The sequence below is a fragment of the Chenopodium quinoa genome, unplaced genomic scaffold (assembly GCF_001683475.1).
Source record: "Chenopodium quinoa cultivar QQ74 unplaced genomic scaffold, ASM168347v1, whole genome shotgun sequence".
Lineage (NCBI taxonomy): Eukaryota > Viridiplantae > Streptophyta > Magnoliopsida > Caryophyllales > Amaranthaceae > Chenopodium > Chenopodium quinoa.
In genome coordinates, this window is record NW_018745395.1 from 674,251 (window position 1) to 746,339 (window position 72,089).

Genomic DNA, 72,089 nt, shown 5'->3' on the forward strand with positions numbered 1-72,089 from the left:
AGTCAAACAAGCTAATACAAGTGTTTGGTACTAAGCATATTGAAAGAGCTTATTCCACTAAATAAGCTCTTTTTGAAAAAGCTCATTTTAGGAGCTTTTTCAATTAGCTTATTCATTAATTATTGTGAAATTACACTTATAAACTCATTTAATTTAAAATCCTATCTAAACTACCTACCCCACAATAAGCTTATTGGTCATTTCATATACTCAATCACCTTTAAGCTATCAGCTATTTACCAAACACTTTTATATAATCAGTTAATACAATAAGTTAGTCAAATCAGTTAATAAAATCAGCTAATCAAAATCAGCTAACTCAATCAGCTTCAGCTTTCAGCTTTCATCTTTCTCCCAAACAGGGCCTTAAATTGTTTGTTTTCATCTTTTAATTTGCTCATGTATCTAGTAAAGTAATGGATTTCGCTCTAATCGATAGTTTTATGTGCTAGAATTGATGTGTAAATTGTCAGACAAAACACTAAAAAGAAAAGGAAAATTTTTCAGAAAAAACCTTTTAAAAGGCTCATTTTGCAAGAAAAAACCTTTTAAAGCATTCTTTGTTAAAAAAAATCCCCACGATCACTTTTTTTGTTGAATGAAACTGTAGGGAATATTTCAAGCATTATCCCTAATTTGAACCCCACTGTGATCATACACTAAAGTACGGTGGCGTCTAAAGGGAAGGAAGCTAGAGCAAAAGAGTTGCCAACAAGTTTTAGGAACTTGTAAACCGTTCACGAGGTGAAAGTTATACCCCTTAACGATCCAGGAGATCATCAACTCCAATAGGTCTGGAACCATAACTGGTAGTTCGGGAATGAATGTACAAATCTAACCTAAAAGAGATTGAACCTGCCCTAATAATAGACCTCTACTTTATTCTGATCGTATTCATGTGCGCTTTATGACTAACATGCAATCAATAGGATTAACCCTAAACCTGTTTATCTATGTTGGTTGAATATTAATGCACAAACAAACTATTATTGGCGATCACTTTAATTATAATCATATTTACCCTAAACAAGATTATTAATTATCTTAATAAGCATGATTACAAGTATCAATTCTCTTTAAACATGCATAAAAGGTGTGATCAAGCTATAACAAAAAATATCAAGCAACATAATAAATCATAACAATAATCATCATAATAATAATAATCATAATAATAATAATTAAAATAATCATGTTAAAGCATAATATTAATAGTAAGATCCTTGGCATGATACTAACAAGATTAATAACAAACCCTAGCATGTCACTAAACAATAAAGATTAAAACTTTAGCCCTAACATGATACTAACATGAATATTGGGAAGAGTAGGAAGCATCGCAGGAATCATAATAAGCATATTTGATATTAAAGTTACCCTAAACATGATACTAGGAAGATCAAAAGCCCTAACATGACACTAGGAATCATAATAACAACCTAGACATGATTTCTATATCATAATAACAATGTAAACAATTAAAACACTTACTTGGATGTCTCGTATCTCTTTCTAATGACAAAATACACACGTTAGTAACTTTAAAAAAAATAATAAAATAAAATAGTTAAATTAAATAATAATTAAAAGAGAAATTTGGGACCAAACCCTCAGAAATTAAAACCTTTCACGTCTAGGGCGAAGGCAACTTCGAATTATGCTAGGTATGTCTAGTGCTAATGTATGAGAAATTGTGTTTGTAAAAAGCTAGGCTTAGAAAGAGAGAGAAAATCAAGAATTTCTTGATGAGAGTTGGTGAGAAGGATTGATGAGAATTGATGATTGAAAAAGGGGAGATATGACCTCTATTTATAGAGAAAAAAGAGGGTCGAAGAATAAGAAGAGAATCCGAATTTGAATCGAAATAGAACTCGATGGACAATAGTTTTTGTGGATTTTGTTTTTATCATATCTTTTGATCCAGAAGTCCAAATAAGGCATATAATATGTCGTTGGAAATATCTTGAAGTCTACTTTTCAACCCAATTAGAATCAGATTAAAATATTTTGTAAATAAAAGATATGGCCGAAATAGTAGGACGGTGTCAGTTTTGGATAAAGTTTTGTATCCCATTCATATCTTTTTCGTTATAACTCGGATTAATATTATAATATATCATTAGAAAGATAATTTCAAGATCTATCCAACCATATAAAGTTTGGATAAAGATTATGAGGCACGAAAATATAATCTGAATATATTCCACTTTGTACAAAACAAGGATTTTAAAAAGGAGTAGTTTTATTCAATTTCAAACTCTTTAAAATATAATTATCAATCCTAACTCCATTAGGATTTAAATGAACCTTCTAGAGTATTCTAGAAGACTATAATCAATCCTAATAGCTTTAGGAATGATAATTAATAATAGGCCCTCCTCTAGATCATTGGGCCGCATATAAAAACCAAATCGGGCCCAGTTTAGTATTTTGGCCATAACTTCCTCATTATTCATCGGAAGTTGGGCTTATAATATATCGTTGGAAAAGTCTTTTCAAGCCCCATCCAACTTCACCATTATTGGACCCTTATCATGGACCAAACTAAACTGGAATGCACGTTTTTCAAAAATAAGGTAAGAAAAGAAATATTTTCAAAAACAGAAAGAAGAGATATTTTAATAAAAACATCCTCATCACTAGACTTTTCACATTTTCGCTTTGTTCGATAATCAAATAACGTGAAAGGTATTTATCACTGGGTTTGGTTTTGGGGAGACACATTTGGGTGTCTACAGAAACCTAAACCCTCTTTTCCGGCATTGACCAAGACTTTCAGGCGTTGACTCCCTTATTTTCCTACTTGCAGCCTACAATAACTACCTTTTTCCTCCATTTTTTTGGCTCCCTTATTCCCCCCCTGTATATACCAAAGAAAGCCCTTCCCAAATCACTTAATTCCAAATTAGGGCAACTTTTACCCCAAAATCAGATCAATTAATAGGTAAATTAGGGTTCTTCATCAATTTCTTTCACAGTTGTAGTCTTCAAATCTCAATTCCAAACAAAAACAAAATTCCAGAAATTCAACAATCTAGGGCAACAATTTCACAATTCTAATCAAAATTTTCAGCAATCAAAACAAGTTTGCATGTATCATTTAAGCCATCACAATTCAAAATCAACAAAGAAAGAACAACAATAAGGTAAATTTTGTTTTATTTATGTCGGTTTTTGGTGAAAAAACCTAACAATTTAAACCTAAATTGAGCAAACAAAGAACATATCTGAGTTTGTACTTCACCACGTGATTGGGAAACGTTGATTTGCGTCCAAGCATCTTCTTCCTTCGTCCTTTACCCATTGAAAACATTAAAAAAAATGAGCAAGTTTGATTGTCTTGAACACGCAGTAAAAACCTAATTTTTTTGGGCGATTTTCGAGCTGATTTTAATAGTGATTACTTTACACTTACCTCAATTTGTTGATCAAGTATTAATGGTGAGCTGAGACAGAGAGAGAGAGAAACCTAATTTGATGTGATATGCAGAGCATTCATGGAGGAGAGGAGAGGAGATAGAGAATACATAGGAAAAAGGGAAAATGAGGGAAAGAAATAAGGGAGTCAATGCCTGAAAGTCTTGGTCAATGCCGGAAAAGAGGGCCCAAGTTTCATTTAACAAATAAAGTGATCGTGGTGGTTTTTTATAACAAAGAATGCTTTAAAAGGTTTTTTCTTGCAAAATAAGATTTTAAAAAGGTTTTTTCTAACAAATTTTCCCAAAAAAAAAAAAAAAAAAAAAAAAAAAAAATCAAAGTTATCCTCAAAATTTGAAGACACTTGATGTTATATGAATTTATTACTCTCCGTATTATAGTTGTAAATCGAGCTTGTTTAAACCTTGTTTTTTCCTAAAATGAATTTGGTTGGGCTTACTTTTTCTTGTTATATCTAAACATATTTGATTTTATTTTTCTTATCTCGACTTATCCAAATTAGGGAATTCTAAAATTCACTTTATATGCGAATTGATTTCAAGTAACCCTTAGTTTCCTTAATGTCTTATGCGGAAAGATGTAAAATTAATTGAATTGTTCATGAATAGAGTAATTAACTAAAGAAACAAGATTCAATCAAAATTTAAAGATAAAAGGTGATATAGACCTAATGCTCGTTTAAACGGTATACTTTGCTTGATTTAATTTTTTAGAACTATTATTGTTATTGTTATTGTTAAGTTAATATAGAAGCATTTTTGTTTATTCATAATCCATTGATAGAATATCAATTGGTTGTTGGTGCAATGGTGATTGAGATTACATTTGATAGGAAGGACCGCATGTTTAATCCCCCACAAAAACAATTGGGAGGAGATTAAAACCCGACCACCCAGAACTGATCTCAAAGGGTGAACCAAGTGGAACATAAAAAAAAAAAAAAAAAAAAAAAAAAAAAAAAAAAAATTGTTAGAATGGGAAGAAAGGAGGGAAAAGAAGTGCGTGAACAATTTTGCTGCAGAAACATTTGCTAACTTCTGCATTTTAGCAAAAAAAAAAATCCTTATTTTTACAAATAAAGCATTATTTATACTCTATATAGAAGAAAAATAAACTCTAAAAATTTAAACCTGTAAATAAATTTGAAATTGTACTTTAGCTAGAAAATTTCACAGGCTCACAACATTAAAGATAAAAAATAAAAAAATAAAAAAAATAATAAAAATCAAAAGAGAAGGAAGTGGAGGGGTAAAATTTTCAAACTCGACAAAGAAATAATATGGGTCTTATGAGTTATGACTCTTATGAATTTAAAGAGAGAAAATATGTTAGGAATTTAGAGTTTGAAAGAGGAGAAGAAATATGTCTTTAGTTCTTTACTCTTATTGTATATATGAGAAGAAAAAAAAAAAAATTCATTTGGACAAGTGAGCAAAAAAAAAATTGCCCATTTCATATAAACGAGTAAATATGATGATAAATTATACCTAAGTTTAACCGGTTGTATGATTAGATTTGCCCTATTACAACGCTGTGATTACCTTTTTCAACGATAAGGTCTATTGATTTGTTGTAACCATGAATGAATTAAGTCTAGTTTTCAATGTCTCTAGTAAAGATTTGTCACAGCTCACAAACTATGTGATAAACCTTGTACAACTTCATAAACTATTGTTCATATGATGTATGCTACTAATTTAACATAAACCATTCTATATGCTTACTAATTTAACATAATTACAGGCTAATAATACCAACCCACAAAAATTCACAACAAACAAGACCTAACATAATTCTGATGAATCCTTCAATCCAATCATTTGGAAAGAAATGAGAGAGAGAGGAGGGGGGGGGGGGGAGTTCTGATCATGTCACTCGGCTTCAAGGTTAAGTTTTCTAGTTTACAATCACAATGGTATATAACTGATTATTGATGCAAACAAGTCGTACAAGGTTCAAGAATTTTCAATATACCTCACAAGAAAGATATAAAATAAAAAATACGAAAAACTAATGCAGCTACTAGCATACATCTTTAAACAGATAGGATACTTGTTAATATAATTCACCAAAAAAAAGATGTAAAATTTGAAGGTGAAATACAAGGGGGCAACTATCGCCGGATTAAAAGAAAAAAAAACAAACCTCCTATGCAGATACCCCCACATGAACTACGCTTGATTCCTGTTTCGCAAGGAACTAGCCATGTATTGAAGTAACGGCTAATTGAGCTTCTCAATTTCCCATCTGGCTTTCAATTCAAGCTGCTGGGACCTTCTTTCCATCCTCAATGAAGAAAATTGAAGTTTCTGGTACCTGCAATACAGAAGAAAAAAATTAGATAAATGGAAAGAAAGGTAGAAATATTAATAGGGGAAATGCGCATAATGAAGAAAGTCTGACAATACCATTTTGAAACTGGTGCACAAACAATGTGAGGTAATAACAGATTTATTTAGAAAGAGAAGACAACCAAGAAAATCACTAGGATGCAAAAAATTCAGAGGTAAGCAAAGACAACTTTAAAATCAAAATGTTCAAAGGGAAAAGGTATTGTTAAGGAACGAGAGCAAGGAAGGCATGTTAAGCCCACTCTAACACCAAAATGTTAAACATCCAATAATCATTGCATGACTTATACCAAAAAAGAGCACAGAAATGAAAAGGTATAATTTCTATGAACTTGCGTTGCCGGCTTGCCACTCAGCAGGCAACAAATTATAAGGTAAGAGCAAAAATCAAAGAAAGAATTGTTGAATAGTATATTACATCAGCCCAAGTGTCTGTAATAAAATCCACAATATCATAGGCTATATCCCCTTGAACATCAATTTGCTCCTTCTCCGTTGGTCCCTGAAATAGATCAGACACAGGATTTAATTATTAAGCAGGTGAGCTCTGAGCAAGGTGAATAATTTATCTACCATTAAAAATTATATGACCTTAACAACGGACGCTCCTGTAGCAAACTTTTTCCCCAGCTTTTTTGAAGCATCACTGAGTTTGACACCTGAAAAATTCAACAAAATTAGCATACAGAACCCATACTGACAATGAATTAACTACTACTAAAAGCTATGATGAACAAACACATGTTAACAAACAGGTCAGCAAGATGAATCCATTTAATCAAGTCTGATTCATTTTGAGTTTTGAAGCAAGATCATATGGCAGTCATTAACATTTAGCTAGATATTTTTGAAATTTTACTTATATATGTATAGGTGAGTATCTTTGGCAAACTTTGAACCAGTAAAGAAATATCAATATACTAGATTACTAGAATTCTAGAAAGTTGGGAATTGATAAAATCTAAATATAGCAAGGACAGAAAAAGGTTATGTAATTAATCAAATTTCTTCAATAATAATTCTAATAAACATCATTGAATTATTGTTAAATATAACTTATAAGCGATTGAGTTGGTTAAGGGAATTTCAACCTGTTAACTTGTACATGAAATCACTCAAGTGTAATAACATACGAAGTATGTAACAATATTCAAGTACTAATCCAAGCAGAAAATCTCACCAAAAAGTTCCAATCCTTTCACAGTAGTGATACATTTTCGTTTATTCCGTACAACCTTCTCAATAATAACTTCTTTCTTGTCCTACAAGCAAAAAAATAGAGTTGGTGTGTAAATGGAAGCCAAACTCAAAAACAAGCTGCACAACTCCACACCAGAGCAATTGTAATAAGAACAAGAATTGCTTTTGTAAACATACAGCAGTTACCCAAACTCATGCTAACTTGATGACTGCAAAAAAATGCATGAAAGGCAAATATTCCCAGAAAACAAGCACGAGATTCATCAACATGACTCTTTATTAGCTTAGACAAGCACCCACTTACTACTTGAAGTTCAGCAAGATATAACAGTGCTCTATTTATTTAATACAGGCACACACTTCACATGTGTGTTGTGTATGTTGTAGGCATAGGTATTAAAAAGCTGAGCAACGTAGAGAATATAAGATAAGAGTCAACCTTGCCTATAATCATAATCAACCCCCATTTCATATAAATATGGCTGCATCACCATCAGTTGAATTATTGTGGATGGAGATCAGAAAAGGAGGGGGGGGGGGGGTAAAGCCGGTAAGCAAATATCTATGAAGCAAAGCAGGAAAAACTAAATACGGAGTAATTCATTCCTTCACAAAAATTCAGTGCTAGAATAAAGTGAAAGGAAAAGAGTTCTTGATTATCAACCCTAAGCAAGCAAAAAAGAGATATTGAATATTAGTAACATTAAAGAAAAACCTTAAATAGGAGCTAGTCTGGTAGATATTAAGTAGATTGCTCTCACAAGATTCATGGCCTAATAAAGGGCAAGGTCCATAGACAGATGGACTTCATCAAAGTATGAGCAGATAGTAGGAGATCAATGGAGGAGAGAAGGAAGACAGCCACACAATAAAACTCAGAAGGGACAGCACAAGAACACATAATATTGCTGAATTCTGGCTTTTATCAGCTGTTAAGATTTTGAGATCAAGACAAGGAGAGTAAAGGACGAAGGGGGCAGAAAATAAGGGCCCTGGAAATACACAGGTGAATACACACTCTTCAACCCACGAGGAAATCCTTAATGAATCATATGAATGAATTATTGGTTTCACATATTAGGCCTAAAGTGATAGATCTTGGTTCATCACATATAGAATCTACATTTGGGATTTTTGTGGATTGAGGCATCTAATTAATAAAATGATCTGCAAGGTGTAGAAAGAAAACAATATCAAATTTATACATGCCCCTTCAGGTTTCAATGCATACTCCCAGATCATACCTAGATTTGGTTAGTGTCGATAGAGTTGATACCCAACGTAATTATACTTATGACGATTCTTACTATCAAAAAGGAAGATAGAAGGGCAGTGATGTAACTGCTAGGGGGAGGTAAAGGATGTGGTCGGCAATGGAATTAACAATTCTCATAAGCCTCTTCCCTACAAAGGAGGACTAGGAGAATATTGAAAACTTTCCACTTGGAACATAGAGAATCAATAATCACCCAATTCATCAATCCCACAAACTATAACAATGTGGTATGTTTCCCTTTGTAACCCTCATCCCCTATTGTTATCGTTCATAATAGGTAGTATTATATATGGTGGTTATTCAAAAGTTGATTGTTAGGTAAATGAAATCCCAAGATGTCAACCACTGGCCACCGCCAACCAGATGAACACCCTTGATCAAAAAAAGAGATATCATAGATGAAGACATACTGGGGAAGCCATTTGATTTGTTAACCGAAGCATGCATTTTGAATGAGGGGTCTATCTGAGCCAGTCACATAACCAGAGGAAGGCATGAGGCTAATAGCTAAACCCAATTAATGCATTTCAAACATTGTAGATCTGATATGTGAGCTTTTAAAATAAACTATGAACAAAAGGGAAAAGCTATCAATTCAGCCTTGACAGCAATCAGTAGGAAAAGCCATCATCCAAGATTCTGTTCAGCTTCAAACAGATAGATAAATAAAATCTAGCTCTTATATCTCCCACTACTGAATTCAACTAGGATCAGTTCTTCATGATGAATTGTTACAGCTTACAACCTGATTACTTCAAGATAACAAAACAACATGACTCATGTCCAATTCCCACTTGCATCATAGGATATCCATACTCATTCACCACTTCAAAACTTAAGAAACATATAAAGAAACTCAAATAAATCATACATGAGACATTATTTATAGTTCGTTCCGATGTTACCTAATTTCCTAGTATGAGATTCGGTACGGGTTTGCAATACTCTATCTAATTGTTAAAGTGGGCCAAAAATTGTCAATTTGCTAGTATAATCTACCTTTTTCAGTTTGCAATTCAGTGTGGTGTATGGATAGATTAGATAACAACGGTTTGTTCATCTTTATAGCATGTACAAAAACATCATCCAAGCATGTTCTCCCCTCAGCCAATAAAGCTGTGTACCCTAAGGGATTTCATAGCTAGTCATTGTAAAGTTATAAAGCTCATGTAGCCATGTTACACTTAGTAGCATCACTATGAAGAAATAAAATAAGGGTAAATTCACAATTCTTACTTTCTTCTTCACTTTTCCACCAGGAAGTCTTTTTACTTCTTCTGGTTGAGATGTTGAAGAGCCACCTGCACAAGCCAATCGAATAAAGAAATGTTGTAGACAAGAAAATCCTAAATATCATTAAGGAAATACAACAGCCTTTAACATACATCAATTTAGAGTACTTATTAGTCACTTTTGGAATGATGCAAGAAACCAAAATATACAACTTAGGTTCACAAATCACATGGAAAAACAGTCAACTACTTGTTCGGGTAAAAGTATGATGTGTGCTAAACATCAAGCAGATAGTTTTCGAAAGACATGAGCTTTCTGTACATATTGTTACAAGTCAACAAAGCCTAATGTAATGTCAAAAATACACTTCCTAACTGACATTTTCATATCTTCAATGGACAAATGATTTTGTTCCCAGGAAGAAAAAGAAATTTTAATGAGATAAAATAAGTTTTTCAGGGGTATTGCTTTCAAACAAAGAGAAAAATTTAACAACAGAGAAAAATATTTTAATCAGGGATAATAAAGTTAACCAATAAAGAGGGAAAGCAAAGTTCAAAGAGTTCAAAATGAGAGAAAAATTGTTGCTTCCCAAAACGAACTCCCACTACACCTTTTATTTTATAAATTGAGGAAGAAAGAAAGAGATGGCACTCTACTAACACACGTTCTATGCCTATGTGCAGTAGCCATCAATTAGCATGGCCTACCGGACAAGCTCTTTTCAATTCTCCAACGAGAAATAGAAGGCGTTAGTACTCCTACAATAAGTTGATCTCAAATCTCAAGTTATGGGCTCTAGAAAGAGCCATGAGATGATTGCTCTAAATTATGCCCAAGATCTTAGGGGGCACACATCATATGTAAAGCTAGTAGGATCACAATCATTTGTTTCTTTCTTAATTTCTTTCATTCAACTCCTACTCAATTTTCCTGTCCTTACGAGAATCTTCAATAGCGAATCCTGATAATCACGAAGTGACTATTTCTGTTGGGTGTCTAGATTGGGTATTGTAAATATCATTATAGGTCAAATATGAGAAGAGTTAAGCCTTCATCACCGAGAAAAAGGACCACATAAAGAGGGTAAAGATAACCCAAATCTCAAATAAATACACAACATAGATGAGAGGATGAAGTGTGCCTAACCAATCAAAGGGGGATAAATTTCATTACCAAATTTCTACCTACAAATCTACTATATAACAAATCCTGGAAATTTCATAGAAGTCCAAGCTATTGTATTTTGCACCAACACTATGGTCTTGGATCGGCTACTCTATACCATAACATCAAAGTGGATGCCTGTGAAAATTTAATGCCTCCAAATTCGAATAAACTCGAGAAACCATATTTATACTTCACACAACACTCAAACCATAGAATTCACCATACTTCATCACCACTCTATTAATTTACTACATAGGCTACATGAGCAGTCCAACTATGAGAAATTTAATTAGCATCAATAGTAAAAAAACCAATAGAGCAACTCAATGAGTACATTTAATAACAAATAAAAACAGGAAAATTTATAACAATAGCTTCCACAACTAAGTAGCTTGGACAGTGTGTTACCAGCAGAAATTGAAGTGGACTGCATCTGATCAGATACCTTATCAACTTCATTGCCACCGCTCTCTGAATAATCACATTAAAGGGGGGAAAAACAAGACTATCAATTGACAATTAAAATAGACAGAACACAATCAAAAACGTTTTTTTTCTTTTCTTTTATTTTATGAAAAATTGAAAACTTTATCCCCAAAATTTTCTGGGTTTTTTTTGCTATTGCCAGAAATTAGATTATTGAAAACACCCAGAATCAAAATATTGAAACTTTTTACTTACAATCAATTGGTTTTTGTGGGGTTTGATTATAGCAAGAACATAATCAAATTTCAATTAAAAAATTAATGGAAAGAACAATCAATTGGGGGCGTTAAAATGATGGAATTAGAGAAAAATTGATACCTTTAATAAGATCAGGGTAGACATCAGGAGCATTTTGGATCAACCAGGGTTTGCATTTTTCAAATTCAGGTCCAAATTCACAGTATTCAGCTGGTAAACCACATACACCGCAGTATAAAACCTTCACTGCTTCTGGCTTCTCCGCCATTGAAAGTTTTCTCTCTCCTTTTCTGTGTGTACCCTTAAAAAGAAGGAAGATGAGCGCAGAGGAATCTGCCAAAAAGGGCTCTCTTTGTGTTGGGTTTGTGTTTTGCAAGGAATCACCAAAGTGGGTTCCATGAAGAAGTGTTGGACTGTTGGTGCATCTTTATACTTGCGCACAAATAAAGGAATAATTGAATAAGGATCCAATCTTTTTTAAGTTTTGGGGTCAAATCAGGTGTGTGATTTGGGTCGAGTTACATTATGTTCTGATTTTATTGGGTCACATGAAATTTGATCATGCTATTACAAAATCAAAGCCGGATTAGTATAAATTTATCGGTATAGTTAGGGAGCAGGGAATATTAATAGGAGGACAAGTCAAATCAGGTTTTGCGTAGAACGGACTCACGTGAGCCCAGTTTATAATGCAAACATTCATCCCCCACTCACGTGAAAATAAAAATTATCTTATTCCCGACTAAAATAGTTTTATTCTTGTTAAAAAAATATCTCAAATCAGAAGCCCGCATCAAGTTCTTGAGCAGCAGCAGCAACCATTCTTCCACATATACCCTTGGAGGATTGATTGGTTCGGATGCTCTCTCTACATCAAGCAACTATCATGAAGATACAATTTCAAGCAAAGAATTCTCGCAATCCCCTTAAGATCGGAAACATCGCTAGAAGAAGTGAAGAAGATGATGGAAGAGATAGACAAAGACGGCGACAGTTACGAAATTCTCTGAGTTTCACGTCAGATTTGGGGGCAATAAAAAAGAGGGGAGAGAAATAAGTGGAGTAGAAGATCTAGTCATTCTCCAGATCATCTTCATCGCCTGCAAGTTGGGAGGTGTGGGAGAGGAGGCGTAGAGTGGTGGAGTATCTAGCCGCCATTGATGGGCGGGAGGAGAGAGAAAGGGAAAATTTTTTATGAAGATGGTGGACTTATGTGAGTCCGTCTCACCCAAAAATTATCTCTATTTCAAAACTATATCCTTATTTAGTTATCTCGATTCCATTATCCTTGGCAAGCACAATTGCACAAATTTATATTTTGTATACCTTCTACCTTACCGAGTTTAAAATGAAATTCATTTTATCCGACCATCTACTTGGATTTCCACCCATAACCTAATACCCGCCTTATCCGATCCATTTCTACTTTATTCGTCCCCAAATCTACCTCCCCTATCAAATGAAATTTTAAATTTTCAACTCATATATTTACATAAAAATAAAAGTACAATACATTAATATAGTGACATAATATTGGCTTATGCTGATAAAGTATATTGTTATATTTTTAAGGTACTTGTATAATTGTATGGCATACGAACCATTTTAAATACTAGTAGAGATTGGAATGAGTAGGTACGACTATATGAGGGCAGGTCACTCTAAATTTCACGTGTGCTCTATTTATGACGAGCACAATTTTCATTTCCATCCTTATTCCATTGAGCCATCCCCCACCAAACCTTCACCTATCCCCACTTAAATAGGGCGGTTTCCATCAAAAGCCGCCCCATTGAAATAACTTGGGGCAAACTATGTGGTCACTTGTTAAAAAACAAAGTAACCCTTATAATACAGACTGTTAGACCAAGTAACCCCTGTAGTACTGAACGAGTACCCCCTTAAATTTTGAACGAGTTACACTAACGAGGTAACCCTTGTAACATTAACGAAGTAACACTCATGATGGTTGGCCACACAATGTACATGTAAGAATGAATTTGTGAACTTTTAATCATTCAATAATATTAAAAGACAAATATAAGGGATTGCCCAGGTTTATCAATTTGATAAACAATTGAAGTTTATCAAGGGGTAAAAGCGTCATTTTCAGTTGATAATGAAGGGTGTTTATATAATTTAATAATCACAGTTAACTAGCTGCTGTTATTGTTCCATCTTCATCTTCTTCGTATATTTCTAGCCATTGCACAACTATGGAGACTTTGTCTCTTCCCCACCCACCTTCATCTTCTTTGCCTCCTTCTTCAAGTAGCTAATATGGAGATTTCGCCAACCTCAAGTACCTCCATTTTCGACCACCATTTTCGGCGGCGAACGAAAACCCTAAGATTCAAGGAAAAAATTAAGGGTATGGTTAACCTTTAAGGGTAGGTGTTTATCGATTGCTTGTGAGCTTTTCTTCCCCCATTGAAATCTCCATTGAAGTTGGTCTAACCTTCTTCCTGAACAAGTGGATATTTGTGAGTTTCACTTCCGTCAAATAACGCCATGAATAGTGACATTTGTACATAAGTACTACACTTAGTTTTTTATTATATAAGCTCAAATATCAAGACCAAATATTTACATAATTGCCATTTGATAAACATGTCTTGTTTATCAAACTTGTATTTCATCCAAATATAATAGAAAAACGAAAAAACTATTTACTAGTAAAAAAAATAATTTAGGTTTAACAAAAAAATTTCATTTTAATAAAATTAATTATAATTCATCAAAAATAAAGTTTAGAGAAGTAGAGAACAATTTGTTTGAATAAGTTTTTTTTTAGAAGAACCCTAAAAAAAAAAAAAAAAAAAAAACCATCAAATTTCCATTGATTTTGACAAAATGGCCTTTCATTATCTATCTCTCATGGTCCACCATCTTGTTCAATTTGTCATGTTATCCACTCTCTCTTTCACTTCTCTGTTTTTGGCATAACCTTCTGCTTGTATTTCATACCGCAAATCTGGAAACTGGACACTAACTGCTCAACTTCTTTCGATTTCAAGGTCCAATTCATTTTCTCATTTTCTAAATTTTTTTTCAACTACTGCAAGATATCATATATTTAAATATAAAAATCACTATACTCGTATATACTTTGTTCTAATTTAGATTAGTTGCAATGCATGATACAAGTAGGGTTTATTTGGTTGCACAAAAAAATTTGGGGAATTGAAAATTCATGTGAATTTGGAAATAGGTTTTATTTATTTATTTTTTTTTTTTTTTTTTGGGTTATAGTTAAGGAAAATGTTATGCATAACCCTTATTAAATTTACATTTGAAAATCGTAAAAAGTTAAAATTTGATGTGGGATTTTAATTTTAATGAAATACAAATGCCTACGGAAATTTAATTCTCATGGCAATCTAACAATACTTGATGTATATGCACGCGAGTGACATAAGGAGCTATTATCTTGACGTGAGGGAGAAATAATACTACCTCCGATTTTTATTACTTGCAACTTTGGAATATTTTATATCTCACAAATAATACCCCAAAGTTGCAAATAATAAAAATCGGAGGTAGTAGTTTAGTTGATCATGCCATTGTGTTACTTGACTTAGTATACGACAATTAATTCTAGACATAGGGAGTTTATAACTTGAATTTTATTTGTCGACACAAGGCAACATACTAACATAGCAACATGAGTGTTCTACAATTGTGGATGTCAACAATTATAGATGGTAAGGCTTGGTTCACCCTGAAGTTAGGTATCCAACAATTTGCCACCAAGTTGATTTTAATGGATGTATTATGTTAGGAGAGAAATTGGTATTAAATTTCGTTTTATATTGCTTATTTAACTGTAAATTGTAGTGGGAATTTGAAATTATAAGCATCAAATTTCAAACTAGAAAGACAAAGTAGGTGGTACAATCTAGAACAAGCATGGAAATAGACCAAGTAGTTCACACATATACATATGAAGCTGTCTTTTTATAATTTCCCATCAGTTTCGCTAATGAGTGATAAGTACAATAGGATCAGCTGTAGCTTCACCGAATTTTGGTAACCAATGTAGTCTTAATGTCGTTGTGTATATAATAAGCATCATTGTAGTCACTTCTATCAGTTCTGTGTGGTCATACGACGTTTTGGGTGTGAAATAGGACTACTGTGGAGATCATGGACTGCTGCTTGCTTGTTTATGTATTTCTCTGCATCATATTTTGCCATCAGAAAACTAGATAATGAGAGCGAAGTATTGTTTTAATCTTAACTAAGTTTAGGAAGCAATCGATCATAATTATATTCAAGTATATTGTTTATATAATAAAACGCTGACTGCAGCTCACTCCAATAAATCTGAACAAAATAAATCGTGTTACATAATAGTAAATTATACAAACAATAAAGCAATAAAAGAATTTCAATAATTCTAACTGTTCTGTAAATAATCCTATCTAGTATTCTTCCAGAAGCATGTGTTCTGCCATTTGATGTAGCTAAAAAATGGTTTGTCGGCGACAGGTATGAACTTAACGAGCCACCCTAGAGGCCATGATACTGCTGCAATTCCGATACAAACACCCCACTGTCCCCAGTTTAATCTTTCTGTATTCGCGAATTTCTTTAGGAATTCAACCATCACGACCTGGAGGATAATGGTTATGGCAATGATGGCTAGGAACAGCCTGTTCTTGTGTATCCCTTCAAAGATATTCTTCTTCTCGAGCTTCCTTGCATTAAATTCATTGAATACCTGGCACAACACAAAGGTATTGAATAGGAGTGTATCCTTCACCTTGCTTCCTACGCCAAAGATCGATTCTCCCTTAAACTGTAAGGTCAAGAGGACTGCTATCTGGTATAGGGCTTGAGACATCAGGTTTCTCCACATTACGTTGGTGATGAGTGGCTCCGTTCTTCCAACAGGTGCTTTGTCCATCAATTCTTTTGCTGGCTTCTCAGTTGCAAGGGCTAAGGCACCTAAGGTGTCCATTATCAAATTGACCCATAAGAGTTGAACCGCGGTTAGTGGAACCTCACCTGCTGAAACTGCTGCTACAAAGTTGATTGTCAGAGCAGCAACATTTACAGTAAGCTGGAACTGGATGAACTTTTGAATGTTGTTGTAAACACATCTACCCCAATTTAAAACTGTTGCTACTGAAGCAAAATTATCATCCAGGATGACGATATCTGAGCTCTCTTTTGCAACTTCGGTCCCTTGTATTCCCATGGAGAGCCCTATGTCTGCCTCTTTCAATGCTGGTGCATCGTTTGTGCCGTCTCCTGTTACTGCAACCACATGACCTTTTTGCTTGAGACATTGCACCATTAAAAGCTTATCAAAAGGAGAGGATCTAGCCATGACGCGTATCTTGTCTACTTTCTCGCTTCTTTCTTTCTCTGTGTAGCTCCGAAATTCAGGACCCTCAACAACAGCACTGTTAATGTCATCACCAGGCTGCAATATCCCACATTCAACGGCTATTGCTCGTGCAGTGAAAACATTGTCCCCCGTAATCATCTTGATGTTTACTCCGGCATTTTGGCAGTCTTCAACAGCCTTCTTTACCCCAGGTCTACACGGGTCCTTGAGACCTACCATTCCAAGCAACGTTAGACCATCATCAGTGAGCTTTTCTTGATCCATTACTTCATCTTCCTTATGTACTAATTCTTTGTGAGCAAAGGCAATGCATCTGAGGCTGCTAGCTGCCATGCTTTGAATTATCTGCTCGAAAGTTTCCTTTGCCTTATGATTCATAGGCTTAAATTCTCCTGATGCATCATAGTAAGAGGAGCATTTATCTAGTATCATTTCAGCTGCACCTTTCCAGTGTACATAAAGTTTATTGTTTTCTTTATCTTTTATTAGCACCCCACTTCTTTTCTTCTGTGAGTTGAAGGCTTCCACATGAAGGATCTTACAACCCTGGTTCAGCTTCTGCATGTCCATGTTGAGCTCCAACATAGCCCAAGAGAGTAGGGCCTTCTCTGTTGGGCTGCCTGAGAACTCGTAATCTGAGCTTGATGTTGAACTGTTGTAGACACTTCCTGTGGTGTTGAGCCCAACGCCTTGTTGGATGAATGCAAGAATTTCAGCATCAATCTCAGAGGTTGTGCCTTGTTCAATAAGATTCTGGCCCAACCAGACTTTTGTGACCTTCATCTGATTCTGGGTGAGAGTGCCTGTCTTGTCTGTGCAAATGGTGGTGGCGGACCCCATTGTCTCACATGCTGAGAGTTTACGAACCATAGCCTGATCAGCCATCATTCTCTTCATTGAATAAGCGAGTGTGAGGGTGACAGCCAATGGCAACCCCTCGGGGATTGCAACCACAACAATCGTAACAGCAGCAGCAACTATTCTGACGACAGCATTAAGCACATCGTTCACATTTGTTTTGCTTCCATTGAATTCTCTTTTGCCACTCTCATCTTTGGTATGCCCTGTGAAGTATCGAACCAACAACACTACAAGTACGAGGAAAGCCACAGCCAAGCCAAGCTTACCAATTGAAGATGTTAGCTTGTTAAGCCGAGCTTGTAGTGGTGTTCGTTCATCTGTGTTGCGACTTGCAGAACTCATCAGCTCTCCCCAGACTGTATTCATTCCAACGGAGGTGACGAGCATCTTACCATAACCATCTGCAACCTTTGTCCCTGACACCAAGTACGGATGTTGAACTCTGTCAATGCCCACATGATCACTCTCCCCAGTCATGCTAGACTCATCAACTTGTAATGAATGACCATCAATGAACAAACCATCAGCTGGTACTTGATCTCCAGTGTTCAAGCAGACAATGTCTCCAACAACAATCTCATATATTGAAACTTGTTGTCGTCGCCCGGCCCTTACTACATCTATCTTGATATTATTGCTTTGTTTGGATAGCTTTTCAAACTGTTTACTCTGTCTAAAATTACTCAGAGAAGAGACAATGATGACAAGAAAAACAGCAACAAATATGCTCCCTCCATCGTACCATCCCTCTTTCGGTCCCTTCTGCTTGATACCGAAACCAAGAGAAAGAGCAGCACAAAACAGAAGAATAAGGATGGTGAAGTCCTGAAAGGCTTCCCACAAAAAGTGAAGCAACCCTTGAGAAGGTGGTTTTTTGTATGTGTTTGTGCCAAAGGCCTCATGACGGTTAGCAAGGTCTCGCTCATCACCATCAATACCATTCTCTAGGTTGGTATTGACAGCAGAAGCAATGGAGTCTACCCCACCAAAATCTCGAAGTGTTTGTAAGTTTTTTTCTTTGGTAAGTTTGCTTAGGGATATTTGATCAACATTCGCAAATGTTTGATGCTGTGGTTCAAGGTTTAAAACAGTGTAAGAAGAAGAGTGTAACAACTTACCCTCACTGCGTTCCCTTTTCCGAGCAGGCAAGAGTAACGCTCTCGAATAGTAGATGCTAGCAAAAGCTCTTTGCCACCTTTTGCTCGGTTTACTGAGGGTTTCGGGTATCCTCAATAAAACATCAATGCAAACTAAGCTCGCATGTAATGTGCTCGTCATGTACGTTGGTATGCCTTTGTTAGCTTGAAAGCGTACTTAGCTAATACTAATATGAATGAAATATTTGGGTTATGGCTAATAGTTGAAGGTCGAAAATCGGAATATTGAGTCTAATAATATATGTCGATGTACTAGAACAATGTAATCAAAGGTTGTAAGGTTATTTTGTATGGAATGCAGTAAGTAGTTTGATATGGAAGAAAGTAATACTCCGTAATATATATATAGTCATATAGAGGTGTAGTTTATGATGTTATGCCAGCATGCATTCCCATCCATGTCCCGGTCTCCAAACTAACATACTCGTGGCTGCGTAGAAGTTAAGTAATCCGTAGTTAGTTATTTATTTCCTGGAATGTACGTAGAAATGTAGACGAATTGGGGAGAAAATGAGAAATGACTTGAAAGTTGAAAAGTGGAAAAAAAAGTACTCACTCTGTTTTTAAATACTTGCTCCACTTTTCTTTTCCAACCGTTTTTAAATATTTGCTTCATTTCCTTTTTTGGAAAACTTTTACAATATTTAATTCTTTTCTCACACTTAGTGGACCTAACATAATACTCTCTCCCTCCTATTCTTCCACTATTTCTGTTTTTTACAATTTTTTTTATTTTCTCAACTACCCCACCACCTCCATATTTTATTATTTTCTCCAATTTCTCCTAAAACTCTTCGCATGGAGAAATAGAGCAAGTATTTAAAAACGGAGGGAGTACAAGGCATATTCAAAATTTAAAAGGTGATAAAACTTTAAAATGTTAAATTAATACAGTACACTAGTTTATATTACCTATGTTGGTTTTTAGTTGACACGTAAACCTTTTTAGGAAGGTTTTTTTAGTTGACACGTTTTCTTTTGGGATAAATTTTTTACCTTGCATTTACAAGCTACCCTGCTTGCTTTTTCATTCTCTCTATCTTTCATCTCCTTAATATATGTGCCTAAATCAAATGTGTCAACTAAATAGAAACGGAAGAAGTATTAAACTTGAAAAATCCAAATCAAACCAAAGTAGAAAAATTCAAATCAAATTAGACCAAACCTTGTTATAATCTGACCACCTTATTTTAACTGACGCGAACCTATCCTTACTCCGTACTTATTACTATGTTGAAATGAAATAGCTCCCTACGTATCATTGTCTTATTTAATCTAGGACTATTTTCAATCTAATATTTTAATAACCATATTTCTTTTGAAACATACTCCGTAATCAAAATATTTCTAGTTATTCATTAAAAAAATTAATATTTGAAAAAAAAAACCTAGCCTCCTCCTCTCTCCTAAACTGTAGTCTTCGTTGTTATGAAGGGGCTTCCATCGAATTTAACTGGTGAAATGCCCAATCTTTGTTTCTTTTTATTGCTTTCTTAGTTATAATAATTTCTCTCTTGAAAAGAGGGTTTATCTCCTTCGAAAAAAAGTAAAAATTGTCAAAAATCAAACGTCATTTGGGTGGTCTTCCAAAAATAAAACGATCATTTGATTATTCTAAAATAAAACGGCTTTTGATGAACATGTGTCGAAAATAGAATAAAAAAAATGATAACCTTTTTTTAAGAGGAATTTTAAAGGGAGGAATGTTAGGCATTTCAAAATGCATAACTAGGGGCATTGAGGTAATTTCAAGTTGTTTTGTTTAGTTACAGCTAGGCACCCGTTATGAATTTGTCTGACACCGTTTTTCTTTTTGGTTGTATTAATTTCGTATTTCCTTTCGTATGTACGATGTTTCTTGTCTGAAATACCTGTAAGCTTTGTTTGTCTTATTTCGAATTCAATTCTTCCCTCTCTCTCCTTCTTTCTCCTCTGTAGGTAGAAATTGTTCTTGTTTCTTTGTTTGTTCCCCCGGACGTCTTCTCCTCCACTTTGTTCTTAAGTTATACACGACGGTGTTGTGGTACCTGAAGGTCGGTTCTTAATAGACGAGCTCAACCCTGCGAACGAGTATGTCCTTCTTCTGTTCCACTTTGATGTTGTAATGAGCAATTGTTATGACAAACAACGTAATTGTTAGAACCCTAAGTGGACTTGTTGTTTTGTTTGGATAAAGATTGAAGCATTTATTGTAGTTTATGGACTCGAATTAGGGTTTGATCGAGGTTTGATTTGGTCTGATATTGGGTAATGTTATTGTTAGGTTTTGCGATTATTATATTAGTCGTTTGCAATTGATTGTAGTTTGTGTTGTGTGCTTTATTCAATGTACTCATTTTCAATTGAATGTAGTTTGTTTTCGTGCTGTAATTGACCCTCTATCCCTTTACACGGAGTAATTGGGGTTATGATTATCGTTCACCAATTATCTCCCTTTGCCCTGGACAATTAGTTATTGAGTTGTTGATTTCTGTCATGGAATTGAAAGAGTTACATTTCAGTGTGTTATTGTTTGATGTAATGTCGATTTTTGTTACTTTAATTGAATTTAGTCAGATCTAGTAATGGATTGTGTGCTGCTGGTGGATTTAGTTGCTACACTGCTTACAACCTGTTTTCGTAGATTGCAGGGGTTGGATGTGATTTTGGGTGTGTTTTTTATTGTGTTTGATTTTGTTCTTGTTTTTTTGGAATACTTATTGGCAGTTTATTTGAAACTGTAGGTGAATTAAATTATGAAGAAAAAGTCTGTGGTTCGTAATTTAGGTTGGCAAAAGGGGGTAAGTCTTTTATAATGGTTTGTGTTTTGGGTAATCTGATTTGGAAATTGTTGATATTGAATTGTTGGTTTGGAATTGGGTATAGGTCACTATGAAGTCTTGTAAAGGATCTGTATATGGGCAAGGGTTGTCTAAAATATCTAAGGGCCAAGGGTCTGCTAAAAAACTTAATGGTCAAGACCCTTCTAAAGTACTTGTCCCTAACAACAAAACAAATAGTAAGAAAAGGTATTTCAAGCATTTTGAAAGTGATGATGATGAAAAGGATGTGGATTATCAAGATTCAAGTAATTTCCAATCTGATGACTGAGCTGAGGATGGTGATGAAGAACAGTCAAGCTCTGAAGTGTTGAAGGGATTGTTGGTTCAGTTCTTACAGAGAGACAGTAAGAAGAGGAAGTCAAAACATGTTGATACAGGTTCAATGAAAATCCGTAAGGTATTATTGTGTTTGATTCTTTTGTTTTGTGTATTTGTTGATTTGTAGTTGTAAATGTCGTGTGGTGTCCTTTTTTCACTAAATTGATAATCGACTCGTATTGGTAGGAGGAATGGAGAAGTCAAGGGCATAGGAGAAGTGAAGGACATAGAGTGTGTGATAGGGGTGAGGTGATTAGGATACATTTCGAGAATGTTGGGAAGGTATTTAGTTATATTCAGTGTGTAATGTTACAATGATGGATATTTGTTTAGGTATTTGGGTGTGTTGATTTTATATGGGTATTTAATTGTGTTATGTGTTGTTTTTGTGACCTGCAGCAACAAAATATTGTCTGTAGAGTGGAGTCATTTTGTGTTGCAGTGCAGAAGTTTGATGATGATCGACGACAAATAGTTAGAAGGAAGGGGTTTAAAGGGTTGTTGTGTTTGGATATGAAGAACATTCCACGACAATTTTGCTATTGGTTGATGACAAGGGTAGGAGCTGATGGAACAATAGTTTTTGGTGATGGAGTGATGTTACCTCTTGGTGCAAAACAAGTTAGGTATATACTTGGTATACCTATGGGATCCAATCCAGTGCCCACACATGTGGATATGGAGTGTGAGGAGGAGTTCCAGAAGGTTAATAGGATCATTGACTTGTATGGTGTTGGGTCTAAGAAGGAAACAATATCACTGGCTGCGGCTTCAAGGGTAATGTGTCCACTTGATGATTCTGGTGAAATTTTACCGTTGGGTGATTATGAGCAGGACCAAGAGGATTTCATGACGGCTTTTATGGTAGTTGTGCTTGGAAAACTTATATGCACAACTACAAATAGCTTGAACATGGCTAGGGCACTAGTGCCTGCTGTGACAGTTGCCTCTAGAGCAATTGATTTTTACTGGTGTTCCTTTACCTTGGCATGGTTGTGTGATACCGCTGCTCGCTTTAAGAAGAAGTTTTTAAAAGATGGTTTTAGGTCTGGTTGTGGTGGGTGTCATGTGTTTCTTCTGGTAAGTTTAATTGATTGATATTTTGATTATGCTTAAATTAGTTCTGATATATGTGGGTTGGTGATGATTTAATTGATTGATATATTGATATGGTTCAGATTTACTACCTGGATCACCTGCAACGCGCTCCAGTGCAGTGAGGTGTGTATCCAAGGATCAAGGTGTGGACATCTAAAGAAATTCGCGCCCCTGTTGCTGAGGATCGATTGTCAAGGGATAATTATGGAAAGTTGATGGTAAGGCGTATTATATTGTACAGATCTCTGAGTTTAAAATGTTGTTACTGAATACAATGTTGTGTAGCCTATAGATATTGCATACAATGGGGAGCCACATCCCATGATCCAAAGGGAAGATGAAGTCTCTGAAGAAGACGATGTTGTGGACAAGGTACATTTAAGTTGGTCAATATATTCCTTGCTTGGTGGATATGAAAGATGTCAGTAACCAGTAATGTATGGTGTCCATAAATTTTGTGTGGCAGGTTCTGACACAGCTCGCTCCTAGACTGATAACCCTTGTAGAGGGCATTGTAGGGAAAGCCATGGGAGCTTTTGGTGGTGGTGTTGGTGGTGGTGGTGGTGGTGGAGGTGGAGGTGGGTCATATGTGACTGATGGTGTTGGTGGTAACAGAAACAATGAGGCAAAGACCGCAACAAACGACAGCCTTATTAAGGGTCTACCGAAGGACGTTGTGAGAGTTGATGCGGAGGATCAGCCGGAAGATGGTGATCCTAATAAAAAAGGCGGTGAAGTGGACTTTAGTCCGAAGTTGAAAGCTGTAGATGGTGTTGAGCGCAGTCGTCGAACTGCTTTTGACAAATGTTTGTTGGCATTTGTCAGGGATTGGAAGGAGCATAAGGAAGAAAATTAGTAAGCAAGCTTACCCCCAAAAATTAGTGGTATAAAATCCAGTTTAGAAAACATTGTATTTTATTGTTGATTTGCTTGTGTTGTTCGTTTGCAGCCCAGGGCCGACAATTATTGAGTGCGATGGTATGGATGCTACTCAAAGAGATTGTTATCGGCTTATTGGTGGGAGAGCGCGGCTAGGTGATCAATATGTTCGCATGGCTTCTGTGCTTTACACAAAGGAATGGAGTGACACATAATTCCATTTGCTTGGGAAGCGAATTCTGTTGGACCCTACTTATGCGGTATATCAACTTCATTTATGTTATTTGCTTATTTCTTAGGGTTTCTTAACATCTAGTTGTTGTTGTAATTCAATTTTTTGTTGTTTTTCCAGACAAGGCTAATGCAAAAGAAAAAAGATTATGTGGATTTGGCAAAGTTGCATGGGAAGGCCTTTTGTTCACATGCGCTTGACGATATTCGCGTTGTGAGGATCCTCATCTGGTTATTTTGTAATTTAATTACTGCCTTCATTTTCACTGAAGTTGAGCTTATTGTAGGTATTCATGCCGGTCCTTGATTTGTCTGTAAAGGATGGGGACCATTGGTGGTGCTTAGCAGTTGATTTTGTGGAGAAGCAAATTTGGATAATTGATTCTCTTGTTAAAGAACCCTTTGAAGCTCATGCAGACATAGTTACGGAGTTGGTTAGTCTCTCCAACTCTATTAAAAGGTTACAGGTTGAAATTTTGGCTTCTGATTTGGTGGTGCTCTGTTAATTTACAGGGTCGGGGCCTGGATGTGTTTGTTGGTTCCAATCCGCAATGGGTCCTTGATCAGATGTGCAATTGGCCACGTAGAGTAATGGAAATGCCCCAGCAAACGGACACGTGAGTTTTACCTTTGTATAAATCTTTGTTTGTAATTAGTATGCAAGTTTGATTTGAGTTTTACCTTAATGTGTGTTTATGCTGTTTCTTTGCATAGTTACTCCTGTGGTGTGCTTATGCTGTCATGCATCAAACATTGCGCTGTAACTTTTGATACTCCACATGTTCTGGTAATTTTTTTGCGATTCATCTAGTGACTTAAAGGGTAGGTCTGTTTCCTTATTATCTGTTGTTCACTTTATTCAATTTCAATGGCCAGGAGAAGTCTGTCAATATACGGACCAAGATATTTTTGGAAGATTTGCATAGCAATTTCAATGCGGTGAAGGAGAACCTGGAGGATCTAATTCCTGAAGATTGAAGAGGAGCAGGGAAGAGGAATGGGTCAGTAACAACAACTCAGTAGACAACTTTATTGTTTCAAAGACCATAAATTTATTTTAATTAACAATTAAGATGTGGGCCTGGTTAAGATATGTTAAATATGTTCCTGTTTATGGGCTCGATGATGGTTTAGGATTTGAATATTATGGGCCTTTTTGAAAATGGGTCCTGGATCTTAGTGGGATTTTCTGAAAATGGTCCTGATTTGTTTTAATATGGGTCTTTATGAAAATGGATCTGGATTTTATCATGCCTTTTTCATATTAAATATTTGGTTAAGTAATTCAATTGTACAACTGAACCCTTAGTAGGAACCTCACCTCATTCAATTTTATGTGCGTTCATGTCGGATGATCAACATATAGAGCTGAAACGGGTTTAATGATCACTAAATTTAGGAAAAATAACAACGAAATAACGAAGTTTCTTAAACGGATGAATACGTACACAGTCAATGTTTTAAAATCAAAACGCGGCCCGTTACCACATAAACATAAACATATTGACCTACAAGTAGAAGACAGTGCAAGCTTCATCGACAACCTTCAAGCTAACCATTCCGCACTGCTAGCGCTACTCCACCCCAAACCAGCAGCACTTGACGAACCGTCTTTGTTCTCATACAATTACTTTGCGTGCTCAATACGTTGGACATAAGGTGGTGGGTAGTCTTCGTATGTGAACGGTTCAGCAATTACAAGGGGAAGGTTATCCATTTCGTTATACCCATTTTCAGCCAGCATCTTACTTCTGAATTTCATTCTTTCTTCACTGTCGTTGTTGATCAGTTGTATTGGGTCCTCAACTGAGAAGTTAAGCCATTCTAGTGTTATCTCCATCTTCACCTTGTCTGGCTTAATTAGGCGTTCGGTAGTAGTGAATCGCCTACCAAGGAGGGCCAAACCATATTGCTCTCCCCTTTTGCAGTTGTAGCTGATCGCGTCATCCACATTGTTGTACCAGTCTTCTATATGGTCATCAAACAACTCCAAAAACCACCTTAAGTATTTGGTGTACTCAGGGTACGCCATACAATCCATGATGGTTTTCAAGAGTGTCCGTAAGTGGAAGCTAACAGCAATTTTAGCAACATCTACCAAATAAAACATGAAACAATACACTTCTTTGCGGAAATGTCTTGGCATACCAATTTGAAACATTGATAAGAAAGGATAATCAGGATGAAAGTCAATACCTGTCACCGCATCAACTACACCCCCTCTAGCAATAGTAGCCAGTTGATGACTGAACATCATATCCCTGCTCCTCTTAGGCATGTGGAAGTTTCTTATAACAGAATTCACGTCATGATTTCCATTGTCTTTGAGTTTCTTCACAATTTTTAATAGCCTCTTCCTCTTCCTCTCTTGCTTTGCTTTCCTCAGTGCTGCAAAAACCATAAACAAGTTAGTTTCTACTACGTTAAAAACAAGTTAGTTTGTACTACGTAAAAACCAAGTTAAAGATCCTACTACAAAAAAAATGTAATGACCTAAACAAAATTGAAGGAAATTGATTTCTTCACCTTTGTTTCCCATTTTTCAGTGTTTGTATGCAATTGTTGTGTTTTTTTGGGTTTATGAAATTAACATTTCAAAATGAAATTAGGAGGTGATTTCATATCACATAGTACAAAAAAACAAAAATGGAGGGCAAAATGGTACAATTAGATACAAGGGTGCTGCCTTGAGCCAAACGCTAGCTCAGTTAGGGTGTACTATCCTTCCTTCTCCTTTCCATATTTTCGTAAAGTAGTAGGTATAAACCTGTCAATTGTTCAAAACGTAGCACATTTGAACTCTGAGCACACTCAACTGCAGCAGTCTTTTCACAACAGTAGGTCATGGGTAACAGGCCTTTTTATCTTCAAAAATTTACCCGGAATTTGCAAAGTTTATAAAATAGAGTTTTGGAAATTTAACCCTCCCATGGTGTTATATAACCCTCTCACTCTTCTCACCTCAGTTGTCTCCACCTTTGAACCTCATCATCAATCTCTCTGAATTCCCTCAGTTGGATTTTACTAGTTGCTAGTTGAATCATGAACAACAATAAGCAAATTTTCAGCGTTACTGGTAGGGAAATGCATCTCCACCCTACTAAACCCGTGCTTTATTTCTCTCCCTTCAACCCATCCAATACCCCGGAGCTTGATTTTAACTCCATTGAGTACTTTTCTAACCACATGGACTACTATCAGATGGCCCCTCCATTACCCACCACTGAACTTCGTGAACAACTTATAAACTCTTTTGACTACAAAAGTATGACCTTCATCCCTAAAAGTGTCATGGAAGTTGGTGATAATGACTGTCAACCAGCTTATTACCCTCTCCTTTCTGATCTGGATGGCTATCTGCACAAAGGGGTTGATGCCTTCGCAAAGTGGTTCTGTGAGGAAACAAAGACAGATGGCTGTCCTTTGGTTCCAGATGAGCTAATTCCTATCTTCGACATGAAGCCAAAAATCAACCCTGCTTTACTACCAATCTACACCTTACCTGTTAGAGAAAGACACATTTTCTTTGGGAGAATTCTGCTGACATTCATGTCATGGAGGTGAAAGGGACTGTGAAGCTACTGGAGGTGAATGTGTTCAGCTGCATCACTCCTATCCACAAGGTGAAGTACCACCGTGTTTCTCTGTATGGTAAACCCCACGACGATGTTCCTGGTTCTGGGTGCTTTCCAATTGGCTCTTCTGTTATTGCTTGGAATGCTATAAACATCAACCGACCATCATTCAATGAGACATTCGAAAAACTCTTCTATGCATTCTCCCCATAAGTCGTGATAATTAGTGAGGCTAGAGCAGATCAAACAATGCTCCACTACATCACTGAAAAACTTAATGGAGTGTACAATGTTAATGCATATGGTATTGTGAATGGATACAGTCGTGTTCTGCTAATTTGGCCCAAGAGAGATGCGTATCCATGGACTGTAAAGCGTGGTAAAAGCTATTTTGGTCACCAGATGGGTGTGACAATTGAGGTAATTTTTGATGTCATTGATGTTTAAATAAGTTCTATATGTAAACTTAATATATTATGTTTTTGGGTTTATTTTATTCTTCTTTTTTTAAAATCAACTTGGTGTTAGTTGTTCACTTTACTGAATGAGTGGTTCAATTTTTATGATGTTAGTGGTTCACTTTACTGAGTCAATGGTTTAATTTTTTTATGTGTTGCGGTTCACTTGACTCAATCAATGGTTCAATATTTGTGATGTTAGTGGTTCACTTTACTGAGTCAATGGTTCAATATTTTTATGTGTGGCGGTCACTTGACTCAATCAATGGTTCAATATTTATGATTTAGTGATTCACTTTACTCAGTCAATGGTTCAATTTTTTTTTATGTGTGGCGGTTCACTTGACTCAATCAATGGTTCAATATTTATGATTTAGTGGTTCACTTTACTCAGTCAATGGTTCAATTATTATGATATTACTGGTTCACTTTACTTAATCAATGGTTCAATTTTTATGATTTTAGAGGTTCGCTTCACTCCATTATAAGTGGTTCAATATTAATGAAATGATGTTAGTGTGTGGTTTTCAGATGACATATTTATGGCTTAAGCCAATTTGATGGTATATTAAAACAATTTCAGATGGCCATATTTATGGCTTAATTCAATTTGATGGTATATATAAACAATTTCAGATGGACATATTTGTTAATCAAATTTAGATATGTAAACTCAGTGTTGGTATATTAAATTTATACGTTAAACTGGGTGTAGTGGTCAAAGAACATGTTTTCAAGAATTACCTCTAATTAATGGTATATTACTGTGCATAAATAATACTACACCTTTGTGCAGTGGTATGTAACAATATTTTGGCTTCAATTTTAATTGTGATCAAATTTCAAATTGTATTAGTTTTATTTTGTAGCGTTACATTGTGTTCAATGGCTTGTAATGGCTTTTAATGCGTTGTAATTTTTTGAAGAATTGTTCGTTTAAGAAGTTTTCGACGGAGTTGTTAGTGATAAAAAGTCATACTAATTAATTGAATCGGTTGATTTATGTGACTCTTTTTACAGCCCGGCTATCGTTTTCGTTAGTGGGATAACGAGGAGGACTTTCCAGACGCATAACCTGTAGGAGAAAGTTATTGAAATTCCTTTTTGGAGGTTCTTGCCGCTCCAGATTTATATATGAATCTCATTATAATATGCTTTTACTTGTTGTATGAGCGGTTATATGCACCGGAACTCTTTCTGTTTTTGGACAAGTAGTACCGTTGGAGTACTTTTGTATTAAACAATTCTAAATTGTTTCCTTTTATTTGTGAGCTTCTTTATTTGTGAAACTGGAGTCCAATGTCATCTAATTAAGTTGGTAGTTGTTTATTTTCACAATAAGAAAATATATACAATTTGTGGGAATTGAATCCAAATTATACGGATATCCAAATTAACATGTCACATGACACATTATATGTCGCATATTACAACAAGTGACGAGTAGGTAAACGATTATAGGAACTAAGTTAAACAATTATACCCAAATAGAATGTTCTACACTAACTTAATGTACTACCACACAACATTATTGTTTTACCACTATATTTGCCATTTTATTCTTTCCCAAGCAAATTATGTACGACAACTTTAATTAATTGTCTAGGAAATGAAAATTCAAAGTTAGGTTATTTTCATTCACTCCCTATTATTTATAATATCAATGTTAAAAAATTAAATTTATTAAATAAAAAAGTTAAAAAACCAAATATTTTCAGAATTAAGTTTTCAGAAAATAAAACTTACAGAAATAAGAAAAAAAAGGATTTTGAAAAGTCATCATTACTAATTGCATTGATTCGCGCGGAACGTCGTTTACTGCACCAAAACATCTTACTTCACTTTACGTCACAATTAATACATAAACCCATTTTTTCATCTTTAATTTCATATTTGGATTCCTTTAGAATTTCCTTCATTTCCATTGATTGATCTCCTAAATTTCTCCAAAATTAAATAAGCGTTTATTTTCTTAACAACAATTGCTGACAAAAACATTGCTTCCAAATGTGAGGAGGAAGAAAGGTACATACAAAGAAGGGTCAAGTACCTTGAAGCGGAATTGAAATGGATGGACAGTCGTCGTGCAGAGAAGGAAAGCCAACTACAAGAAATGCAACATTGACTAGAAGAGTGCAGAGTGAGAAAGAGGAAGTTGGAATTTTGTGAGTGTTCTGATGGAAGGGTTTCGAAAACTCAGAGAACAGAGGAATATGGAGAGGAGAATGACAAAGCTCCAACAGAAGTACAAGGGGTGAGTGCACCGGCGGAAGGAGAAGACGGTGACAACGCTGACGCTGAAGAAGGGGCGAAAGAAGATGGGGGGGAACCGGAGAGGAAGATGAAGGGGAAGATGAAGAGGAAGAGGAAGAGTCAGACACTGAGTCTCATGATGATGATGATGATGATGATGATGGTGCTGATGATGCTGCAGCACTTCAGGATCCTTTCCATGGCATGGCTCCCAACTTTGACGAGCCATCTGGTCCAGAATCCTCTGACGTCCCTCCCTATGATTCTGGTTCCGGAACAGAGCCCTCATCTTCTTCGTCTTCAAGCAACTTCGACCAGGTTCGCTCTCCCCGAAACTACTACAACATGGTTTAACCCTCGTGTCTGTCATGATGAATTGGTTTGTCACAGGTTTCTGCTGTTAAAACAATCTATCTTTTATTTACTTGTTTATATCAGTAACTTTTGTTTTTGTTTAACTGTAAATGTTTTGGTTTTTTTAGAACACACAATATCAGTACGTATGGGGTAAATTTAAATGCTATGCTTTTGATGTTATGCTTTTGATGTGAAAAATATGCATGATTTCAATTGTTTTATTTTGATCTTGTTTAGTTAAATTGATGATGATCATATAATTTCATGATGTGAATTGTTGATGCTATACGTAGGTAATTTTATATCTCTGAATAGGAGGTATATGGTATGATTATGGAATTGATGATCATATCTCTGTGTTTGTTCTATTCAGTTTGGTCTGCTTGTAGATTTTGTTTCAAATTAGTTACCGTATTTGGGTATACTGTGTTGGAATGATATTACCATGTTTGGGTACTCTGTTTCAAGTTGCTAGTAATGGCGCTATTGCCATATATATAAAAACTCCCGCCACCTTGTAATAACATTTGATAGTCAATTAACAAGTACCATTTACTCTTGTAAGGATACCACTATTGCACTTTAAAAATCCAACTAAAAGTTTTTAGGGTACCACTACATCAATGAACCTGATCTTAAATATGTTCTTTAAAGTCTAGATCATAAATATGTTCCTTACACTCGAGATTGATTATATCTTTATCACTACACATGGCTCTATTTTTACCATATGTGTCCTTTGTTACCTGTAAGGTCAAATTAAGACTCTTTAAAGTAAACCCATTTGCCTAAACACTGAGAAGATAAATGTTTTTGTGTAGGTGTGACAATAAACGTTTTTGTGTAGATGTGACCTAATTTAAGACTCTTTAAAATGAACCCATGTATCTAATTCCACTTGCCTTTTGTGTAGGTGTGAGCTAAACGTATCTAATTAATCCAATCCAAGTTGGATTCTTCAACCTTGAACTTCAGGTGTGACCTAAATTTTCCTTTTTGTGTAGGTTAATTAGCCTTTATGTGTAAATGGGTATATGCCTTTATGTGTAGGATATACTAATGACATTACTAAGGGTTCTACCAAGTACAAACAATATACTACTGACACAACAAAGGGAATCATGAAACAATTTTAGAGTACCAAAGAGGGTATAAGTAATATATCAAAGGGGGTATAAGTAAGGATGAACCATATATCAAAGGGGGTATAAGTACACACGATAAAGGTTTCAAATAGGTATTACTCATTTCTACACAACTAAGCAATATGTATGCTTTAAGGGTTATAAGGCTTACTTCCCAACCTGTACTTGTGATTGTGATATTACAGTTTGTTTAAGTACCAGTGAAACTAGTTAGGGTTCCACTACATCATCAGTGAAACCACTGTATGTTACTAAGGGAACCATAAACTAATTTCAGGCTACCACAATTTATAATTCCTCCTTCCATTGATATGTTAGTCGCAGAAATCTTGTGTCTAATTTAATTATTAGCCTTAGTTGTAGACTTGTCTATATCTAGTTTTAATTGCACTAACCGTAGTTATAGTTCCTCTACATTAATAGAGGAATCATGGTTAGTTCTAACCGAACCCTTCTACACTATATTTGAGGAAAAACAAGGAAATTACTTGCCTAAACTGACACATTCATTATGCACATTATCTATTCAAATTAAGGTAATCAAAGAAAAATTCATTGGATTTAACGAATTAGCCTTATTAGTTAATCAAAGACACATTCATAGGATTTCCACTTATTTCTAATTAAATTTTTTTTACATTGATAAGTGAAAGGGATACAACAAGGCTAATATGTTACACACTACAAAAGTTTTAACGATTTATCCTTTGCAATTCAATTCTGTCAACCCTTAAAGTACAGTACAAGGCCAACCACCGAAATAGTTAGAGACAGCTTCACAATTTTGATCAACAATTGCTCCAATACATCAACCCTATGACATAAATTATGAAATTCACTATTGTTCAGACTCCGAATGAGATCTTCATCCCGTGCCCATTGCCAGAAATTGCATGATCTACATTTGTAGTACGGCCTCCTAGGGTTAGCTTCCGAAAGAGAAATTCGAAATTCAGTTAAAGCATCCCCTCCACAATTGCATCTCTTCCCAGCAACCCAAATTATGTCAGTGCTTGAGTTTTGAAATCTGCTTCCCCTACCAACAGATGCAGAATTAGTACTCATAATTAGGCTGAAGTTATGGTTATTGAAGTGTTTATTTCTAAACCCTTTTTTGATAGGCTTTGTTCTGTTTTTTGTTTTAATTTGTTTATTGAGAGGGTTTGTTGTTCTGTTTTTTGTTTTAATTTGTTTTTTGTGAGGGTCACTGAATTGGGTTAGGATGCACTATTTATAGGGCTTTGGAAATCGGTGATTTTGGCGGAAACCCCAAAAATAAATCCCGCCCATATGAATGTTTCAAATTTGAACTAAATTTGGGAATCAAACCCTTTGATACGTCACAACGACTAAATGTAAAATTCAATCGGACGTTTACATTTTTAGGTGGAATTTACCTAATTCCATCTGTATTAGTTAATGTACATTTTTAGGTGGAATGATACACTTATTCGCCTCAGTGTGACTAAATTAAAAGTGAAATTGACATTTAATATAAAAAGTGGAACCTCAACTCATTTTACATAATTAGTCAATGAATATGTTTGAATGACACTAATAGTTTCCTAATAATAGAAGTAAGTGCCACTAAAAAACGGGAAACGGTTCTTACATTATACCCTAATTTCGCATCAACAATTATCAAGAGAAACAATTCAAGGGATTATTAAAGCACGATATGTAACATTCAATAACCCCCACTACAATTACAATAGGTTTCCCTTCAACTACTCACACATGACATTGTTGTAAGGTAATTGTCCTTTACAACCCTCCTTTACAACCCCATATCGATCATATTGATGATCACTTCTTAAACGTGCTAATGCTTTTTTTGAGTAAGGTGCTAATGCTTTTTTTGAATCAAATACAATGACATATAAAGGTGCTAATGCTTTTTTGAGTAATAGAGGGTGTGATTAATAAAGAGATCATTTTATCCCTTTTAATTCGGGTGTTATTCAACTAAGTCCACTTAGTAGTTGTTTTACAATCTCAATGGTACCCTTCGATACCTAGCTGGTACCCTAGAATGTAATTTACGTCAGTGAAAAATTTGGTGTAGATAATAGTTGTTTTTTATTATGACTGGTGAAGTTTATCCGTTTGGTGGTACCCTAGAATTGAAGTTGGCCATTTTTGTCCAATTACACACATGTATGTAGTTACAACACCAAAATGAAGGAGGTTAAAGGCTATAGGTTCAATTTGTATTAACAATCACAGTTATAATGATTCAACTGTGAAGTTAACAATTGCAATACCGTAATTTTGCATCATCAATTATCGTTAATAAAGAGAAACAATTCAAGGGATTATTAAAGCACGATATGTAACATTCAATAACCCCCACTACAATTACAATAGGTTTCCCTTCAACTACTCACACTTGACATTGGTGTAAGGTAATTGTCCTTTACAACCCTCCTTTACAACCCCATATCGATCATATTGATGATAACCTCTTAAACGTGCTAATGATTTTTTTGAGTAAGGTGCTAACGCTTTTTTGGAATCAAATAAAATGACATATAAAGGTGCTAATGCTTTTTTGAGTAATAGAGGGTGTGCTTTTTTGAGTAACCCTTATTTTTAACAAAGTAACCTTATGTTTAACATAGTAACATTTATTAAAACTTGTATAACGTTTAATATAATTGTGAACTTGAATATGACGTTATGACCCTAATTTTAGCATAGTGATCTTTTATTTTTTTATATTGACCAGTATATAAAATATTTCATTAAAAAAATTAACCTCTTATTGCCTATATATAACCATGACTTTTAATGTAACATAGTGACCTTATTTTATTATAATGACTTTTTTTTATTAATAAAACAACCATAGTTTCTCTAATATTAGTGGTCCATAATAAATTACTGTGAACAAGGTTCATTTAAGAATTTGTCTTTATTTGACCTTAGTTTTAGTTGGAATTATAATTTGACATCAACAAACTTTTCTAGGATTTTTTTTTTATTAAAAAAAACATTTCTAAGATTATGAATTTACATGGAGGATTATGAATTTGCTTTGAAAATACGGAGTAATTCCTATATTGATATATGCCATGATTTTACATAGGGGAAAGGCCTTTTATGCAAACTTTCGAAGATAAGTCGAAGAAAAGAAGAGCTTATCTTAAAAATAAGTCACGTGGATCGCATGCCGAGGTTCGAACTAGTGTGTAAAGAAGCAGAAATTTTTTTGAGTCATACTTTGAAATTTTGGGAAATGTTTGGTCAAGTGTTCCCATCTTCGATCAACTACTTCTTACCAAAAGTTTTTTTTTTTTTTTTTCTTTTCATTCTCGTCAACTCTAGATCTCACTGGAAACTTCACCTTTGAAATTGAAATTAACATTTAATTTACAAACTAATATTTGGTCTTTAGCGAACGTGAAACGCCGCAATATCACCTGTGATGCACATTACTATACTCTCATTTGTCATTCTAGTATTCTACATACGTGACTCGGTTCATTTTACTAATACTTACGTTAGTAAGTTACTGGTATTGTTGTTAAAGTTGATGTTTTAATTGCTACTTTTTTATGTTGTTACTCAAACACAATCAATGGCTACTTTTTGTATTGTTACTCTAACAAGAGAACGTAAAATTAAAATACAACTTGAAAGTTGTGTTTTACTTTTTTTTTATGAGTTATAATTAGCACTGTTAAAACGGTTTGACAGTTCGGTTTCGGTTCGGTTTATAATCGGTTCGGTTTGGAATCGGTTTAATTGTCTCACGGGTCGATTTTGGTTCGGTTTAAATAGTTATCGGTTCGATTCAGTTTCGGTTTATTCTTAAGCGGTTTTAATTCGCTTCGGGTTGTAAACGGTCCGGGCAGTAAACGGTTCGGTGCAGACGGGTTGCGATTTGTTAACGGTGCGGTGTAAACGGTTTTTATCCCGGTTCAAATAGTTTCAGGTTGGGAATGGTTTGGGGTTAGAAACAATTCGGTTCTTTTTTGGTTCAGTTTATAAATGGTTCGGTTCTTTTTCGGTTCAGTTTTTAACTGGTTCGGTTCTTTTTCGGTTCAGTTTATAACTGGTTCGGTTCTTCGATGGTTTAACCACTTTAACGTTATTCATATCGGTTCCATTTCAAGTTTACTAAATTACGGTTCGGGTCGGTTTTCGGTTTCAAAAAATAAATTGTTTATCGAGTTGTTTGGATTCGGGCAGTTAAATGGTTTTGATTTGAAATTTGATAATACTTGCTAACCTTTTGCGTTCACAAGTTTTATATAAAGTCGCGAATCATTTCATATTTACTTATTTAGGCATCATATTATAAACAAATTCTCATTGATTTTATAAATACATATTATGTTCTGTTTCAAGTTTAGTCATACTGATCTTACTAGTTTATTACGAAGTAGATTATAAGAGTTAGTGTATTAATGTATTATTGTTTGTCAATTAGGTTATTATATGCTTCTTATTTAATCATTTATATACTACGCATAGTATCATAATCATGATTTGATGAGTTCTTGTGAAATGGAAATTTGCAATTTGGTAATTCGATACTTGATTAGTCAACAAGACTGATAATTATGACTCGTTTATCATTATATATTTTCATGAAATTATGAAGATATTACAAAGTGCTTTGATTTGTATAATGAAAGAAAATACTAATGACTAATTAACAAGGTAATATTGATTAGTTCAATCGATCATATGTACACATTATTAACACATTGCATCTAACCATCTCATAGTTAAATATTCGTATCATCGTTATTCGTATGTATTAGTACAAAGTTATAGACTCATTAGTGATCTTTTTAATTTTATCTATTTATACATTTTATTAATATAACCTTTTTTTATTAATTTTATCTATTTATACATTTTATTAATATAACGTTTTTATAATTTTTACGTGTATGAAAATAAAGATATACTAGTAGATGTTTTAATACGTGTCTTGGGCACTGATCCCGATCAAATAGGGCAAAAAAATACTAAAGAATTGAGGGAATAATATTTTTGTAGATGAATGTATAACACACAAACACACACGGATCACCACTCTCAACCATAGATTAAAAAATCAATGGTTAGATTTTTTCTCCCACAACACACACGGATCGCCACTCTCAACCATAGATTAAAAAAACAATGGTTAGATTCTTTCTCCACAACACACACAGATCACCATTCTGAACCATAGATTAAAAAATCAATGGTTAGATTTACATGAAACCCTTTTGAAACCCTTTCACTCTCACTCTCACTTTACCACTCACGGTCTCACGGCGCCTCTCATTCTCACGGGCTCAGCGCCACTTGTCTCCCTCATACATTCATTCACGGCGGACCTTGAAGCTGTCCTGATTCTGCCTCTCTCTCATCGGTGTTTGCTGCCCTAAATCTCCAAATTCAGGTAACTTGAGCTTGATATAATTTTGAATGAATTTGTGTGATAAGCTCTAAACATTTACAATATTCAGCGATCCCATGATATATTGTTTGAATTTGGATGTTTTTGCTTTTCTTTGGAAATAATGGTGGCATTCATAATCAGAAATCTTTCGCAAGACATGGAGATTGAACTTTCTAAATTAATGTTGATAATAAGCGAGTTATGTTGGTTCCATTATACTGAAATTTACAAATTATCAGGGCTATTCTCAATTGTATTTATCGTGGAATATTTTCAATAGTCAAATTATAGTTGAAACTGAATTAAAACATAGCCTAATAGTATATTCATGTCACTAGCACACTCCCATCTTTATTTCATTATTACTCATAGAATCAATGTAATCATATGCTTAATAGTCTCTGTGAATTAATTTTATTTATTACGCCTTCAGCCAAGCCTTGGTACTTAATATTACAAGCTTTTTGTTCATTTGGTTTCATCACCTCAAATGTATACATGACTAGAGCCAGTAGTGTTGCTAATAGTTTGAGGCAAGGCCTGAGCCTGCTTGTTTTGCTCTTGTTTGTGAACACTGATTATCCTTAATGAATGATTTGCCTTGCTATTTAAAAAAAAAAATATTCTAAGATTTATAATATTTAATCCATAATTATATTCCCGTAAAAAAAAATCCATTTAATTATATAAAAAAGTTTGTTAACGGTTCAATTTAGAAGCGGTTTGGTTCATAAACGGTTCGGTTTATAACCAGTTCGGTTTGCAATCAGTTCGGTTTTTAAATGATTCAGCGCAAATGGGTAGCAGTTTGCTAACGGTTCGGTGTAAGCAGTTTTTTTGCCAGTTTAAACGGTTTCGGGTTGGAACCGGTTTCGGGTTAAATACGATTCAGTTCTTTTTCGGTTCGGTTTTATTTCAGTTCGGTTTATATTTTGTTCGGTTTGTTAACGGGTTCGGTTCTAATACGGTTTAACATTATTCGGGTCGATTCGATTTCGGGTTTACTAAAATACGGTCTGGACGGTTTTCGGTTTTTAATCGGTTCAGTTCTCATTTGGGTCGGTTGGTTTCGGGCAGTTAAACGGTTTCGGTTTGAAATTTGACAGCACTAGTTATAATCTCTTATTGTAGCTACGGAAAAAATCAGGGAAAAGTTGAAATGAGATCCATGCACTGATACATCATACATGCAACTATTTTGCTTTGAAAATGAGAAAAATAAAGAATGGTAAGGAGAAGAACCCTGACCGAACCTTAACTCTCACGGTTTTTTGTTGGTCCGGCATTTACAGGTTAGACATATTGAGAATGAGGGGGAAGAGTAAGGGATCCCCACCCTCAAAGTGTCTTTAGTAAAGATTAAACCCCTGACCTTAAGATTGGAAAGTGTAATATTTTTCACTAAACCAAGCTTTGGTAAAGTAAGGTTGTAGTTATGTTGTAAAAGATCGTCATAAAAGAAATAACGTAAAATAAGTAGAAATTTTAAAAATGTATCAATAATTTTAAAAACTCAATTTTGCTGACAAGCTAAGGGTGTTGATAAATCATTCAAGTGCATTATTTGGTTTTTAAAAAAAAAAAAAATTAATGTAGAGTAAGGACCAATTTTTTTCAGCTTAATTTTAATTTAGTTCCTAATTTTCTTCACTCATAAACAATTAAGTTCAATTCACTTCTTAATTTCCTTCTCTTTTAAACAATTCTGTTCAGTTCAACTCAATTCAGTAAATTAAAATAGCCCATAAGTCTTCAATACTACATATATTTGTACTTCAATCTTATTTACTTCAAGTTGTGACGTTGTCGAAGCATAATTGTAAATAACCTTCCATATCTTTGATGCTTTAATAGATAAGTAACAATATAAGATTTAATATTGTAAATATATTTATAGTTCTATGTATGTATTAAGGCGAATATAACAAAATCCAACATAACTATATTTTGTCTAGAATTTCAAATATAAGAATATGAATAGGGCAAGTTTTCTAATCTATTAACTATTACTAAAATAAAACGTTGATGATGTCATCAATTTTTTTAAAGCGCTTGCATATCAAGCTCTCATAAAAAAATTTCCTCCAAATTTTACCTATGATGTCATTATTTTTTATTTTTTATTTTTTTGTGTCTTTTCTAGCTAGAAACTAGGACCAATGAGGTATGAAATTTGAATTTGACATCAATATTGTTGTATATACTCTACACTACTTTTGGATATTCATAATACAACAATATTAAATAGATATTGGTAGCTAATTATACACTTTTTTTTTTTGAGCAAATTAATACACATTTTTTTTAATTTTTTTAATAGTAAATACTCATTTATTTAGCTTCCACTCTAAACGTATAAGCTTAATGAATTATACATTTATACAACATTAATGTATTTAAGCTAACCATCATTTTAGTATATTTTTAATAACATACTAAATATTACATTATGATGCAGCATTTATAACTATTTTTTTTCAGTACATGTTTTTTTTTTTTAAAAAAAATATTTATGTAACATTTTTTTTTAAATAACGAGCCAAATCATATAAGAAAGTTATCAACAACAAAAGATAAAAAAATATATAGAAAAATTATTAATCAACCAACGTGCAACGCACAGGTACTAATCTAGTGTTCAATTAAAAGAATATTTAACCACCAAAAAAAAAAAAAAAAAAAAAAAAAAAAAAAAAAAAAAAAAAACAAAAAACCTAAAAGAATAGAAGAAGTACTAAAGTCTTTTACTCCATTTTTTTTAAACAAATCTTATCCGATTATCCCTTTTTGTATACATATTCTACTCAGATCAATTCTATTATTGGCAACCTTGTATTGCCATTTTTACATCACTTGCTTACAATACCTGCACGGCTACACATTTTCACTAAAATAGAAAAATTGGTGTGCGCTAGAGTTAGATAACTATATATGAATGATTAACAAAGCAATATACTCAATTACACAATTAAGAAGATTTTTTTTGGGGCCGGCAACAACATTTTGTCTAGTTTACACTAATAAGTGTAATGTTTATTTTTTAGTGTAGGACCATATCCAAAAAAATTACTATTTCTAAAAATAAAGCTCAATAAATCCCAAGATTCCCAACACAATGAACGAGTTCCCTCCATAGTCCATACTACGACCATACCTAAAATATTATTGCTACAAAATTAAAGATACTCCTCACCAAGAAACCTACATATAGTATTCAAATTACTTCTTATAAAAAATTATTAATGTAAACTTAATGTAAAGTCATACGGAGTGTATTTTTTACGCGTTCAACCCATGGACTTGATAGTATCATTGATCAATCTTTCATCATTGTTTAGGCCTAGGTCATGTTTTAAACCCAACGTATTTGAAATGACGAAATATCACTCCATGATCCAGCTCTTTTTTGGTCATTACAATGTACGAATTTTTCCTAATCTGTCAAGTAAAGTACAACTCTGTCACCTAAAAAGTACATCTACAATGTACGAATTTATCCTAATCTCTCTCTACTTTCTCTCTCTTAAAGTGTGATTCGTTGAGTTAAGCATCGGAGGGCTTTCCCGGGTCATACCCTCGAAGCAGCTAACCTTCTCTTTCTTGTAGGCCGAGGCCGAGCCCTCGGACGTCTGCTAAGGGATTTTTAGACTAGGAAAAATTGCTCCCATTAATCTGAACTTTGCCTCATCCGCCGAAATTAATCCCAACTTCAGTTTATTATCTATCACTCCCAACTTTGGGGGGTATTAATTTTCGTTGCACCCAACAAGTCATCCAACCTGATGTAGCAGGTTACCTATACACGTGTCAATACGTGATAGGTCCAAAAAAAATAAAAAAAAAGAAAAAAAATTAAAACAAAAATTAAAAAAAAAAAAAAAAACCTACCAAACCCAGCCCCTTACCCTTTCCCGGAAAACACAACACCCCCGCCCCCACCCCCACCGCCGGAAAATCGGCCCCTTCCCCGAAAACCCCTCCCTCGCCATCGGAAACCGCCGCCCAGCCACCCCTTCCCTTCCCCCACCCCCGAAAACCCCTCCCCCACCCCTTCCCTTCCCCAAATCCCGCCCAGCCCTGAACGAAATTAGCCACCGCTAACGAACTCGGCCACGAACGACCGATTTTCGGTTAAAACCAACCATTCAACTCGAAATTCGGCCGATTTCGGCTGTTTTCGGCCATTTCGATGGTCTTTTTCAGGGAGAAGTAGTGCGGCGTTTTATGGTGTTTGTTTTCAGCGGCCGATTTTTAAGGGAAATGGGAGGGTGGTCGGGCATCGCCGCCACTAGGAGAGGGGAAGGATGACTGGGCGGCGACCGGTGCTCGAGGGAAACGGTGTTCGTTGGTTGGTCGTGGGTTGCTGCGGGGTGGTCGTTGGTGGCAACGGGCTGCTATGGGGTGGCTGGGTTTGCTTTTAGGATTTTTTTTTTTTTTACATTTTTCTTTTCTTTTTTTTTCTTTTTTTCAATCAATTACATAATGACACGTGTGCAAAAAAAATTAATTCACACATGTTTACCTGGTTGACCGGTTGCAAGTCATTTGGGTGCAACGAAAATTAATACCCCCAAAAGTTGGAAGTGATAGATAATAAACTGAAGTTGGGATTAATTTCGGCGGATGAGGCAAAGTTCAGATTAATGGGAGCAATTTTTCCTTTAGACATTGACTCTAGGACATTTTTATATACCCGAAATATTCTAACACGCTTAGGAGGAGTCTGTTTCCAGAAACAATCATCATTATTTAAACATTAAGTCTTACGCAAATAAACAAACTTTGAATCTGATGATGGAGTGATGAACAATGGGCTTAGCTAATAAATCATTAAAATTTAGTTTATTATTGCATAGACATACAATGCAACTCTTAGTCTCTTACGTAGTTACGTTGATAAACATAGTTTGGTAAAGTAGGCATAAAAGACAACAACATTGACATAATCTAATCTCAATTATTTTTTTATCAAAAAACTCTTTAGGAATCTTCGTTCCAACTTATTTTATAGTACTTAAAAGCTTTTCTAGTCTTATTTTCTCACTTTATTTAAAAATACAAATTAATTTAGTCAGTTGATTGGTTCATTAGGTTGTAGTACAATAGGATTCACATGAACTATATTAACAAAGGAAAACAAAAAAAAAAACAAAAAAAACAAAAAAAAATATTAAAGGACAAAACATCACTTAATTTACATATTTTTACAATCAAGATCGATCGATAAGCAGTAAAGAGCACATACAAGATAACAAATACGAGTATATGTACAACCTCGACTTTTGATTTATCTAATGCTTATTAAATTTAGGAAAATTTGCAAATTACCACCCAAAAAAAGTATCAATTTCTAAATAACCACCCAATTAAAATTTTATTTTAAATTACCACCCACTAAAATAATTTTTTATGCAGATTACCACCTTTTTCAATTTTCCGTTTGATTTCAGGTGAGTGGGGCCCACATTCGTTATTTCCCTCCTAAATTTTTTTATTTTCTTTCGAGTTCACATTGTAAGCTATTCTTCTCTCAATTTTCTCATTCAATTCTCTCTGCAAATTCACCTAACTCCATAAATTCTGACCCGATCTTCAAATTTAGATCCTAAATTGTAGATTAAAACCCTAAATTAGTTTAAGTTGAGAGAAAAATTTGCTCCTGTGTAATTGGGGTTTAACTTGAAGGTTGTTTGCGAAAATCACTATTGTTGGGCGTCTGTTGGGGACCACGTGCTGAGTTCATTGACCTGACAATTGCTTGCTGTCAATGGCGACGTCAGAGGTTAGCAATTTAGTTCCTTGTCTTTAATTTTGTAAGTTGTTGGTTGGTGATGGTAGAATTGCAATTTTGTTGAAAGTTAGGGTTTAATTTGTACTTTGTTGAATTATTTAATACATTTCAGTTATTGTTTAATTGTTGGTTAATTGTTTAAGTATAGATGTTGGTAGGACAGTGATGTAGGGTATATGTTTATTGCTGCTATGTATGTATGTTTGGTTTAAAAAAGTCTTTATTTTTTCCTAAATCTCCTTATTTTGCTATTACATGCACAGATTGTTGGTCCTGTTCAATTAGTTGATGTTAAGGTTAGGTTAGGGGGTGTGTTTGTGAACAAAAAAATAAGGGGGAAGACTTTATGTGGCTATGAGGGTGGCTGGGAATATTGGAGGTATAAGTGTAAATTGAGTGAAATGTCAGTGGACTTGCTGAGGGAATCTTGTATTTGGGGGTTTGTGAAGCTAGACTTACATGTGCCAGACTCATGGAATATTTGGTACAAACAAAAGGGCAAGACTTGGTCAAATGGTAAAAAAATAAATTTTGAGTGAAGATGATGTAAAGGGCTTTTTGGAGACAAAGACAAAGAATGGGTTTGTTGTAGTGTATTGTACTAGCCAAGTACCCAGTATTGTACAACCCACCCAAAACAGAAAAACCAAAGCTGATAAGCCCACTGAACTTAGGAGAAGCCCTAGGTTTAAGCTGAATGTGGAAAATACAGATAAGGTTGTAGATCAGACTGAAAAGGGAGGTCCATATGAGACTGTGACAGGGAAGAAATCATCAAGGAAGAGATTGTTCTCTGAGAGTGTTAAAGGGAAGAAGAAGCAAGGGGAACAGGAAAGTAGTTCTGGGAGAAATACAGTGAAGGGAAAGGGAAAGTGTACAACCAAGGGTAGGAGGAAGAAGAAGACAGGGAGGGAGGTTGAGTTGGAAACAGAAGTTGGATCTGGCTTTTCCAGCTCTGATTGTTATGACACTGACCCTGATTGGGATATAGGGGAAGATAAGGGGTTAGATGAGGATGCTGAACTTGAAGAAAATGTGAACAACACTATTCAGAACATAATTCAAGAGGTCAACCTAAGTTTGGAGTTTGTGAAAGATAAGAGAGAGGATGAGTTGCAGAACAAGGAGTTGATCATTGAAAGTGAATTGTTGAGCAAAGAAGTTTTTTTGCAGAGAGAGTTTAGTTCTGATTTAGAGGAGTTGGATAGCCCTAAGTGTTCTGATGATGAAGAAGACAAGTACCCATGGTTTCATGCCTCAACAGACTTCAAGAAACCAATAGTCTTGGTGAAAGGACAGAAGTTTATCAACAGTAAACTGCTTAGGAGAGCATTGAGGGTTCATGCAGTTGAGAATAGATATGAATATTGGTACTTGCACAATGACAGCAGCAAGTTAACCATCCACTTCATGAGGAGATGTCAGTGTAAATGGAATGTAAAAAAGTGTAGGCTGCCTAAGTGTACTTGTGTTGGAGGGAGGAGATGCCATTTTAAGGTGGTTGCTAGGAGATCTGTCAACCAAGATTTTTGGCAGATTAAGAATGTGAATCTTAAGCATAGGTGTGTAAGGGTAAAAAGCAATCTCAATCTTACTGCTGAATTTCTAGCTGAGAAGTACATTGAGGATTGGAGAAGTGATCCAGGGTGGAAGCTAAAGGGATTCATTAGGAGGGTGTTAACTGATCTTGGCATAGAAATTACTTATAGCAAAGCTTGGATGTCAAGGGCAAGAGCAAAGCTAATGATCTATGGTTCAGCAGCACAACAGTATGCCAGAGTTTGGGACTATGGAAAGGCTCTCATGAAGTATAACCCTGGGACACAATGTAATGTTGTTATTGATGGGATTGAGAAACCTGAGCCCCCATTATTCCTTAAGATGTTTGTTTGCCTAGCTCCTTTGGCAAAGGGATTTTTGTCTGGTTGTAGACCCTTAATAGGGGTTGATGGATGTCATCTCAAGGGTCCATACCCAGGGCAGATACTTGTTGCAGTAGGGAAGGATGACAACAACAATATTTATCCCATTGCATGGGCTACCTGTGAAATAGAGAACATAGAGACATGGGTGTGGTTCCTAGAGAGCCTAATGAAGTCCTTAAAAGATGAAAATGAAGGGCTTGGGTTCACCTTTATGTTAGACAGACAAAAGGTGATGAATTACTTACTACTAATATATTATTTTTCAACCTAACATACATTCTTTTTTATGTAATGCATTACTTTTGATTTTAAAACAGGGGTTGTTAGAAGCTTTCCAGCAGGTAGTCCCTAATGCAGACACAAGGTATTGTGTCAGACACATTTGGGCCAACTTCAAGTTGCAGTTTAGTGGAGCAACATTCAAAGAGCTATTTTGGGCAGCAGCCAGGGCTACAACACAGGTATACATTCACCTCAAATTGGCTATCTGTGACTGTGAGTGTGTGAGTGAACCAGTGACTGTTTGTGAGTGTGAGTCAATGACTGAATGAGTAACTGTCACTGTCTTGTGAGTGTGAGTGAATCTTTGTGACTGTGACTGAATCTCTGTGACTGTGTGTGGCTGTTTGTTTAGCTGAATCTGTTTATGTAGGTGTGTGTGTAAGTGTGGTTGTAAATGTGTTCTTGTCCTTTTTGTAGTTTGATTTTGAAGTGGAAATGGAGTCAATAAGGTTCTTGTCTGAGGATGCATTTGAATACCTAGCTGACATCCCAGCTGAGCATTGGTCTAGACATGCTTTTAGTTCATTCCCAAAGTCAAACATGTTGCTTAACAATGTTTGTGAGACTTTCAATGCTGTGATCAAAGAAGCTAGGGATAAGCCCATATTGACTCAGATGGAGTGGCTTAGGAGGTATATGATGAAAAGAAACAATGATAAATGGGAAAGTTATGAAAAATGGAGGGAAAAGTAGTTCCATATGTAAGAAAGGCATTCCAAAGGATAGAACCAGCAGCTAGGCATTGCATTGTGCAAGTATCTAGAGGTGACACTTATGAAGTAGAGCTTAATTCTGACATAGTTAAAGTGGACCTAAGCAAAGGTACTTGCACTTGCTATCATTGGGAGCTAACTGGTATCCCTTGTGTCCATGCATATGCATGCATCATGGACAAAAGGGCAGACCCTGAAGAGTATGTGGACAGTGCTTACTTTGTGTCCACATACATGTTAGCATACAGGTATGAGGTTGCACCTATGCCTGGTCCAAACCATTGGGAGAAGGTGAAGCTAAGGGAGCCACTACCACCAGCCATCAAAGTACAGCCTGGGAGGCCTAAGAGTAAGAAAAGAAAGCTAGAATAGGGAGAAATTGTGGGGCAGAGCCAGCAAGAAGAGAAACCAGTCAAGAGAAGGGCAACATGTAAGAATTGTGGCTAGCTTGGACACTATGCTAAGACCTGCAACAACCCATCAGTGACACCAGTGGTTGTATCATCCCCTAAGAAAGAAGGTGGTAGACCACATTTGAATACTGAGTGGGTGAATGACCAAAGGAAGATGAAAGCAGAAAGGGCATCAAGAAAGGTGATTTAAAGTTAATTTATGCTAATTGTAGTGTAGGTTTTAAGTTTTTTAGCACTAAAAGTTTTTTTTTTTTTTTTTTTCAGAGTGCTGTTAGTGGTACACCTGGACCACATAGTATAGCCAGGAAGAAGTTCCCCCAGGAAGAGCATAGAAAGAAGCAGCAGCAGAGTGGTCAACAACAGAGTCAGCATCAAAATGAGCACCAGACTCAACAACAGACTCAACAGAGCCAGGCTTCAACTACAACAGCTGCCACAGCCTATGCACAAGATTCAGAAGCACCAAGAAGCAAGTTGCACACTATTAGAATGACTAGGGAATAGAGTACTTTGAAACAATCTTAGTTGAACAATGAAAAGTTTTTTTTTTTTTTAAACAATCTTAGTATTTGAACAATGTTAAGTCTTTTTTTAAGTAGTTGAACAATGATGACTGCCTTTGTTTCAATCTTTTGGATTCTGTTTTGAATTGGTGAATGACTAGTTGTTGATTGCATTGGCAAGATAATTATTTTGAATTTTGTTAATACTTTTTGTTGTTTTATTTCAATGATTATGTGATTGTGTCATTGATGCCAAAATACAAACAACTCATGCCAAAATTGATACCAAAATAACTTGTTTTATTGATACCAAAATAACTTGTTTCATTCATACTACATACAAATAACACCACAAATCATCATTTTAATCAGCACACCTCCCACTCAAACCAACTTATTAAGTACAACACTACCTAAAACTAATAACACTAAACACATAAGAACTACAATAACCAAAAGCTTGTTGTCAGAACCACCATTGCTGTGGAGCATCTTCTTCCTGTCACCATTTAGGGCCTTGCATTTCAATGTCAGAGTATCCACCTCATTGAGCAAGCATCTTCTTTGGGCAGTGAGATCATCAACCTGAACTTTGAGTGTGTTCACTTCACCCTTCATCACCTTTTTGTCAAGCACCAACTGGTTAATCACCTCTCTCTGCCACTCAGTCCCTTCACTATCAACCCATTCAAAACACTTACACCCCCTAGTTTCAGTGTTAGGGTCATAGAACTTGCAAGCCTTGAATTTCCTGCCTGGGTTAGAAGTAGTCCATGATATCAACTTTGCAAAAGGCAAGCCACAGTTGCATTTCTTCTGGTTTGTGGGAGATGTGTTATTCCAAGACATTATCAGACCTAAAATGAGCATAAAACAAGTCAGTTAAATCAACAATAACAACAACCAACCAAGTATACAACCATGCTTACTCACACCTATTCACTGTGGTGGTTGGCCACCATAATCAGGATAACCAGGGGTGGCCAAGTCCCATTTTGCTTCATCATGTACTCAAGTATACAGTCAGCCAAGAAACCAGGCTCATCTGTGCTTCCAACATGTATGGTGTAAAACTCCTGATTAGGTAATCTCCTAATCATCTTGAACAAATCTCCATCATCTTCTAAAGTCCAATACTTTCCTTTATATAAGTACTGGAATATGGGGTACAAAATGTCAATTGATCCTTCTATAGGATCATCCATATCACGAAGTTGATCTTCAAATGCTATTGCAGTATCTTGTAAGTTACTTTTGCCAATCTCATATTCAAGGTCAATAACTATAGTCAAATACTTAAACCTGAGAACCACCTTATTCTCTTCCATTTCTACCACAATAATTCCAACAACAAATAAACATAACAGCTTAAAACATGCTTCAACCAATTCTAAGAGTACTTAATTAAGTGTAAACATTGCAAACACAACTTACCCAGTACTAACAGAAATTCAATGACAAAACACCTAAATTGGGCAAACAACATGAACCCTAATTAACTAAACACTTAGTTTCCCTCAATTCGATTGGAAAATAATCCTAATTAGCGAAGAAAGTAAACCCTAATCAACAAGTTTTCCCCAATTTCAGCACAATTAGTATCTTGTAAATTTAAAAAATGTAATAGGTTACCTGATGCGAATTCACCTCTAACGATTCTTCAAGATGTTACAGCAAATACAAGGGCCTGAAATTTGAGGAATTTGGGGAAATTTTGATGTACAAATCGCAAATTAGGGTAGGAGTAATGTTTAATAGGGGAAAATCAGGGAGAAATTCAATTAGGAAGGGGATTAGCCGTTACTAGCCGTTAGGTGGGCCCCACTCACTTGAAATCAAACGGAAAATTGAAAAAGGTGGTAATCTGCATAAAAAATTATTTTAGTGGGTGGTAATTTAAAATAAAATTTTAATTGGGTGGTTATTTAGAAATTGATACTATTTTTGGGTGGTAATTTGCAAATTTTCCTTAAATTTACATTAGATTAGATTATATTCTCGATTAGCATGCTTAATTATTGGATAAGTAGATTAGATTGACTAGTTTAGAAAATCAACTTGTTACCATGCCATACAAAATTACAGACTAGTACTTGACTTATTATATTGTGAATTTGTGATTATTGTCTTTATTCACATTACGAGTGGCCATAAATAAATTACTTTTACTCTGAAATCTGAACATAACCTGAATTGGACCATATATAAAGCCACACCTACACAATAACCCATGTAATGTGTCATGTGCCCAATAGACAATATTTTAAAAGGTAAAAAAAAACCCTAATTAATACAGTAACTAGTAAAAAAAATACAACACCAAAGTAAAATACCCTAAACCCTAATAATAGTACAACAACAATAATAATAATACAGTAAAAAAAAAAACACCCTAATAGTAAAAATAATGTTCAAGCAGCTGTTGGAGTAGGATTATTCCGGTAACGTAACAGTGATTCTAACCGCTGTAACTTTAGCTGTTGTTTAAACTTGTGAATAAAATCATCCGCTTTTGAATCTACTTCTTCTTCTTCAACCCGCTTCGACGACGTCGTTTCCTTCGCCACCTCTTTTTTTACCGCAGTACTTTCATTTTTAACCGCGGTAACTTCTTTTTTCACATCAGAATTAACTTCTTTTTTCACCTTCTTTTTCTTCACCTTTGTCTCTTTAGCCTTGTCCTTTTCCACCACCTCCTTTTGATTCTCTCTCATCACGTGACCCTGACTCTGGTCACGTGCCTCCTCCTCCACCGCCTTCTGCGGTGCAGGAGAGCGAGAAAAGTTGAATGACGTCACACGGTAGAGCAGCGACGGCGCGCGAGTCATCGTCGCCGTCTGATCCGCCGCATCGGACAACGGAGGTTGCGCTTCGGAGTAAAAATTGGAGAAATTGAACGACGCAACACGGGAGAATAGCGACGGCGCGCGGACTAGCTGCGGCGGCGGCGGAACAAGCGACGCACCTTCGTAGTCGTAACGCTGATTATTCTGGTAATAATCGTACTGATTATGATGGTAATGATGTTCACTAGGTTTATTATTCATGTTGTTGCGGTTGTCGGAGTCGGAATCGGAGTCGTGTTTGGTTTGGGAGTGGTGCTTGTTGTTGGCTAAGAAGATGGTGGCGAGGACGATGTTGAGGAGGACGAAGAGAGAGGTTGGGGTTAGCCATGGTGCGATGAGTGCAGCTACTTCAGTTTCCACCATTTTTGTGTTTTTAGAGAGAGAATGAGGGGGATTTGAGATTTTGAGGAGAGAGAAAGTAGAAATGAATTGGGGAGTTACTGTAATTTGAGAGGGGGTGTTGCAACTTGCATCTATATACTCCGTCTGTAGGGTAGAGTATGGAGACTAAGAGTTGACTCGTGGAGTGTATATTTGTGGACCATATGAATAGAGGTAGGGCGTGTTCTCGTAGATTAAATTGAGCGAAATTGAAATAAATATTTTATAAGAGAAGGAAATTAGGAGCTGAACTGAAAATAAACGTATGAGAACAGGATTGTATACTCTACGTTTTTTAATATTTGCTCCACTTTTTTATTTGCGAAATTTTAAAAGAAATTTGAGAAAGTATTAAAATATAGAGAGTAGTTGAGAGAATATGAAATTAATAAATTTTTAAATAAAGAAATGAAGAAGGTATTTAAAAATGACCGAAAATAAAAATTAAAACAAATATTTAAAAACGGAGAAAGTAATAAAAATACTTGTATTTATTTTATATACGAAGTATTAGATTATGGCCATGTTCACTTCAGCTCTAATCAGTTCAGTTAAGCTTTAATCAGTTCACCTTCAAAATTCAACTGAAATGAAATATGGATGGCGGTGTTTTTGTGTTTTTAGAGAGGTGAACTGAAATGAATATTGACCCTTTGCTTAAAATGATGGCGGTTTTGATAAATATGGATGGCGGTGTTTAACACACCAAATCATATGGTGCCAACTAAACAAAAAATCAAGTTGTGTGAAATAAATACGAGGAAGTACTTTGAAACTTCAATTTGTTTAAAAAAAAAAGGAAGATACTTTGAAATTTCAATTTGGAAAAAGAATCAAATTGGATGATATAGGGAACTGAATTAAAATGATGGCGGTTTTGATAAATATGGCAGTTTGAAGGTGAACTGAACTGAAATGAGTTTGAAGGTGAACTGAAGTGAAATGAGTTTTGATAAACACAAAAACACCGCCATCCATATTTCATTTTAGTTCAATTCTCTCTCCTCAAAATCTCAAATCCCCCTCATTCTCTCTCTAAAAACACAAAAACACCGCCATCTATATTTATCAAAACCGCCATCATTTTAAGCAAAGGTCAATATTTCCTTACTAAACCCTAACCCTTTTTTCTCCCCTTTTTTGTTTCTCTCATCAAAACCACAACCACAACCACATATATAGCAACTAGTCGGGAAGAGGTGGCGGTTCAAGTGGCGATTATTGTGGATGGTAACCGGTTTTGGCCTTCGGTTACCTTGGTCAAATAGCGGTTTCTCCAACTAATCAAACTACTTTAATCCCCTGGAAAACAGTTGATGATAGTGTTAATTGGTTCATTTTCCAACGAGCCACCTCCATTTCTTGTCAACGTTCACGGTCGTATTGGCAGTTCAATGTAGATGTTGGTGGTTGATCTGATACGATGTTATGCATGGGTTGCGGTGGTCGATGAGGTGGCGTGAAATGTGTCGGTGTACGTTGTGATTGGTGGTGGTTAACTTGGTTGTGGTGGATGGATTAATGTTAGAGAAATAAAATGGGAATTTTTTTTAGTAAGGGCAAGAATATTTCTTTGCTTGAAATGATGGCGGTTTGATAATTTTTATGGCGGCATTTAGCATTTCACTTCGATTTTTGCACTCTTCCCAAACTATGCTTTGAGTAACTTAGACATGTGAAATCCAGTTTGAATCATCCCAATGAATAGTTTATTAATATTTACTTTTTATAATATAATTAGATATATTTATTGTTAAAAACGTGTATTGGCAAGCGTAATAATAGAAAAGTGTCAATTAAAAAGAGTAATTGGAGTATGTTCTCTTCGCCTTATGAAAAGTTTCCAATCTAATAAATTCATATAAGCTTACATAAGTTACGATAAAGTTCAATAAGGTCTAATAAGTTTCAATAAGTTAAATGAGGTCTAATAAGTATTATTAAGTTAAATGGTCTAATAAGTTTCAATGAGTTATAATCAAGTTTATATAATTATACTAAATAATATTTTATAATAGTAAAGTACTATACTACCTACGTTAATTTTTATGTGCAACTTTGGAATATTTTATATCTCACAAATAATACCCCAAAGTGCACATAAAAATTAACAGAGGTAGTATATATACTACAACAACAACAACAACATTCTAAGAGGTAATGACGATCTAAAATATTTGTTTAAATAATAATAATAATAATAATAGTAATAATAATAATAATATTCTAAGAGATAATGACGATCTAAAATATTTGTTTAAATAATAATTAATAATAAGTTTTAATATGGTCATATAAATTCTACTACCTCTGTTTCACATCTTTTGTAACTTTGAAGGGTGTAAGGACTCCTAGGTAAAATTTGTTTGTGAGTGTAAGATAGAAAGAGAAAAATAAACATGCATGTGATGAGGAAAGATAGAGAAAAATGACGACTTAAAAAGAAAAGAAAACATTAGTTGCAAATAATGTATAGTATCCATTTTTGGCAAAAGTTGCAAAAAGATATGAAATGGGGATAATTTAAATTTAATAAAGTCTAATAACTTTAGGTTTAATAAGATGAAGATAACACACCCTTATAAAAGTTGTAATACGAAGTAGAAGGTAAAGTGCATGGTTGGACCAGACTAACAAAATGACAAGAGTACTTGTAATTAGAGGTGTCAAAACCACACCTGACCTGATCTGATCCGAAAAATATCCAATTCAGATTTGAACTCGCATGAATATAATAATACTTCCTCACTTAACTTTAAAAATTGACCTGACTCGACCCGACCCAACCAGTAGTGAATGTAGAATATTTAGTGTGGAGGGGCACTAAATTTAAAAAATAAATAAAATTCTTATACGAGGAATTGAAACCAAGACTTACAGCACAAGTCAATGCATTATTATTTATTACTATGAAAAAGCTAAGTAAATATTATATATATATTGCATTAAAATTGTATTTAACCCAATTTACATCTTATCTAAATAAAAAAAATAAAAAAAAAATTAATTTTTAGCAGGGTCGGTGCTACCCAGGCTCCTTAATAGATCCACCCCTAGACCCAATCTCATTAGACCCAGTCTGATCATTTGAATTGATACCTCTTGAAGTATAGTAGTCGTTGGAGGAAGTGAGATAATTTGGATACTTTATTTTTTGCTGATAAAAGTGGTTGGATAGTTACATTATTGGATTCCCTTTCTTTCTTTGGTTATTTTTGTCATAGTTTTATCCTTAAGCATTAATATATGCGGAGAAGTATATACGAAGGACGGTGAATTTATATGGGTATTTAAAGTTAGTTGGAAAAGTCGACTTCAAATCTGAATAGAAAAAGAACGTTTTACACATGTACAAAATTTACCTCTATGCATTTTTGTAGGCCATTATTTTCTCACCCAAACTAAAAGCAATTTTCTTACTCGTTTTAGACTAAAGTGAGCAAATAATTTACTCTCCAACTACCTCGGTTAAATATTAGTTGTAACTTTACAATATCTCACAAATAAAAATCCAAAGTTATAATTAATATTTAACGGAGGTAGTATAACAAATCCCCCCTACACGTTGTTGGAAGTTCTTGAAGTAAAACAAAGAAGTTACGATGTTTATTCTTTTGACTGTTGGGATTTAATGGCTATTGGAATCCCTTAATTTAGCTTCCTCTTATTGCTAATTTAATGAGCATTATTGCTGATTAATGTTGTCACTTAAAGACTAGTCGTTACCCCTTTTAATGTTGATAAAAGCTAGCTCTTATTGGGGATTAATGGGTGGATGTTACACCATTTGATTAATGACCATTTTCCCCTTAATTGTTGGTTGTTTTTACTCCCTCCATTGCCTTATAAATAAACCTTATTCACCTCCGAAAGAAAACAACAATTAGCCTTCTCTCTTCTCTAAATATATCTAAACACGAATTATTTCTGTTCTATTTTCTGGGCAAGTATTGTGAGTTCCAGTCGGGTTTGTGAGTGCACATAAACTCCGGCGTCGTGTTTATCCTGGAGGGCGACCGCTTCTAGTCTATTGCACCGGGAGGTAGCACGGAATCGTCTTTTAGATCAGTGGTTCTTCACGACGCGACTATTGTCAATTGGTCTACACAACATTGAGATAAGTGTTTCCGTTTAATTTGCTTATCTACTAACAATCTAAAAGACGAATTATTGCTTCCATATTTGATTCTAGCTTGATATGTCATATTAAGTGTCTTATAAGAGTTGTGAATGTTGCATATTATTATGATATGTTTTTGTTTGGAGCAATTTTTGATACGTATGTTGTTAGACTAATGACGAAAATAATTTCTTTAATTAATTTAAATGAGTTACTGTTTTTCAAATTCCTGTAGGATATTGTAACTTCTAATTTGGTTTGATTTTGGTTTTATATGGTGGATATGGTTTAATAGACTTTGGTTTGTTTGCACATGGGTTTGTGTTTGTATGATGCGTTGAGTTGATTTTTCTCACTAATTATTTAGTGGGTTCATCTTATTGTTAATTTGGTATATCATATAGTGTGTATTGTATATGATTAGTTGTTCAACGTTGAGATAAAATTTTAGTATATGATCTGATGAGAATGGGCTGATTTTGAGACAATGATCCCTAAACTTTGGCACTCCGATTATTACACAGAACTCCGTAAACTTATCATCTAGTTAAATGATAAGGCAGGTTTGATAATTATGTTTATTATTATTATTATTAAACAATTTTGTGGTTATACTGCATACTATGTTTTGTGGAGATGTATTTTACAAATAATTGTTTATTGAGGATTGTGAATTATTGAAAAAATTTGGTAGTTGTACTGTTCGTAGTGTTTTAACACTTGTGATTAATTCGAGTATTTTAATTTTACTCATTTGTGAATATGTGACCTTACTAATATAGTAATATGGGTTATTTTTTTTATTGGCTAATAATATTATGTTGTTGTATATATGCATAACTTGTTGCATTCTTATATGATAACATGACAGAGTATTATAATGTTTCCTAAATCTCAATTTTTTTGTGGAGTTTTTGTTGATATTCTCTAATGCCTTTAATATGCTATATTTTTGAGACTTTAGGACTAGGTTCTTACTCACGGATTTTCAGGAGTGGTCCCAAAGATGACCCCCGATCAAAGGTCATCCTTTGTCGGTTTGGGCTGAAATTTTGGGAGTATGTTTGGGACACATGAGGCTTATTGTTTTCAACGGTTGGATTCTCACTAGATGCTCAAATTAGGGAGTTATGATGACATATTAAGACCCTTATTTACAACGAGGACAGTTGGACATCTCATAAAGGTCTCACACATGCCACTTGATTTAATTCAAGGGAGGTTCATTCTAAACCAAGTCTCATGTTATTATGTTTATCATCTGGTTTAATTCCTAGTAATCATCTTAACAAGTATATGCTTTTGTGGGTGTTGACAAAGTACGTTGAATGTTGATTTTGTCAATTAAATATTTGTTGAATGATTAATAGAAAGTAAAAGTTATAATGTCGATATTTTATGAGTATGACATTATATTGCACATAATCAATTACCTTTAATTTGTTGGTTATATATTTTGTGGAGTAACTTGTTATTCAGTAGGATGCTTTTGAGCAATGTTTTTAACATTTTTTGAGGTGAATGTATGTACTTCGAGTACTACTTTTATCATGATTCATGTATGTGTTGAGTATGGAAGTGAGATGTACTATATATGTCAATTGTTTGAATCTATGATATGAAATTCTCGTATTGAGAAGCTTTATTCATAACTCAATTGATCTCATTACTTTATCCTCGGTTTAACATGTTTGTGTGAAACTTATAATTCTCAAACTTGTTGAGTTTTGTGAAGGGAAATTATGTGATAATTTTACTTAAGGAGATTTTATGGCTTTCTCTTTGGAGAATTTTCGAGTAAAGTATTTTGGGAATTGACTACAATTTTCCAATATTTTATGATGGTTTATTGTTACCGCCTATGACTCTTTATTGTGTTATAATTCTTTATGAATAAAACATGCGTAATTTGTAAATGCCTTGAATTTTATATGGTGGCTTGAGAGTTAATATTTTGAGGTGTTGTTGAATTATTATCTTTGATTAATTCAATGTTTCAAAGATCTCTGCTCTTGTCCACCTTATATGTTATTATACCCAGTGTTATGACAGTTGTGATTTTTTTTTCCCAACCATGTATTTGTTTATGCTCTATTTTGGTATTTGAACATTGTCCTTTCGTGTGGGGGTTCATGTTTTATAAACTTATGCATTTTCTTTATAAGAAATCTATGTTAATAAAGACCCCATGTGATTTTTGGAAGGAGGTTTTCATATCCAAATATTTCATTCATTGAGAATGTGGGTGCATTGGTAAGGGTTTTGAATTGGACTTTGTTGTCCGATGTGGGGGAAGTAATAAAGAATCAGTGTTGGACTCAAAGTCTTGCTTAGTTTTTGCTTGATAAATTTCATATCCTAATTGATTATTTATTGAATAAATTGTCTTTGAGCATATATGTGTATTATTATTATGCTTCAAGTGGTTAGATATCCAAGCTGGATTACTTGAATCTAGTAGGAATGAGAGGCATTAATGTTAGAATTTTCTATTGTGTAATGCAAAGCCTAAAAGTGGTTAATTGAGCTAAAGATGATTTTTGATCGAGTTTGTCTTACAAGATTGTTTAGGTATCTCTATGTCTTTAGAGTATCAACTTTAAACTAGTGAAATGGCATGAATTCGTTGACTATGAGTTAGGTTATGTCTAACTATGTGTAGAATTCTACAATCTTTTTCTTAGGATTGTAATGCTTGGTATTTCTTTTATGGATTTCATTGCTAATTCACTGAATTTTGCTGGAAGTTTTTAAGGCTAAACTTGTGATTTGGATGAGTCATTGCTCAGATAAATTTTTTGAATTTATATGGGAGCTATCTGTGTCCATTTGGTAGTCTTATGTTTCTTGGGAACTATGCTTAATCTAACATTGCTTATTATGTAAGTAGATTAAACAAGTATACTATTAACTCGAGCAATGACCATTATATCGTTTTGAGGAGGTTTCACATGTAATTGAAAAGTACAAAAGATAAGAGTTTGCACTATTGCAAGAAGTTTCCATGAGGTCTTGAAGTTCGACAATGATTTCAAACTTAAGTGGTTATGTCTGCACCACTAAGTGGTGGAGCTATGTTTTGGAAATTGTGCAAAGAAACCTTATTTTGCTATGTTTGTTTTGGAAAAATCTAAATTTATTGCTCTTGAATTGACAGGTTATGAGGCAAGATGATCAAGAGTATATGGCTCTTATGAGCAAATGTGCTTGCAACTATCCCATTGAAGAGGAATTCGTTGTGATTTGCAAATTGTGGTTACTTTTGATTGAACCATGCCTATAAGGTTGATGTCAAAGATGATTTGTTGGATGGGGTGATATCACTAGACTACATTAAGTCTAAAAGAAATGTTACGGATCCGTTAACTAAAGGCCTATGGAAAAAAAAAACTAGTTTTGAAAACATCGGAAGAGATGGGGCTAAAGCCCGTGGTATGAATTTTGAAATAGTGAACTCCTACTCACCATGAGTTCAAAGGGGAACATTATGTAATAATTCGGAAGCACAATTTTATTTCATTTGTCCATCTCTAGATGTTTGTTTGTGCTTAGCTACAAATGAGAAGGAGGTTGAGCATACGGCTCTTAATGAACCCATATCCATATTTTTGGAGGTGTGTTGTAGCTCACACTTGATGGAGTTCACCTACTTAGGTGTGGAAGTGTGGCCGCTTCCTATGAGTATTTCGTGGGCTTATACTCTAGAGCACCTATGAGCATTCAGGCTGGACGTATGGCCAGTATAATGCGTCATCTTTATTCGCGGAATTTCAGAATATTATACATGTTCAATTGTGTGGCTCAAAGTGACGGATCCCTAACTCCTTATTGAGTTCAAGACGAAAGTCACTTGGTAGGTGAGGGATCATAGCTTGATGTCCACTATGTGTTAATTCAAGTCGCGAGACATTGACACTTATGCAATTGTTTTTGTTTTGCCCAGAATTCATTTTTCTTTCTTTCTTTCTTTTCACTTCTTCGAACCTGTGGGGGATTGTTGGAAGTTCTTGAAGTAAAACAAAGAAGTTAGGTGTTTATTCTTTTGACTGTTGGGATTTAATGGCTATTGGAATCCCTTAATTTTAGCTTCCTCTTATTGCTAATTTAATGCGCATTATTGCTGATTAATGTTGTCACTTAAAGACTAGCCGTTACCCCTTTTAATGTTAATAAAATCTAGCTCTTATTGGGGATTAATGGGTGGATGTTACACCAGTTGATTGATGACCATTTTTCCCTTGATTGTTGGTTGTTTTTACTCCCTCCATTGCCTTATAAATAAACCTTATTCACCTCCGAAAGAAAACAACAATTAGCCTTCTCTCTTCTCTAAATATATCTAAACACGAATTCTTACTGTTCTGTTTTCTGCGCCGTGCTTATCCTGGAGGGCGACCGCTTCTAGTCTACTGCATCGGGAGGTAGCGCGGAATCATCTTTTAGGTCAGTGGTTCTTCACGATGCGGCTATTGTCAATTGGTCTCCACAACATTGAGATAAGTGTTTTCGTTTAATTTGCTTATCTACTACACACGTAACCATTTCAAGTTTTGTTTTTCTTCATTGTTTTAATGGTTCAAAAATAGTACAGTAATATAAAGGGTTTTCAACGCTACAAATGATAATATAAACTAGAAGATTAATCAAAGGAAATTGGTGTGTCGTGATAAACATCACTAAATTGAAAACGAAAATCTAACATATTGTGGTGCTTAATTGCATTTGTTGGTTCGTTTTCTAAGGTCACACATTATCCTCACACGATACTTTTGGGTGAAAGGTTGGAGTCACGTAAACTTATACCTAAAGAAGATGAAATGTGTTTAGCTATTTTTTTTGTGTGTAGTATTTCAGAATTCCTTTTAAGTTTTAAGCAATATATAATCAAATCATTGAAGATCTAAAGATCAAATTAAACTAACCCCACCAACATGAAGTTAATCAAAATAAAGAAGGTGATTAACTATCATAAACAACTACTTAATTCAAGAGAGTTACAAAGGAAGAGGAGAAAGCCAATCGACTTGTTGTTAAATGAATTTAGACATAAAAAAACTCCACTCCATAATCCACCCGTGGGCAAAAGTGAGTCACAACCTACCCGTTGAATAAATTGATCAAGCTAGAAAAAGGATAATAGTCCGACCAAGCAACATGACTTTTACTCTCTTTATTCCAACAAATAGAACAATATCTTTTTTTATAAGGTCATGATCGAGAAAGGCTCCTATTAAATTTGAAACTCATATGCGAAATAGGTTAATCTGACGGTCCGGGAGAGTTTGAGGAGAGTTCTCTTTCAACCCTAAAGCCCCTAATTAGCTTGTGGATTTTGATTCTACATTCATAACTCTGTGTGTTTCAATCTATTCTCTCTCTCTCTTTTTTTTTTTTTTTTTTTTTTTTTTTTTTTTTTTTTTTTGACAGCAGTGAAACAAGTCTATAATTAAAGAATTTCAGACCTAGCTCCCTTCCCTAGCTCTAATAGCCAGATCGTGAGCCCTAGAAGTAGCAGACCTGGGCACATAACAGCAACAAACATAGGGAGAACTATGGATAAGTTGTCGGATCTCAAGGACCAAACTTCTCAGCTCCTTTGGCACCTTCCCCGGGTCCTCCTTGGCAGTAACGCTAAGCTTGCTGTCCGTCCTGATCTTAATCTGATTGTTGCATCTCAGAGCTTCCTTTACTCCCTCCTTAATAGCTAGAAGTTCACAGTCAAGTGCTGAGCCTCCAACCACCCTTTTCCCGCCCTCTGACAATAGTCTATCCCCCTTCATAACCACCCATCCCACAGCCGCCGAGTCCAGCATCCCCTTCCTGTTCTTCCACGCACCATCAACTGTTACTGATACAGCTTGTTGCGAGTCATGGGTCCCCCTCTGCCAGTAATTCAACTCCGGGGCTCCTAATCCAGGAACCGAAATCCCTTGAATCGAGCAACAACCCCCACTTTGCTCATGATACACTCTTGCATAGGCCTCATTGCACATTTGCATTAACCTGATAGGTGAACATTGCTCCCCTATAAAGATGATGTCATTTCTATGCTTCCATATACTCCAGAGGGTAGCTAGGATAGCTCCAGCAAGCACCGGGTTTTCCTGCTTCAAATTGAATGCGTAGGATAAGAAGTTCCTCAGCCAGGTGACGATGCAAGCCTCTCCATCTCTCACTTTAAGGCCTAGGTGACCACACAACCATAATCGCCGAGACACATTACAGTCTCTGAAAAGATGATCAGTTGTTTCCACAGAATCCCTACAAAACACACACAAGGGGTTAATATTCAAACCACTCTTTACAAGACCTTCCTTGCTGCTGCATGCCTTCTGTAGCACTTTCCAGCCAAGGAAAATCCAGACTGGAGGTACATTTAGCTTCCAGAACTCTTTCCAGAATTTGGGTCTCTCCTGCTTACTAGACAAACCCAGCAACCAGAGATACCCCGATCTTGCAGTGTATACCCCATTCTCCGTCTCACTCCACAGAATCTCATCCGTATCTTCCCCGCTTGTGTGAGTACTTAGGATTTTCTTAACGTCATTCGTGCCAAAAAGCCTCCATATCATCCCTGACTTCCATATCCCTTCTTCATCCATTAGGTCACTCACATTTTGCAATTGGTCCTGACCCCTTCATCTATTCCCGGCCTCATACTCACTTTTCCATTCATAGTCCAATTGTCTTCTTCTATCTTGACCCCCCTCCCTCTTCCAATTCTGTACCAAAAACCCTCCTTCATACTTAATGCCGTTCTCCTCATGCTCCTGACCGCCCACGAGCCCCTAGAGAGAGGCCCTCCTTTCATTCCCCCTTCTATTGGTGACACACCATACCTCCCAATGACAACCCTACTCATTAAGCTATTCCGGTTACTATGAATTCTCCAAGCCTGCTTCAATACCAGAGCTTGATTTAGCTTGTGGATATTTCTTAAGCCCAACCCGCCATCCTTTCGAGGTAGATCCAAAATTTCTCTCTTTTTCCAATAAATCGGCTTTTTCTCACTCGCATTCGCCCAGAAGAATCTCATACAAATAGAACTAATCTTGCCTAGGAATTTTTTCGGGATCAGAAAAAAAGGAAAGAATGTGGGAAGTCATCTCCACCAGGATGGAGTGAATCAGAAGAAGCTTTCCTGCATGCGAGAGGGATACAAATCTCCATGAGAGTACTTTCCTTGAAATCTTCTCCACCAGGAAATTGAACTGAGACAAGCTCCGACCATCAACATCCATAGGGAACCCCAAGTAAGACCCAAAGAAGTTTTTGCTCGTCATATCCAAAGGTCTCCTAAGCGCTCTGACAAAAGTAGATGGAGTATTCGGGCTGAACATGACAAAGGATTTCTTCGCACTTATTACCTCCCCTGAGATTCTACAGAAGTCATCCAGCGCTTGTCTTAGCTCCTTACACACCTCTAAACTTGGCTTGAAGAAAAGTAGAGCGTTATTTGCAAAAAATAAATGGGAAATGCTCGGGCAATTTCTCGCAGCTCTTAACCCTTCAATTCTATTCTGTTCCTGGAGCCATACTAACCTCCTTGAGAGTACCTCCATACATAATATAAACAGATAAGGAGAGAGAGGGTCCCCCTGCCGAAGTCCCACTCTGGGAAAGAACCATTCCGATTGTTCCCCATTGACAAGCACTGCATAAGAAACCATTGTGATACATTGCCCTATCCATTGAATCCACCTTTCCGGGAAAGCCATTTGCCTCAGGATACTGATGATGAAGTCCCATCTGACTCTGTCGTATGCCTTATTCAGGTCCACCTTCATCACTCCTACAAACTTACCATCCTTCCTCTTCTTTTTTTTTGACGAATTGAATTAACTCATGCTCCATCAGAGCACTATCCGTCATCAGCCGTCCTGGAACAAAAGCATTATGGAATTCTCCAATTACTTCTTTTAGGATAGGCTTTAGGCGATTTACCAGACACTTAGAGATTACCTTATAGGCTGTATTGCATAAACCTATCGGTCTGAAGAGGTCGACCCTATTTGCATTTTCCTCTTTAGGGATAAAGCAATGAAAGTTCTATTCCATTCCTTTAGGATGTACCCCCGTTTAGGAAACTCCTTACTACAGAGAATAAGTCCTCATCCATGGTGTTCCAACATTTTTGAAGAACTATTGGTGGGCACCCATCCGAACCCGGAGCTTTCAAAGGCTTCATTTCAAACAAGGATTTTTTCACCTCATCACGAGTGAACTCTCTATTGAGGAGGTTCAGGTGACCTCTGTTAATCTTGGCATTAGCTGAACCCATTCCGACTCCATACCTCTATCTCCATCCCCTGGCACTGAATCGATAGACTCAGCTGGACAGTAAATAGTCTTGAAGTGGTTAACAAACTCCCTCTTGATAACGCCCAGGTCTGAACACCACTCATCCTCCCCCAGAAGAAGCGCTCTTACCTCATTCTTGGATTTCCTCCCTTTAACCAACCTGTAAAAGAAGGCGATTGATCTTTCACCCAACTGATCCCACTTTCCCTTCGCACGTTGTCTCCAGAAAGCGTTCTTGATATCTATATCTCGTTCCAAGTCCCTCCTTAATTCCTTCTCCTGTCTAGTCCCCTCTCCTGACAAATCCCCCAATTGCAGTTCACTCAAAGCCCCATGGATATGCTCCCAATTGATTCTATGCTTCTCTCTATAATCTAAGCTCCACTTCCTCGCCACCCCTCTGACCTTCTTTAGCTTCTGCTGAAAAACAAACATCCTAGACCCTGCACCCTCCTCCTTCCATATTGATGCTATATTTTGCTACACTTCATCAAAATTCATAGCCCATGCTTCAATTTTATACGGAGTGATTCTTTTTCCCCTCTTTGCTGGACAGGAGTCAAAGAAGATTGAGCCATGGTCAGAGATAACAATAGGGAGATTCCATAGCGTCGCCTCCGGGAATTCATCCTTGAACATCAAATTACAATACGCTCTATCCAGCCTCTCCATTATGTTTTCTTCTCCCAATCTATTATTCGTCCAAGTGAAACTCACCCCCTTATGAGGAATGTCCAACAAACCCTTCCCAACTCTCCAGATTGTGAAACTGGAGGCACCTTTAATAGTCTCGCTACCTCCTTTCTTCCGAGTCCCCCATTCCACCTGATTAAAATCTCCAATCAACAGATGTCTTCCCTCCACCGAGTCAAGGAACATACTCAGTTCATCCCACACCGCCTGTCTATGTCTAAAATACGGCGAGCCATACACAAAAGAGATATAAATATCATTATCAAAAGCATCCCACGCCTTACAACAAATGGCGTTAGAGGATGAGCTAATAACTTCTAGCTTACATGACCACCCCAAAAACATCCCCCCGCAGCTTCCATCGAAGCATCAACCCCAAAACAACCCTTAAACCCCAGTTTACTAAAAACAGGAAAAAGACTACTAGCATTACATTTAGTTTCTGAGATAAAGACTACATCGACATGAAACTTACTACACATAATACTAATATAGGGAATTGCAGAGGACTCTTTGTTACCTAAACCCCTGCAATTCCAGCTCCATATCTTCATTTATTCCCTTGTGGCTCTTTAGGGCTAGCCACTGAGCCCCTAACGCATACGCAAAAGCACCTGCTTCCCCTTGGGAGTTGGAATTTCCAGCCCCTCCCTTCAACTGGAGATTCTTCCTTCAGACACCTCTTTGCTCTGCCTGGGAAACCTTCTGTCTCTTCTGATGAGGCGATACTATCATCATCTGACAAACCTAGCTTGACTCCTTTGGTTTACAAAGGGTTCAACTACCTTACCCAATTCATCACAAGGCCCAAACAGAGAAGGGCTAGCACTAGACTTACCAGCTAGAACTGGGCTATCCGGATCCTTTGCTTGTTCCTTACTCTCGCTCCCACTATCACTTGACAGGCCCAAGTCCAGCAGCGCCTGAGCAAAACTCAGGAGAGGAGAGTCCGGGGCCGGGCCCCAAACTGGCTCATTTGGGTTGTTTGCCGAATAAGAGGCAAACTTTTCAAGGCAAGAATCATCTAGTTTTTCCAACTCATCTAGCATTTCCAACTCATCCAAAGCCGAGGGAGAAGAGACCACTGAGTGAAAGTCAGAGGAGTTGTCATCTAGATCAATAATATCCGCAAGTGACTGGTAGCCTTCCATGTTTAGAAAACGTGGGGCTAGAGATAAACTAAGAGTGAGTGGTTTAAGAAAGTACAAAACAGGAAAGGAGAAAGGGACCAGTAAGCAAGCAAAGGCAGCCAATAAAATAATGAGTTGGGATGGGAGGATAAATAGAAAGTCAGCTATTTTACAACTCAGAAAAAAGGAGAGTGATAAATGAATATTCTGGGGAATTTGGAAGAAAGGTTTCTGAACAGGGGACAGCGAAAGAGGGACTAAGGAAGTAGGGGACCATTTAGCTGACAGGGTTATAAAAGAAGGATCTTCTAGTTCCAGATGGGGATAAAACCCCCTGAAGACATACCCTAACCAAACATATATTCCCTCCAAAAAAAACTGGCTTCCTAGCTATCCAAGAGAAAGCAACATCTGAAGATGCTGTTGGATCATAAATACCCCTATTCTGCGCAATCTTCTGTTCCTCTTTCTAGGCATATCTAAAAAGTTGTCTCCTCCTGCAAAATCATTAATGGAAATGCTCCTCCTCTTTCTCTTATTGCCATGGAGCTCCCTCCTAATACCCGTAGAACTCCGAACTGATTTATCCGGGCCTGACTCCCCTGTACCAGGTCTTCCCCGAGTAACCTTATGCAGAGAAGGGGAACCATCCTTTCCAAGTGCACAACACGCTCCACCTCTCCTCCTCTTATTTGGGCAAAAAATTCCAGTAATATTGAGGCCTCTCCTCTCCGATAAAGATCTCCGGCCTCCTTCCCCGTCACCCCTCTTCCTTTTATTGACACTGCTGTCATCCTTATTCCCTCCCCTTTTTCCCGGATCACCTTGATTATCATTACCCCGGTCACCTGATGCACCTCCACCTCCCCCTTCATCATTACCTCAAGCAGTCATCACTATCCTCATCACCATTATCTTCCTCATCATCCCCGCTCTTCATGTTTGACGAGCTCGAGCTGTCGTCCTCTTCATCATCTTCCTCATCTTCGCCTTTGTCATCAGACTTCTCCTTTGAACTCATCGGAGTGTCCGGGATCCAGTCCTTTTCCGAGTCACTATCCCCTTTCTCTTCCCTCGAGGTCTTGACTTCAATAAGATTAATCATCGAAGTTCTATTCCTCACCACTCTTTTCAGACCCATGATCTTGTTTGAGTATAGCGGCAAATAGGTGGGATCTATTCTGATCTCTCCGTATTTGTCACAAGCAGCATACATAGCAGCCTAAAACTCTCTGCTTCTCTTTTGAGGACAGAGTTTACAGTACTTTTCCTTATGCCCAATTTTCCCACACACTCTGCACAGCACAAAAACCCCCTCGTATCTGAAGTCCACCCATTCGAAGCTCCCTTTCTCATACTCAAAATAGAACCCCGGAATCAAGGGTCTGTTCAGACTTATCCAGACTTTAGCTCTATGAGCTCCTCTAATAGGGGGGTCCAATGATTCATTATCAAAGCACAGAACTCGACCAATCTTTGATAAAGCCCTACTCGCAATGGAGACTGAATTGTAATGGACCGGTAGACCTTCAACTTGAATCCATAGGTAAGCACCATCGAAGTTCATTGATCTGAGAGCATGGCCTACCAAACATCTCTTGAAGATGAAAATAGCTCCCTTGTAGTTGGTGTGACCATATCTTAATAAGGCATTACAATCCTCCTCCACCGTGAATCTCAACAGAAACAGGCTAGTTGGTGTGACCATATCTTAATAGCTCCCTTGTAGTTGGTGTCTAGCCTTGCTTGGTGATAAAAATAATATATATGTCGACATCAATTATAACTTCACCTTAAATATTTGTAATCTTAATTATTATAGGATTAATGGATTATACTTCGTACTAGTTTTTGTATTAATGTAACAGATGAGAAACCTAATCATATTAGGTAACATAAGATTATATGAACTCCTTGATTAGAGAGATTTCCATTGATCACAATATTTATAGGGTTACAATGAGAAACCTAATCATATTAGGTAACATAAGATATCTTATACAAAATATATCCTAAACCTAAGATGAGAATATTTTATGGATATTTTCTATCAGTAACATCTTATGTTTTAAAATGTTTAATTGATTAGCTCATAATTGTAATCTCACAAATTAATAATTTTCTCAAATAATTATCCGTTTATTATTGATATTTATTACGCTCTTGGTTTAAGTTGACTGAATAGATTTAAGTTGATTGACTAGATTTAATAATTAATATTTCGAATTAAATTAATAAAAAAATTTACAAAATTTAATTTTTTTTAAAGCAGCTGATGAATTAAGTAAGACCCCATAAAAATGAATTTTTCTCTTATATACGTTGTGAATAATTTAGAAGATTCTCTCAAATTTTAAATAATTGCAAGATTTCAAACAAGAAGATAAAAAAATAAAATAAGAAATGAAGGAAGTGTTTATATTTTGTATTTTGGATAGGGGTGTCAATCGGGTTTGCGGTTCGATTTATAGATTTTCGGTTTGAAACGAGTTGATATATTATCGGGTCGGTTTTACATATTCGGGTTGGATCAGTTTGATTACTTTTTATTACATTTTTTTTCGGTCGGATTCTATCCGGGACGGGTCATAATCAGTTCGAGTTAAATTTGGTCGCTTTAAAAATGGGGTTTTGTCAAAACATATCAGGTTCCAATCGGGCTGGGTTGTAATCATATCGGTTCAGGTCATAACCGATTTGAGTTAAACTCAATCGGTTTTTTAAACGGGTTTGGATAACGTATATCTTCGAGTATATCCTCGATGAACATTCTTTAATTAGTTATTCCAATAGATCATACAGAGTATTAATTAGTTGTTATTTTTTTAAACACACTATAGTGTTTCATAAGCCATTACTCGTTAAAGGATGATAATATTTTAGCATAAGAGTTTCAATGACGTTAAAATTCCAAACCTTTTCAATATAAATACTTCGTAATTCAAATTAAACCCTTTTGTTTTACTATCGATAAAATATACCCCAAAAAAAAGAGGAAAAAACAAAACTCTACGGTCATAACTGGTTACAGACTTACGGGCGGTTACGGGTTGTAAACGGTTCGGTCATAACTTATTATGGGTTATAACCGGTTCGGTCCTAACCAGTTACAGGTTGTAAACGATTTGGGTTTATCGGGTTTAAACTGTTTGGGTTTACAATGGGTCGGGTTGCTATCGGGTTCGGAAGTACTCGATTCGGGTTGTTCTCGGTTTCGATTTGTACCAATTCGACTTGATAACGAGTACGGTTCATTAACAGTTATCAAACATTTGGATTGGTTCAGTTTCACGTTTCAAAAAATTAGGTCGGGTCGATTTACGGTTTTAAAATAACAAGTTTTTAGCAGTTCGGTTTCTTTTCGAAACAACTCGAAATGGTTCGGATTTATCAATTCGGGTCGGTTTTTAACAGCTTTAATTTTGGACAATCATAGATTAATATTCTACTTGTTAACACATTAGCTAAGCTACTTCCCCACGTATAGTAAATCATATCGTAGACGTACATGTGAAACATTTCATGAATATCATGATATTTCATGCAACATTATTTGAGAATAAAAAGATCTTATTATTGTCATGATTAGCATAGTCAAATACAGTTTTAATTTTTCCTTAGGTACAATAATTAATAAGTAGGACTTTAATTTTTAATTATACCGCATAACACATGACACGATATAGACTAATACTAGTGGGAACAAATTAAGTCAAGTGCAACTTTTGTTGTTAGTACTACCACACATATTTTCATCACACGTCATGACATAATTAAGTTAATTAGCTTAAATTAATAAGTACTTTGTAGTAGTTTAGCTGTTGCTATAAGATTTTAAAAATATGGTAAATTCATGTCAACTTCATATTTGTGACCTATGCACTACACTAGGATGACAGTCTTGGAGTTTTTTTTTTCCAAGTTCAAATCTTTTTTGAGCTTTTCATTCTTATCTAAAAATGGATATTTAATAGGTTTAGGTTGTGCTATAATTAATTAACAATTCTTAGGTGGGAATGTGATGGATACACTTATAGTACGTAATGTATTATAGAAGTTATCCATAAATATAATAAGGAATTGCCCATTTAAAGTAAACATGTTACTCTTTTTCTAAGAAATATATCTTGTAGTTGGGGAACCAAAGTGAACACTCAAATTTGTCATTCATAAAATCTTGCATGGATCTAGTCTATAATAGCAATTATTTACCATAAATTTAGGCATATTTTTTACATAATTTTCTATTTGCTATAAAGTTTGTTTGCATTTTCTTTTTTATTACCCTTTAGAAGATGATCGAGCACTTAAACAGTAAAAAGATAAATCGTCAACATAGGCGTTTATGCCTAGGTGGGATGCATGGTGCCACCAAGGGAAGTGGTGTCTCGATTTGGTGGCTAGAGGTTGAAGGTTCAACCATATTTTTTGGCGGTTTGAATTGATGAGCTAATGGTTAGCATTTGACAATTAATTAGGTAATAATGAGAGGCTCATGTGATGATGAACGGTAAGCAACAACATTGCTTTTTAAAGTGTTATTAGATAAGGCAGGTTTATTTATTTATATATCGATTAAAAAAGATACACATATGCAATATGAAGAATTATATAATATATTCAGTTAAACACATAACTTGAAAAAGTAGGAGAGAAAAGGGGGCAAAACAATAGTAACACATTATAATTTGTCCATTTAGGGCTTGTTCTTTTCAGTTTAATTTCAATTCAGTTTAGCTTTATTCAGTTCAATTTAGTTTAGCTCCAATTGATCAGTTCAGTTTAGTTTAATTGCAATCTAAATTGCATTATACATCAAATTAATAACTTACTAATGTTTCGTAGATGATTTACTTTGTCTTTATATAATATCAAAATGCTTTGTTCTAACCATATATATAAATATATATCTGTTTTTCTATTAACACATAATTCTATAAACAATTTCATGTTACAAATAATGATGAAATGCATCAATGATCAAATTTCTGCGCCGATAAATCCAATCAAATAATGGCATATGTTTGGAAAAACATAGGAATATCTAAAAACAAATAAAGAATGAATAGTTAGGATCTAATCCACACGACACAAATTGTATGTGCCGACAAGCAAAATCAAGTTGACAAGAACACATTATTTGGAGGCTTTCTAAACCCATTTTTCATTTCATGTGGTCTCTCGTCTTTACTTTGCACATATAAGTAATTGCATACCAATTACTCGTACCATATAAAGTTACAGACCATGTGCTTCACAAAGCTAAACCTTTGTTGTCTTACCATTTGCTTATTTATTTATTTATTTATTTATTCTTACCAATTGTCTTACCATTTGCATTATTAACATTTCCAAATTGAATTTGATTTGTTTTTGACATGTGCTCAATGCCTCAATTCAATTCATAGAAATTAGGTATTACAAACTATAGAATAAGTTTTTAAAATTATTAAATTACGAACTTTAGTAGTTTTAATTTATTGTTATAACAGTTACAATTTAGTTTAAACTTAGCTTGGTCCTTGCTTGATAGAAATATGTACTACCTCCGTTTCATAAAATGTACAACAAACTTGTGTGCACGTTTTCCAAGACAAAATTTGATAATGCTTGATTAACAAAGTAAAGGTTTGTGATTAAGGTAAGAGAGAGAAAGAGGGGATAATTAATTAATAAAGGACCACCACTAGTCCACCACCAATTGCCATCTTCCCCTCGACACCACCCACCAGCAGCACCACTAACACCGCACCGCCCACCAGCAACACCACTAACGCCGCACCGCACCACTACTAACACCGCATCCTGTAATCACTCTCACCACAACCCAGATCTGAAACCCTCCATTACTCTATAACCACCCAAAACCAACCTCACTCAATTAATTCGCACCACCACTGTACGGGTAAGGGAGAAGAAAGCGCCGATGACTGTACGAGTAAGAGGTGCGACTAGATTGAGTTTGATGGGCAGCGAATGGATCGGGGTGTGAGGAGCGGCGATTGGACTTGAGTGTGAGGAGCGGCGAATGTATAGAAATCCAATGACAATGTATAGAAATCCAATTTCTGAATCCCATGATTTTCATTTTCTCTCTCCTCTGAACTGAAATGCAGCCAGGAATTGGAACTTCTTCATCATCTTCGTTATCATCTTCATCGCCATTTTCGTTGAGTCCTTTACCTTTCATTTACAGTATTATTGGCGAATTAAGCAATACCTCCGTTGAAGGTTTCGACAGTTCTAGGGTTTTTTTCTTGGCTTCTTTGTGGTTGTTTCGAGGCGTTGGTGGTGGCAGTAGTGGTGGTTCAATGGATTTGAGTGTGAGGGGCGGCAACTAGATCTCACGTGTAATTGAGTGTCAGAGGCGGCGATTGGATCGATCTGAGTGGTGACAGTGGAGTGGTGGTGGTGGAGTGGTGGTTGTGAGAGAATAGAGAGAAAAGTTGGTGATGTTGGTGGTGGATGTGGGCTGTGAGGTAGGAGAGTGAATATGGTTTAGGGTTTAAATTATTGATTGATTAATTTAGGTTAATAAGTTAATATGTGGTTTATTGAAGTTAAGTAAGGGTATGTTGGTAAATTCACCCAAAAAAATTTACTATATTAGGAATTTTTTTGGTTGTTGCACATAATGTGTAGTTTCCATTTTAGGAAATTGTTGCACATTTTATGAAACGGAGGTAGTATTTTTTTTTTTGACGGGAAATGCTCTCAAATATTATTAAGCAACAAAGTGGCTCAAATCAGCCAAAACAAACTCAGTTACATCATCAGGGTATTCCTCCATCCAAACTCTAACATCAGAATAAGAATTACATAGCTTAGCTAAACTATGCGCTACTCGGTTTCCTGACCGCTTCACAAAAGAGAATGAACACATATGACACGAGCGAGAGAGCTTGAGAATGTCAGTAACTACCATCCCAAAGGCCGTTTGAGTGACAGTTGCCTTCACCAAATGCGAGTAAAGCTTCAAACAGTCCGTCTCCAAACAAATGCTCAAGAAACCCGACTCTAGAGTGATCTGCAATGCGTGTCTCAAAGCCATAGCCTCCATTACGTCTACATCAAAACTACCAGCCATCTTCATACAAGTATAAACAACAACCTCACCTGTATAGTCACGCATCACCCCCCAAAAACCAACAGCTAATGTGGATATCAGCGCTGCATCCGAATTTACCTTGATCACCCCAAGAGGAGGGGGTTTCCAAGTTGTGTCGAGCACCATAGCAGGGGGGCTGACATTGCTCATCTCCTTTGCAAGAGTAAACTCCCCAATTAAACTCACTGCCTTGCTAATAACCTCGTGCCCATCCACCCATTTCTTTGAAAAATTCCAACCATTTCTACGCAACCATATTCCCCAAGCAAGGCTCCAAAATAAACTCCACCAACTCATGTCCTTGAGCCTCTTAAGGACCGATAAACACCACTCCCTAAAGTTGTTCCCAGTATAGTTTCCCACAGTCAAACGAAGCGGTGAAGTATACCAAATCAAACTAGCACCTTCGCATTTCACAATCGTATGGAGGATGCTTTCCATTTCATCCCCACACAACGGACACATAGTATCAATCACCATTCCTCTTCTTGCAAGATTTTCTCGAGTAGCAATCGCCTCTCTTATACACCTCCACGCAAACATTTTAACCTTTTGGGGAACATCTACACTCCAAACAAATTTCCAATCAAAACTAGAGCTTCCATTTGAGGTCGAGG

At 35.7% G+C, this 72,089-nt stretch overlaps 3 protein-coding genes across 3 annotated transcripts; all 3 read right to left on the bottom strand.

The window, feature by feature from the left end:
• Positions 1 to 5,337: 5,337 nt before the first annotated feature.
• LOC110712907 (translation machinery-associated protein 22-like) lies at positions 5,338 to 11,758 on the bottom strand. The gene is made up of 7 exons (XM_021891370.1): positions 11,473 to 11,758; positions 11,077 to 11,139; positions 9,502 to 9,566; positions 6,970 to 7,051; positions 6,381 to 6,448; positions 6,208 to 6,291; positions 5,338 to 5,754 (listed from the first exon to the last, which is right to left on the bottom strand). Exons 1-7 carry the CDS (start codon positions 11,618 to 11,620, stop codon positions 5,698 to 5,700), a joined length of 567 nt encoding a protein of 188 aa, XP_021747062.1. The 5' UTR covers positions 11,621 to 11,758; the 3' UTR covers positions 5,338 to 5,697.
• Positions 11,759 to 15,698: 3,940 nt separating this feature from the next.
• On the bottom strand, positions 15,699 to 19,036 carry LOC110713005 (putative calcium-transporting ATPase 13, plasma membrane-type). The gene has a single exon (XM_021891463.1). The coding sequence runs from the start codon at positions 18,845 to 18,847 to the stop codon at positions 15,773 to 15,775; it is 3,075 nt and encodes a 1,024-aa protein (XP_021747155.1). The 5' UTR covers positions 18,848 to 19,036; the 3' UTR covers positions 15,699 to 15,772.
• Positions 19,037 to 48,986: 29,950 nt separating this feature from the next.
• LOC110712922 lies at positions 48,987 to 50,195 on the bottom strand. Its single transcript, XM_021891387.1, has one exon. It carries the CDS (start codon positions 50,100 to 50,102, stop codon positions 49,305 to 49,307), a length of 798 nt encoding a protein of 265 aa, XP_021747079.1. The 5' UTR covers positions 50,103 to 50,195; the 3' UTR covers positions 48,987 to 49,304.
• Between the last annotated feature and the right edge of the window lie 21,894 nt (positions 50,196 to 72,089).

What these genes read in the sequence shown, in the direction of transcription:
- LOC110713005 (XM_021891463.1), bottom strand. Translation starts at nt 18,847, where the DNA reads ATGACGAGCACATTACATGCGAGCTTAGTTTGCATTGATGTTTTATTG.
- LOC110712922 (XM_021891387.1), bottom strand. Translation starts at nt 50,102, where the DNA reads ATGGTGGAAACTGAAGTAGCTGCACTCATCGCACCATGGCTAACCCCA.
- LOC110712907 (XM_021891370.1), bottom strand. Translation starts at nt 11,620, where the DNA reads ATGGCGGAGAAGCCAGAAGCAGTGAAGGTTTTATACTGCGGTGTATGT. An exon ending in GAAAGGATTGGAACTTTTTG is followed by an intron (nt 6,449 to 6,969) that starts GTGAGATTTTCT and finishes TGAATTTTTCAG; the next exon opens with GTGTCAAACTCAGTGATGCT. An exon ending in CAGGAGCGTCCGTTGTTAAG is followed by an intron (nt 6,292 to 6,380) that starts GTCATATAATTT and finishes GATCTATTTCAG; the next exon opens with GGACCAACGGAGAAGGAGCA.